The following is a 72089-nucleotide window of genomic DNA, read 5'->3' on the forward strand; positions in this document are numbered from 1 at the left end:
AGTAATCATTCATGACTTATTTACATGAAAACAAAATTACATATCCTTTATATCTAATCCATACACCAACGACCAAAAACACCTACAAACACTTTCATTCTTCAATTTTCTTCATCTAATTGAACTCTCTCAAGTTCTATCTTCAAGTTCTAAGTGTTCTTCATAAATTCCAAAAGTTCTAGTTTCATAAAATCAAGAATACTTTCAAGTTTGCTAGCTCACTTCCAATCTTGTAAGGTGATCATCCAACCTCAAGAAATCTTTGTTTCTTACAGTAGGTTATCATTCTAATACAAGGTAATAATCATATTCAAACTTTGGTTCAATTTCTATAACTATAACAATCTTATTTCAAGTGATGATCTTACTTGAACTTGTTTTCGTGTCATGATTTTGCTTCAAGAACTTTGAGCCATCCAAGGATCCATTGAAGCTAGATCCATTTTTCTCTTTTCCAGTAGGTTCATCCAAGGAACTTAAGGTAGTAATGATGTTCATAACATCATTCGATTCATACATATAAAGCTATCTTATTCGAAGGTTTAAACTTGTAATCACTAGAACATAGTTTAGTTAATTCTAAACTTGTTCGCAAACAAAAGTTAATCCTTCTAACTTGACTTTTAAAATCAACTAAACACATGTTCTATATCTATATGATATGCTAACTTAATGATTTAAAACCTGGAAACACGAAAAACACCGTAAAACCGGATTTACGCCGTCGTAGTAACACCGCGGGCTGTTTTGGGTTAGTTAATTAAAAACTATGATAAACTTTGATTTAAAAGTTGTTATTCTGAGAAAATGATTTTTATTATGAACATGAAACTATATCCAAAAATTATGGTTAAACTCAAAGTGGAAGTATGTTTTCTAAAATGGTCATCTAGACGTCGTTCTTTCGACTGAAATGACTACCTTTACAAAAACGACTTGTAACTTATTTTTCCGACTAGAAACCTATACTTTTTTTGTTTAGATTCATAAAATAGAGTTCAATATGAAACCATAGCAATTTGATTCACTCAAAACGGATTTAAAATGAAGAAGTTATGGGTAAAACAAGATTGGATAATTTTTCTCATTTTAGCTACGTGAAAATTGGTAACAAATCTATTCCAACCATAACTTAATCAACTTGTATTATATATTATGTAATCTTGAGATACCATAGACACGTATACAATATTTCGACCTATCATGTCGACACATCTATATATATTTCGGAACAACCATAGACACTCTATATGTGAATGTTGGAGTTAGCTATACAGGGTTGAGGTTGATTCCAAAATATATATAGTTTGAGTTGTGATCAATACTGAGATACGTATACACTGGGTCGTGGATTGATTCAAGATAATATTTATCGATTTATTTCTGTACATCTAACTGTGGACAACTAGTTGTAGGTTACTAACGAGGACAGCTGACTTAATAAACTTAAAACATCAAAATATATTAAAAGTGTTGTAAATATATTTTGAACATACTTTGATATATATGTATATATTGTTATAGGTTCATGAATCAACCAGTGGCCAAGTCTTACTTCCCGACGAAGTAAAAATTTGTGAAAGTGAGTTATAGTCCCACTTTTAAAATCTAATATTTTTGGGATGAGAATACATGCAGGTTTTATAAATGATTTACAAAATAGACACAAGTACGTGAAACTACATTCTATGGTTGAATTATCGAAATCGAATATGCCCCTTTTTATTAAGTCTGGTAATCTAAGAATTAGGGAACAGACACCCTAATTGACGCGAATCCTAAAGATAGATCTATTGGGCCTAACAAACCCCATCCAAAGTACCGGATGCTTTAGTACTTCGAAATTTATATCATATCCGAAGGGTGTCCCGGAATGATGGGGATATTCTTATATATGCATCTTGTTATTGTCGGTTACCAGGTGTTCACCATATGAATGATTTTTATCTCTATGTATGGGATGTGTATTGAAATATGAAATCTTGTGGTCTATTGTTACGATTTGATATATATAGGTTAAACCTATAACTCACCAACATTTTTGTTGACGTTTTAAGCATGTTTATTCTCAGGTGATTATTAAGAGCTTCCGCTGTTGCATACTTAAATAAGGACAAGATTTGGAGTCCATGCTTGTATGATATTGTGTAAAAACTGCATTCAAGAAACTTATTTTGTTGTAACATATTTGTATTGTAAACCATTATGTAATGGTCGTGTGTAAACAGGATATTTTAGATTATCATTATTTGATAATCTACGTAAAGATTTTTAAACCTTTATTGATGAAATAAAGGTTATGGTTTGTTTAAAAATGAATGCAGTCTTTGAAAAACGTCTCATATAGAGGTCAAAACCTCGCAACAAAATCAATTAATATGGAACGTTTTTAATCAATAAGAACGGGACATTTCAGTTGTATCAGAGCGTTGGTCTTAGAGAACCAGAAAATTTGCATTAGTGTGTCTTATCGAGTTTGTTAGGATGCATTAGTGAGTCTGGACTTCGACCGTGTTTTCTTTAAAAATGATTGCTTAACATTTTTGTTGGAAACTATATATTTTTAACATATGAATATTATGTGATATATTAATCTCTTAACGTGTTTGATATTATGTGATAGATGTCTACCTCTAGAACAAGTCCCATTGACTCACCTAATAATAATGAAGAGTCAAATATAAATTGGAATGATTTGTGGACTGATTCACAAGTTCCCGAAGAGGAACCGGAAGAAGAGTCGGAACCGGAAGAAGAATCGGAACCGAAAGAAGAATCGGAACCGGATGAAGAAATAGAACCGGTGGGGGAAATAATAAAACGGTTAAGTAAAAGAAAATCCTCAACCAACCGACCAAAGTTAATTATGGTCAATGGTGTTTCCGCCAAGGAAGCAAAATATTGGGAGGATTACCAATTCTTCGATGAATCGGATTCCGACGAGAATTCCGATGATGTTATAGAAATTACCCCAACTGAATTTAAAAAGGCAAAAGAAAATAATAAGGGAAAGGGCATAAAAATAGAGAAATCTAATTCCAACCCCGATGAACTTTATATGTATCGTCAACCCCCCAAGTCCTTAAGTTGTAACAATGAGCCGGGAAACTCTAAACCACCAGGTTTTTCTAAACCAATGTGGATAATGACGGCTCGTATTAGGGGAAAATCATATATTCCTAGAAACTTGGCAAAACGAACCAAAACCGAAGAAGAAGAAACAAGCGAGTTGGAATAAGATAGTTGTATTCATGTGGTGTAATATATGTAATGTAGTGTGCTTATGCTTTATGATATATGTAAAAATTGCTTGTATTAATAAGTATTTTTTTTTATGAATCTAACTCTTGTCTATTTTACAGTATAAAAACGCAAAATGGATAGACAACCCAATATTTTAAGAGACCTACCTGGAGACATGATTGATGAAATCTTGTCTAGAGTCGGTCAGAATTCCTCGGCACAACTATTTAAGGCGAGATCAGTTTGTAAGACATTCGAAGAACGTTCCAAGAATGTCTTGGTTTATAAGAGACTTTCGTTTGAAAGATGGGGGATATCACATTGGGAAACCCATAAGTTACGATGTGTTTACTTTGACGCATATATTGCGGGGAACCCAAATGCTATTTTACGCAATGGGTTAAGAAATTATTTTGACTCAGTATATCCGAATATTGGACTTCGTGATTTAGAAAAAGCGGCTAACATGCAACATAAAGAAGCATGTTATGCTTACGGATTAGTAATGTTCGCTTCTCACCAAAGTGAGAACAAGAACATCGGGCTACAACTATTAAACAAAACGTTCCCACAAGTGACGGAGTCGGTAATTGGGGTAAGAAATGAGGTTTTTAGATTGTTACGGGACTGTTGGACATTACGTAACCCTCGTCCCTTTGACGACGTTACAACACGCTGTCTTATCAACGGCCATAACGGTTATGTTGCACAAGACCAAGGATGGGAAGTAGTCCTAGTAAAACCAGAATGCATGACTTGTTTCTGGACGTATGAATTACGTGTCTTTATTGCCTTTGCCGAACGACTTGTGTACTAGCTAGAATTGTCTTCACAACTATCTTGTATCAAAGTTATTGTGTGCTATATTTCATGCTTTATGTAAAATAAGCGGTATTGTAAGTTTGTAAAATATTGTATAAAAGTTTGAACGCGAAATATTATTACAATCAGTTTTTCATATAGAATTGTAGTAGTTGAATTGTATATTAGCTACTAAGTATGAACTTAACGGGTAGGTACTACCCGAATTTAAACTTATAAAACGCTAATATGAAGAAAAAGCTTTTATAAATGAGTTCATATTATGCTACGAAATACTATTAACTACTCTTAATATTCTGTATGATTAACTTGTTCCATTTAACTATTTTGAAGGAAATGGCACCGACTACTCGACACACCGTGAATATGAATGAAGAGGAATTCCGTACTTTTCTAGCTTCAAACATAGCCGCAGTACAGGCTGCGCTACATACCAACAATAACCTTGGATCTAGCAGTACAGGAAATCGTGTAGGATGCACCTACAAAGAATTCACTGCCTGCAAACCTTTGGAATTTGATGGAACCGAAGGACCGATCGGATTGAAACGGTGGACCGAGAAGGTTGAATCGGTGTTTGCCATAAGTAAGTGTACTGAAGAGGACAAAGTGAAGTACGCTACGCATACCTTCACAGGTTCTGCGTTAACATGGTGGAATACCTATCTAGAGCAAGTGGGACAAGATGATGCGTATGCACTACCGTGGTCAGCATTCAAGCACTTGATGAACGAGAAGTACCGTCCCAGAACCGAGGTCAATAAGCTCAAGATAGAACTTAGAGGGTTACGAACCCAAGGATTTGATATTACCACGTACGAAAGACGATTCACAGAATTGTGCCTATTGTGTCCGGGAGCATTCGAAGATGAGGAAGAGAAGATCGACGCGTTTGTGAAAGGATTACCGGAAAGAATCCAAGAAGATATAAGTTCACACGAGCCCGCCTCCATACAACAGGCATGTAGAATGGCTCACAAACTAGTGAACCAGATTGAAAAAAGAATTAAAGAACAGACTGCTGAAGAGGCCAATGTGAAGCAAGTCAAAAGAAAGTGGGAGGAAAACGGTGATAAGAATCACCAATACAACAACAACAGCAATTACAACAATAATCGCAACAATTATCCCAACAATCGCAACATCAATCGCAACTACAACAAATGGCCCAACAACAACAACAACAACAACAACAACAACAGCAACTACAACAATCATCCCAACAACAATAATAACCGCAACAACAACAAAAATCAGAAGCAACTATGCCAAAGGTGTGAAAAGAATCACTCGGGGTTCTGCACCAAATTTTGCAACAAGTGTAAAAGAAATGGTCATAGCGCGGTGAAGTGTGAGGTCTACGGACCAGGGGTTAATAGAACGAAAGGAACAAATGGTGTCGGAATGAGTAATGGCGGAGCAAGTAGTGTCGGAGCAAGTTATGCCAATGTAGTTTGTTATAAATGTGGAAAACCAGGCCACATTATTAGAAATTGCCCGAACCAGGAGAACACGAATGGACAAGGCCGTGGAAGAGTTTTCAATATTAATGCGGTAGAGGCACAGGAAGACCCGGAGCTTGTTACGGGTACGTTTCTTATTGACAATAAATCTGCTTACGTTTTATTTGATTCGGGTGCGGATAGAAGCTATATGAGTAGAGATTTTTGTGCTAAATTAAGTTGTCCATTGACGCCTTTGGATAGTAAATTTTTACTCGAATTAGCAAATGGTAAATTAATTTCAGCAGATAATATATGTCGGAATCGAGAAATTAAACTGGTTAGCGAAACATTTAAGATTGATTTGATACCAGTAGAGTTAGGGAGTTTTGATGTGATAATCGGTATGGACTGGTTGAAAGAAGTGAAAGCGGAGATCGTTTGTTACAAAAATGCAATTCGCATTATACGAGAAAAAGGAAAACCCTTAATGGTGTACGGAGAAAAGGGCAACACGAAGCTACATCTTATTAGTAATTTGAAGGCACAAAAACTAATAAGAAAAGGTTGCTATGCTGTTCTAGCACACGTCGAGAAAGTACAAACTGAAGAAAAGAGCATCAATGATGTTCCCATTGCAAAAGAATTTCCCGATGTATTTCCGAAAGAATTACCGGGATTACCCCCACATCGATCCGTTGAATTTCAAATAGATCTTGTACCAGGAGCTGCACCAATAGCTCGTGCTCCTTACAGACTCGCACCCAGCGAGATGAAAGAACTGCAAAGCCAATTACAAGAACTTTTAGAGCGTGGTTTCATTCGACCAAGCACATCACCGTGGGGAGCTCCTGTTTTGTTTGTCAAGAAGAAAGATGGTACATTCAGGTTGTGTATCGACTACCGAGAGTTGAACAAACTTACCATCAAGAACCGCTACCCACTACCGAGAATCGACGACTTATTTGATCAACTACAAGGCTCGTCTGTTTATTCAAAGATTGACTTACGTTCCGGGTATCATCAAATGCGGGTGAAAGAAGATGATATTCCAAAGACTGCTTTCAGAACACGTTACGGTCATTACGAGTTTATGGTCATGCCGTTTGGTTTAACTAATGCACCAGCTGTGTTCATGGACCTTATGAACCGAGTGTGTGGACCATACCTTGACAAGTTTGTCATTGTTTTCATTGATGACATACTTATTTACTCAAAGAATGACCAAGAACACGGTGAACATTTGAGAAAGGTGTTAGAAGTATTGAGGAAGGAAGAATTGTACGCTAAGTTTTCAAAGTGTGCATTTTGGTTGGAAGAAGTTCAATTCCTCGGTCACATAGTGAACAAAGAAGGTATTAAGGTGGATCCGGCAAAGATAGAAACTGTTGAAAAGTGGGAAACCCCGAAAACTCCGAAACACATACGCCAGTTTTTAGGACTAGCTGGTTACTACAGAAGGTTCATCCAAGACTTTTCCAGAATAGCAAAACCCTTGACTGCATTAACGCATAAAGGGAAGAAATTTGAATGGAATGATGAACAAGAAAAAGCGTTTCAGTTATTGAAGAAAAAGCTAACTACGGCACCTATATTGTCATTGCCTGAAGGGAATGATGATTTTGTGATTTATTGTGATGCATCAAAGCAAGGTCTCGGTTGTGTATTAATGCAACGAACGAAGGTGATTGCTTATGCGTCTAGACAATTGAAGATTCACGAACAAAATTATACGACGCATGATTTGGAATTAGGCGCGGTTGTTTTTGCATTAAAGACTTGGAGGCACTACTTATATGGGGTCAAAAGTATTATATATACCGACCACAAAAGTCTTCAACACATATTTAATCAGAAACAACTGAATATGAGGCAGCGTAGGTGGATTGAATTATTGAATGATTACGACTTTGAGATTCGTTACCACCCGGGGAAGGCAAATGTGGTAGCCGATGCCTTGAGCAGGAAGGATATAGAACCCATTCGAGTAAAATCTATGAATATAATGATTCATAATAACCTTACTACTCAAATAAAGGAGGCGCAACAAGGAGTTTTAAAAGAGGGAAATTTAAAGGATGAAATACCCAAAGGATCGGAGAAGCATCTTAATATTCGGGAAGACGGAACCCGGTATAGGGCTGAAAGGATTTGGGTACCAAAATTTGGAGATATGAGAGAAATGGTACTTAGAGAAGCTCATAAAACCAGATACTCAATACATCCTGGAACGGGGAAGATGTACAAGGATCTCAAGAAACATTTTTGGTGGCCGGGTATGAAAGCCGATGTTGCTAAATACGTAGGAGAATGTTTGACGTGTTCTAAGGTCAAAGCTGAGCATCAGAAACCATCGGGTCTACTTCAACAACCTGAAATCCCGGAATGGAAATGGGAAAACATTACCAAGGATTTCATCACTAAATTGCCAAGGACTGCAAGTGGTTTTGATACTATTTGGGTAATAGTTGATCGTCTCACCAAATCAGCACACTTCCTACCAATAAGAGAAGATGACAAGATGGAGAAGTTAGCACGACTGTATTTGAAGGAAGTCGTCTCCAGACATGGAATACCAATCTCTATTATCTCTGATAGGGATGGCAGATTTATTTCAAGATTCTGGCAGACATTACAGCAAGCATTAGGAACTCGTCTAGACATGAGTACTGCCTATCATCCACAAACTGATGGGCAGAGCGAAAGGACGATACAAACGCTTGAAGACATGCTACGAGCATGTGTTATTGATTTCGGAAACAGTTGGGATCGACATCTACCGTTAGCAGAATTTTCCTACAACAACAGCTACCATTCAAGCATTGAGATGGCGCCGTTTGAAGCACTTTATGGTAGAAAGTGCAGGTCTCCGATTTGTTGGAGTGAGGTGGGGGATAGACAGATTACGGGTCCGGAGATTATACAAGAAACTACCGAGAAGATCATCCAAATTCAACAACGGTTGAAAACCGCCCAAAGTCGACAAAAGAGCTACGCTGACATTAAAAGAAAAGATATAGAATTTGAAATTGGAGAGATGGTCATGCTTAAAGTTTCACCTTGGAAAGGCGTTGTTCGATTTGGTAAACGAGAGAAATTAAATCCAAGGTATATTGGACCATTCAAGATTATTGATCGTGTCGGACCAGTAGCTTACCGACTTGAGTTACCTCAACAACTCGCGGCTGTACATAACACTTTCCACGTCTCGAATTTGAAGAAATGTTTTGCTAAAGAAGATCTCACTATTCCGTTAGATGAAATCCAAATCAACGAAAAACTCCAATTCATCGAAGAACCCGTCGAAATAATGGATCGTGAGGTTAAAAGACTTAAGCAAAACAAGATACCAATTGTTAAGGTTCGATGGAATGCTCGTAGAGGACCCGAGTTCACCTGGGAGCGTGAAGATCAGATGAAGAAGAAATACCCGCATCTATTTCCAGAAGATTCGTCAACACCTTCAACAGCTTAAAATTTCGGGACGAAATTTATTTAACGGGTAGGTACTGTAGTGACCCAAACTTTTCCATGTTTATATATATATTAATTGAGATTGATGTTTACATGATTAAATGTTTCCAACATGTTAAGCAATCAAACTTGTTAAGACTTGATTAATTGAAATAGGTTTCATATAGACAATTGACCACCCAAGTTGACCGGTGATTCACGAACGTTAAAACTTGTAAAAAACTATATGATGACATATATATGGTTATATATATAGTTAACATGATATTATGATAAGTAAACATATCATTAATTATATTAACAATGAACTACATATGTAAAAACAAGACTACTAACTTAATGATTTTGAAACGAGACATATATGTAACGTTTATCGTTGTAACGACATTTAATGTATATATATCATATTAAGAGATATTCGTACATCATAATATCATGATAATATAATAATTTAAAATCTCTTTTGTTATTATAAACATTGGGTTAACAACATTTAACAAGATCGTTAACCTAAAGGTTTCAAAACAACACTTACATGTAACGACTAACGATGACTTAACGACTCAGTTAAAATGTATATACATGTAGTGTTTTAATATGTATTTATACACTTTTGAAAGACTTCAATACACTTATAAAAATACTTCTACTTAACAAAAATGCTTACAATTACATTCTCGTTCAGTTTCATCAACAATTCTACTCGTATGCACCCGTATTCGTACTCGTACAATACACAGCTTTTAGATGTATGTACTATTGGTATATACACTCCAATGATCAGCTCTTAGCAGCCCATGTGAGTCACCTAACACATGTGGGAACCATCATTTGGCAACTAGTATGAAATATCTCATAAGATTACAAAAATATGAGTAATCATTCATGACTTATTTACATGAAAACAAAATTACATATCCTTTATATCTAATCCATACACCAACGACCAAAAACACCTACAAACACTTTCATTCTTCAATTTTCTTCATCTAATTGAACTCTCTCAAGTTCTATCTTCAAGTTCTAAGTGTTCTTCATAAATTCCAAAAGTTCTAGTTTCATAAAATCAAGAATACTTTCAAGTTTGCTAGCTCACTTCCAATCTTGTAAGGTGATCATCCAACCTCAAGAAATCTTTGTTTCTTACAGTAGGTTATCATTCTAATACAAGGTAATAATCATATTCAAACTTTGGTTCAATTTCTATAACTATAACAATCTTATTTCAAGTGATGATCTTACTTGAACTTGTTTTCGTGTCATGATTTTGCTTCAAGAACTTTGAGCCATCCAAGGATCCATTGAAGCTAGATCCATTTTTCTCTTTTCCAGTAGGTTCATCCAAGGAACTTAAGGTAGTAATGATGTTCATAACATCATTCGATTCATACATATAAAGCTATCTTATTCGAAGGTTTAAACTTGTAATCACTAGAACATAGTTTAGTTAATTCTAAACTTGTTCGCAAACAAAAGTTAATCCTTCTAACTTGACTTTTAAAATCAACTAAACACATGTTCTATATCTATATGATATGCTAACTTAATGATTTAAAACCTGGAAACACGAAAAACACCGTAAAACCGGATTTACGCCGTCGTAGTAACACCGCGGGCTGTTTTGGGTTAGTTAATTAAAAACTATGATAAACTTTGATTTAAAAGTAGTTATTCTGAGAAAATGATTTTTATTATGAACATGAAACTATATCCAAAAATTATGGTTAAACTCAAAGTGGAAGTATGTTTTCTAAAATGGTCATCTAGACGTCGTTCTTTCGACTGAAATGACTACCTTTACAAAAACGACTTGTAACTTATTTTTCCGACTAGAAACCTATACTTTTTTTGTTTAGATTCATAAAATAGAGTTCAATATGAAACCATAGCAATTTGATTCACTCAAAACGGATTTAAAATGAAGAAGTTATGGGTAAAACAAGATTGGATAATTTTTCTCATTTTAGCTACGTGAAAATTGGTAACAAATCTATTCCAACCATAACTTAATCAACTTGTATTATATATTATGTAATCTTGAGATACCATAGACACGTATACAATATTTCGACCTATCATGTCGACACATCTATATATATTTCGGAACAACCATAGACACTCTATATGTGAATGTTGGAGTTAGCTATACAGGGTTGAGGTTGATTCCAAAATATATATAGTTTGAGTTGTGATCAATACTGAGATACGTATACACTGGGTCGTGGATTGATTCAAGATAATATTTATCGATTTATTTCTGTACATCTAACTGTGGACAACTAGTTGTAGGTTACTAACGAGGACAGCTGACTTAATAAACTTAAAACATCAAAATATATTAAAAGTGTTGTAAATATATTTTGAACATACTTTGATATATATGTATATATTGTTATAGGTTCGTGAATCAACCAGTGGCCAAGTCTTACTTCCCGACGAAGTAAAAATTTGTGAAAGTGAGTTATAGTCCCACTTTTAAAATCTAATATTTTTGGGATGAGAATACATGCAGGTTTTATAAATGATTTACAAAATAGACACAAGTACGTGAAACTACATTCTATGGTTGAATTATCGAAATCGAATATGCCCCTTTTTATTAAGTCTGGTAATCTAAGAATTAGGGAACAGACACCCTAATTGACGCGAATCCTAAAGATAGATCTATTGGGCCTAACAAACCCCATCCAAAGTACCGGATGCTTTAGTACTTCGAAATTTATATCATATCCGAAGGGTGTCCCGGAATGATGGGGATATTCTTATATATGCATCTTGTTATTGTCGGTTACCAGGTGTTCACCATATGAATGATTTTTATCTCTATGTATGGGATGTGTATTGAAATATGAAATCTTGTGGTCTATTGTTACGATTTGATATATATAGGTTAAACCTATAACTCACCAACATTTTTGTTGACGTTTTAAGCATGTTTATTCTCAGGTGATTATTAAGAGCTTCCGCTGTCGCATACTTAAATAAGGACAAGATTTGGAGTCCATGCTTGTATGATATTGTGTAAAAACTGCATTCAAGAAACTTATTTTGTTGTAACATATTTGTATTGTAAACCATTATGTAATGGTCGTGTGTAAACAGGATATTTTAGATTATCATTATTTGATAATCTACGTAAAGATTTTTAAACCTTTATTGATGAAATAAAGGTTATGGTTTGTTTAAAAATGAATGCAGTCTTTGAAAAACGTCTCATATAGAGGTCAAAACCTCGCAACAAAATCAATTAATATGGAACGTTTTTAATCAATAAGAACGGGACATTTCATATGTGACCGAGGAATTGAACTTCTTCCAACCAAAATGCACACTTTGAAAATTTAGCGTACAATTCTTCCTTCCTCAATACTTCTAACACCTTTCTCAAATGTTCACCGTGTTCTTGGTCATTCTTTGAGTAAATAAGTATGTCATCAATGAAAACAATGACAAACTTGTCAAGGTATGGTCCACACACTCGGTTCATAAGGTCCATGAACACAGCTGGTGCATTAGTTAAACCAAACGGCATGACCATAAACTCGTAATGACCGTAACATGTTCTGAAAGCAGTCCTTGGAATATCATCTTCTTTCACCCGCATTTGATGATACCTGGAACGTAAGTCAATCTTTGAATAAACAGACGAGCCTTGTATTTGATCAAATAAGTCGTCGATTCTCGGTAGTGGGTAGCGGTTCTTGATGGTAAGTTTGTTCAACTCTCGGTAGTCGATACACAACCTGAATGTACCAAATTTCTTCTTGACAAACAAAACAGGAGCTCCCCACGGTGATGTGCTTGGTCGAATGAAACTACGCTCTAAAAGTTATTGTAATTGGCTTTGCAGTTCTTTCATCTCGCTGGGTGCGAGTCTGTAAGGAGCACGAGCTATTGGTGCAGCTCCTGGTACAAGATCTATTTGAAATTCAACGGATCGATGTGGGGGTAATCCCGGTAATTCTTTCGGAAATACATCGGGAAATTCTTTTACGACGGGAACATCATTGATGCTCTTTTCTTCAGTTTGTACTTTCTCGACGTGTGCTAGAACAGCATAGCAACCTTTTCTTATTAGTTTTTGTGCCTTCAAATTACTAATAAGTTGTAGCTTCGTGTTGCCCTTTTCTCCGTACACCATTAAGGGTTTTCCTTTTTCTCGTATAATGCGAATTACATTTTTGTAACAAACGATCTCTGCTTTCACTTCTTTTAACCAGTCCATACCGATTATCACATCAAAACTCCCTAACTCTACTGGTATCAAGTCAATCTTAAATGTTTCGCTAACAAGTTTAATTTCTTGATTCCGACATATATTATCTGCTGAAATTAATTTACCATTTGCTAATTCGAGTAAAAATTTACTATCCAACGGCGTCAATGGACAACTTAATTTAGCACAAAAATCTCTACTCATATAGCTTTTTATCCGCACCCGAATCAAATAAAACGTAAGCAGATTTATTGTCAATAAGAAACGTACCCGTAACAAGCTCCGGGTCTTCCTGTGCCTCTGCCGCATTAATATTGAAAACTCTTCCTCGACCTTGTTCATTCGTGTTCTCCTGGTTCGGGCAATTTCTAATAATGTGGCCCGGTTTTCCACATTTATAACAAACTACATTGGCATAACTTGCTCCGACACTACTTGCTCTGCCATTACTCGTTCCGACACCATTTGTTCCTTTCGTTCTGTTAACCCCTGGTCCGTAGACCTCACACTTCGTCGTGCTATGACCATTTCTTTTACACTTGTTGCAAAATTTGGTGCAGAACCCCGAGTGATACTTTTCACACCTTTGGCATAGCTGCTTCTGATTGTTGTTGTTGTTGCGATTGTTTTTGTTGTTGGGACGATTGTTGTAGTTGTTGTTGTTGTTGTTGTTGTTGTTGTTGTTATTGGGCCGTTTGTTGTAGTTGCGATTGATGTTGCGATTGTTGGGATAATTTTTGCGATTATTATTGTAATTGCTATTGTTGTTGTATTGGTGATTCTTATCACCGTTTTCCTCCCACTTTCTTTTGACTTGCTTCACATTGGCCTCTTCAGCCGTCTATTCTTTAATTCTTTCCTCAATCTAGTTCACTAGTTTGTGAGCCATTCCACATGCCTTTAGTATGGAGGTGGGCTCGTGTGAACTTATATCTTCTTGGATTCTTTCTGGTAATCCTTTCACAAACGCGTCGATCTTCTCTTCCTCATCTTCGAACGCTCCCGGACACAATAGGCACAATTCTGTGAATCGTCTTTCGTACGTGGTAATATCAAATCCTTGGGTTCATAACCCACTAAGTTCTGTCTTGAGCATATTGACCTCGGTTCTGGGACGGTACTTCTCGTTCATCAAGTGCTTGAATGCTGACCACGGTAGTGCTTAAGCATCATCTTGTCCCACTTGCTCTAGATAGGTATTCCACCATGTTAACGCAGAACCTGTGAAGGTATGCGTAGCGTACTTCACTTTGTCCTCTTCAGTACACTTACTTATGGCAAACACCGATTCGACCTTCTCGGTCCACCGTTTCAATCCGATCGGTCCTTCGGTTCCATCAAATTCCAAAGGTTTGCAGGCAGTGAATTCTTTGTAGGTGCATCCTACACGATTTCATGTACTGCTAGATCCAAGGTTATTGCTGGTATGTAGCGCAGCCTGTACCGCGGCTATGTTTGAAGCTAGAAAAGTACGGAATTCCTCTTCATTCATATTCACGGTGTGTCGAGTATTCGGTGCCATTTCCTTCAAAATAGTCAAATGGAACAAGTTAATCATACAGAATATTAAGAGTAGTTAATAGTATTTCGTAGCATAATATGAACTCATTTATAAAAGCTTTTTCTTCGTATTAGCGTTTTATAAGTTTAAATTCGGGTAGTACCTACCCATTAAGTTCATACTTAGTAGCTAATATACAATTCAACTACTACAATTCTATATGAAAAACTGATTATAATAATATTTCGCGTTCAAACTTTTATACAATATTTTACAAACTTACAATACCGCTTATTTTACATAAAACATGAAATATAGCACAAAATAACTTTGATACAAGATAGTTGTGAAGATAATTCTAGCTAGTACATAAGTCGTTCAGCAAAGGCAATAAAGACACGTAATTCATACGTTCAGAAACAAGTCATGCATTCTGGTTTTACTAGGACTACTTCCCATCCTTGGTCTTGTGGAACATAACCGTTATGGCCGTTGATAAGACAGTGTGTTGTAACGTCGTCAAAGGGACGAGGGTTACGTAATGACCAACAGTCTCGTAATAACCTAAAAACCTCATTTCTTATCCCAATTACCGACTCCGTCACTTGTGGGAACGTTTTGTTTAATAGCTGTAGCCCGATGTTCTTTTTCTCACTTTGGTGAGAAGTGAACATTACTAACCCGTAAGCATAGCATGCTTCTTTATGTTGCATGTTAGCCGCTTTTTCTAAATCATGAAGTCCTATATTCGGATACATTGAGTCAAAATAATTTCTTAACCCGTTGCGTAAAATAGCATTTGGATTCCCCGCAATATATGCGTCAAAGTAAACACATCGTAACTTATGGGTTTCCCAATGTGATATTCCCCATCTTTCAAATGAAAGTCTCTTATAAACCAAGACATTCTTGGAACGTTCTTCGAATGTCTTACAAACTAATCTCGCCTTAAATAGTTGTGCCGAGGAATTCTGACCGACTCTAGACAAGATTTCATCAATCATGTCTCCGGGTAGGTCTCTTAAAATATTGGGTTGTCTATCCATTTTGTGTTTTTAAACTATAAAATAGACAAGAGTTATATTCATAAAAAAATACTTATTAATACAGGCAATTTTTACATATATTATAAAGCATAAGCACACTATATTACATATATTACACCACACGAATACAACTATCTTATTCCGACTCGCTCGTTTTTTCTTCTTCGGTTTTGGTTCGTTTTGCCAAGTTTCTAGGGATATATGATGTTCCCCTAATACTAGCTGTCGTTTTCCACAACGGTTTAGAAAAACCTGGTGGTTTAGAGGTTCCCGGGTCATTGTTACAACTTAAGGACTTCGGGGGTTGACGATACATATAAAGTTCATCGGGGTTGGAATTAGATTTCTCTATTTTTATGCCCTTTCCCTTATTATTTTCTTTTGCTTTTTTAAATTCAGTTGGGGTAATTTCTATAACATCATCGGAATTCTCGTCGGAATCCGATTCATCGGAGAATTGGTAATCCTCCCAATATTTTCTTTCCTTGGCGGAAACACCATTGACCATAATTAACCTTAGTTGGTTGGTTGAGGATTTTCTTTTACTTAACCGTTTTATTATTTCCCCCACCGGTTCTATTTCCTCCTCTGGTTCCTCCTCTTCCGGTTCTGATTCTTCTTCCGGTTCTGATTCTTCGACTCTTCGTTATTATTAGGTGAGTCAATGGGATTTGTGCTAGAGGTAGACATCTATCACACAATATCAAACATGTTAAGAGATTAATATATCACATAATATATACATGTTAATAATATATAGTTTCCAACAAAAATGTTAAGCAATCATTTTTAAAGAAAACACCGGTCGAAGTCCAGACTCACTAATGCATCCTAACAAACTAGATAAGACACATTAATGCAAATTTTCTGGTTCTCTAAGACCAACGCTCGGATACCACCTGAAATGTCCCGTTCTTATTGATTAAAAACATTCCATATTAATTGATTTCGTTGCGAGGTTTTGACCTCTATATGAGACGTTTTTCAAAGACTGCATTCATTTTTAAAACAAACCATAACCTTTATTTCATAAATAAAAGTTTAAAAAGCTTTACGTAGATTATCAAATAATGATAATCTAAAATATCCTGTTTACACACGACCATTACATAATGGTTTACAATACAAATATGTTACATCGAAATCAGTTTCTTGAATGCAGTTTTTACAAAATATCATACAAACATGGACTCCAAATCTTGTCCCTATTTTAGTATGCAATAGCGGAAGCTCTTAGTATTCACCTGAGAATAAACATGCTTTAAACGTCAACAAAAATGTTGGTGAGTTATAGGTTTAACCTATATATATCAAATCGTAACAATAGACCACAAGATTTCATATTTCAATACACATCCCATACATAGAGATAAAAATCATTCATATGGTGAACACCTGGTAACCGACATTAAAAAGATGCATATATAAGAATATCCCCATCATTCCGGGACACCCTTCGGATGTGATATAAATTTCGAAGTACTAAAGCATCCGGTACTTTGGATGGGGTTTGTTAGGCCCAATAGATCTATCTTTAGGATTCGCGTCAATTAGGGTGTCTGTTCTCTAATTCTTAGATTACCAGACTTAATAAAAAGGGGCATATTCGATTTCGATAATTCAACCATAGAATGTAGTTTCACGTACTTGTGTCTATTTTGTAAATCATTTATAAAACCTGCATGTATTCTCATCCCAAAAATATTAGATTTTAAAAGTGGGACTATAACTCACTTTCACAGATTTTTACTTCGTCGGGAAGTAAGACTTGGTCACTGGTTGATTCACGAACCTATAACAATATATACATATATATCAAAGTATGTTCAAAATATATTTACAACACTTTTAATATATTTTGATGTTTTAAGTTTATTAAGTCAGCTGTCCTCGTTAGTAACCTACAACTAGTTGTCCACAGTTAGATGTACAGAAATAAATCGATAAATATTATCTTGAATCAATCCACGACCCAGTGTATACGTATCTCAGTATTGATCACAACTCAAACTATATATATTTTGGAATCAACCTCAACCCTGTATAGCTAACTCCAACATTCACATATAGAGTGTCTATGGTTGTTCCGAAATATATATAGATGTGTCGACATGATAGGTCGAAACATTGTATACGTGTCTATGGTATCTCAAGATTACATAATATACAATACAAGTTGATTAAGTTATGGTTGGAATAGATTTGTTACCAATTTTCACGTAGCTAAAATGAGAAAAATTATCCAATCTTGTTTTACCCATAACTTCTTCAATTTAAATCCGTTTTGAGTGAATCAAATTGCTATGGTTTCATATTGAACTCTATTTTATGAATCTAAACAGAAAAAGTATAGGTTTATAGTCGGAAAAATAAGTTACAAGTCATTTTTGTAAAGGTAGTCATTTCAGTCGAAAGAACGACGTCTAGATGACCATTTTAGAAAACATACTTTCACTTTGAGTTTAACCATAATTTTTGGATATAGTTTCATGTTCATAATAAAAATAATTTTCTCAGAATAACAACTTTTAAATCAAAGTTTATCATAGTTTTTAATTAACTAACCCAAAACAGCCCGCGGTGTTACTACGACGGCGTAAATCCGGTTTTACGGTGTTTTTCGTGTTTCCAGGTTTTAAATCATTAAGTTAGCATATCATATAGATATAGAACATGTGTTTAGTTGATTTTAAAAGTCAAGTTAGAAGGATTAACTTTTATTTGCGAACAAGTTTAGAATTAACTAAACTATGTTCTAGTGATTACAAGTTTAAACCTTCGAATAAGATAGATTTATATGTATGAATCGAATGATGTTATGAACATCATTACTACCTCAAGTTCCTTGGATAAACCTACTGGAAATGAGAAAAATATATCTAGCTTCAAAGGATCCTTGGATGGCTTGAAAGTTCTTGAAGCAGAATCATGACACGAAAACAATTTCAAGTAAGATTTCCACTCGAAATAAGATTGTTATAGTTATAGAAATTGAATTAAAGTTTGAATATGATTATTACCTTGTATTAGAAAGATAACCTACTGTAATTAACAAAGGTTTCTTGATCTTGGATGATTGCTTGGAATGGATTTAGAAAACTTGGAAGAAAACTTGCAATCTTGGAAGTATTCTTGATTTTATGAAACTAGAACTCTTGGAATTTATGAAGAACACTTAGAATCTGAAGAAAGAACTTGAGAGAGATCAATTAGATGAAGAAAATTGAAGAATAAAAGTGTTTGTAGGTGTTTTTGGTCATTGCTGTATGGATTAGATATAAAGGATATGTAATTTTGTTTTCATGTAAATAAGTCATGAATGACTACTCATATTTTTGTAATTTTATGAGATATTTCATGCTAGTTGCCAAATGATGGTTCCCATATGTGTTAGGTGACTCACATGGGCTGCTAAGAGCTGATCATTGGAGTGTATATACCAATAGTACATACATCTAAAAGCTGTGTATTGTACGAGTACGAATACGGGTGCATACGAGTAGAATTGTTGATGAAACTGAACGAGGATGTAATTGTAAGCATTTTTGTTAAGTAGAAGTATTTTGATAAGTGTATTGAAGTCTTTAAAAAGTGTATGAATACATATTAAAACACTACATGTATATACATTTTAACTGAGTCGTTAAGTCATCGTTAGTCGTTACATGTAAATGTTGTTTTGAAACCTTTAGGTTAACGATCTTGTTGAATGTTGTTAACCCATTATTTATTATAACAAATGAGATGTTAAATTGTTATATTATCATGATATTATGATATATAATATATCTTAGTATGATGTATATACAGTTAAATGTCATTACAACGATAATCGTTACATATATGTCTCGTTTCGAAATCATTAAGTTAGTAGTCTTATTTTTACATATGTATTTCATTGTTAATACACTTAATAATATATTTACTTATCATTTAACATAATTAACCAAGTGTATCAATATCTTAATATGATTCATATGTACCTAGTAAGACGTTGTTATAACGATAATCGTTATATATATCGTTTTCGAGTTTCTTAAATTAATAGTCTCATTTTTATGTATATAACTCATTGTTAAAATACCTAATGAGATACATACTTATAATAAAATCATGTTAACTATATATATAACCATATATATGTCATCGTATAGTTTTTACAAGTTTTAACGTTCGTGAATCACCGGTCAACATGGGTGGTCAATTGTCTATATGAAACCTATTTCAATTAATCAAGTCTTAACAAGTTTGATTGCTTAACATATTGGAAACACTTAATCATGTAAATAACAATTTCATTTAATATATATATAAACATGGAAAAGTTCGGGTCACTACACATGTGATTATAAAGAGCTTTCGCTGTTGCATACTAAAATAAGGACAAGATTTAGAGTCCATGCTTGTATGATATTATGTAAAAACTGCATTCAAGAAACTTATTTTTGATGTAATATATTTTTATTGTAAACCATTATGTAATGGTCGTGTGTAAACGGTATATTTTAGATTATCATTATTTGATAATCTACGTAATGCTTTTTAAACTTATATAGATAAAATAAAGGTTATGGTTGTTTTAAAAATGAATGCAGTCTTTGAAAAACGTCTCATATAGAGGTCAAAACCTCGCGACGAAATAAATTAATATGGAACGTTTATAATCAATATGAACGGGACATTTCAGAAATAAGGCATGACTTGTGGCTAAGGGTTATAGACAACAAGAGGGTATTGACTATGATGAAACGTTTGTTACGGTTGCAAGGATTGAGGCTATACGTCTTTTTCTTGAATTTGCTTCTCGTATGAAGTCCACGGTGTTCCAAATGGATGTCAAAAACGCTTTTCTTAATGGTCATCTTCAAGAAGAAGTTTATGTTGATCAACCTGAAGGCTTTGTCCATCTTATTCATCTGAATCATATTTACTACTTGGAGAAAGCTTTGTACGGTCTAAAGCAAGCACCGCGTGCATGGTACGAGACCTTGACAAAGTATCTGCTAGAAAGTGGCTTTTCTCATGGAACGATTGATAACGCTCTTCATCCGTAAAAACCACGCTCACATTCTCTTGGTTCATTTACGTTGATGATATTATTTTTGGTTCCACGTCCCCGGCCTTATGCAAAGAATTTGGTGACCTTATGGCCAACAAATTCAAAATGAGCATGCTTGACCAGCTCAATTTCTTCTTGGGGTTACAAGTTAAACAATTACCAAATGGGATTTTTTATCAGTCAAACCAAATATATCAACGATATGTTAAAACATTTAAAATTACTGCTTTAAAACCCATGACAATTCCAATGAGAAAATTGCTGGATGCTGATGAAAAAGGGGAATCCTTTGATATTATGCTTTATAGAAGCATGGTTGATTCTATAATGTACTTAACTGCGAGCAGACGGACATTACAATTGCTGTAACGGTATGTGCTCATTATCATTCGAACCCTAAGAAATCACCCTCTAAAGCAGTGGTTAGAATTTTCCAATACCTTAAAGGTACACCTAACCTTGGAATCTGGTATCCTCATGGATCTGATTTTAATCTCACTGCTTATAATGATGTGGATCATGGCGGTTGCCATGTTGATTGATGATGTAGCGTGAGGGTACGAAATAGTATTATTTTTAATACAAAATACTACAAAATATGACACAAGTTTTATTAATTTACGGATGGGATATACCTAAACCTTGCTACAACACTATAGGCAGTGTACCTAATCGTAGAGTAGTGTAGTTTTTAGTAAGTCCGGTTCGTTCCACAGGGAGCTGGTGAAGTTAACGCTATATTATTAAGTTTATTTGTAAAAATATATATATAAATAAGTAGTAGTATTATTATAAAATGGGGGTTTTACCGTTTAATGACCGGTTTGTCGATTTTAAGCGTAAAAATAAATGACAAAAATTAAAGTGCGTAAAATAAATTGCGATAAATAAAATGACAGAAAATAAAATTGCGAGTAATAAAATGACAGTAAATAAAGATACGATGAGAAATATAATAAAAGAATTATGCTTATTTAAACTTCCGTAATCATGATGTTTGACGTGTTGATTTTAATTTATTACCATGGGTTAATTGTTCTTTGTCCTGGTTTATTTGATACATCTATCTGGTTTTTGTCCATAATAGTCCATCGGTCATAAATATAAAGTGCGAGTATCCTCGTCAAATTACCCTTATACCCGAAGTCAAATATTCCAACTGATTAAGGATTTAAACTGTGACGCAGTTATCACTTCTGTCAACAATTACACCAGTTATCACTGTATGTAATCCACCCCTGTTTTAATTAGTTTATGAATATTAATTCATCCACTTGATCAGAATGAATAATCAATTACCCAACCCAATTGATTAATTAAATGATTATAACAGATTCCATATAAACATCACTAAATAGGACAACCATAATCATTATTAATTATTAGGTTAATTAATTTGAAGATAGGTTCGACAGACTCCAATGAGTTGTCACTCAATTAGACAATACCCCCCATCTATTAATAGCCCATAGTTCAATTTCCACAAGTGTCGTTCTTTTGTTCAAACCCCAATTATGGTACAAAGCCCAATTACCCCGTCTTAATATTTTAGCCCAACATCACGATTACTTCGGCTCAAATAAGCATAATAATAACTTAGCTACGAGACATTAATGTAAAAAGGTTGAACATAACTTACAATGATTAAAAATAGCGTAGCGTTACACGGACAGAATTTCGACTTACACACTCAAATGATCTCTATCATAAATCTTATTATTATCATAATTTAAACTTAAAATTAAGATTATTGTTATATCTTATTACATTAACATTATGATAGAGATATAGAATATAGATATTGATAATTGATATTGATAATTGATAGAAGAAAAAAAAAAGATCGGAAAGAATTTTTCTCCCCTTCATCGTAATACATCGTTCCTTTTATAGGAAAATTAGAATTCAAATTTTCATTTACGACCCCTGAACTATGCTCAATTAACAACTTTTTATTATTTAATATTATTCTTATTATGAATTATTTAAATATTATATTTTATTCTTGTGCATAGTTGACTCGTAATTTTTACACCGTTGCGTCGAGCGCTGAAAGTTGGTTCATGCCTCGGTTCCGGATTTTCGAACGTCCTTTCGTACAATTTTATATCTTGTACTTTGTGTTTTGTAACTTGTACTCTTGTCATTTTTAGACGTTCTTCATCAATAAATTGAACCTTTTGAATTGTATCTTGTACATTTGAGCTTTTTGGACGTTTTGGTCTTTCAAATCTTCGTTTTTGTCTTTAAATCTTCATTTTCGAGCGATTTGCGTCTTTCGTCTTCGCACTTATTTATTTAACTATTACAACTAAAAATAAGGAAATTACATTTAAAAACTTTACATATTGGAACGATATTGCTACAAAATATATGTTCATTTGGAGCACTATCAAATATCCCCACACTTGAGCGTTGCTTGTCCTCAAGCAATACAGAACTTGAAATAAAAACATACATGAATCACTTTTTTATTCATCACATTTTGTACATCAGTGATTTTGATATAGCGGTATAAACAATGACAGTAATGATGGTTAAAGGTGGGTGTGTCATCCACAGTTGCCTCGGGTTGAGGTCAACGACACTTGCAATCAAATAGCCGATTTACTTTCGGTTTCCAAAGCAAAGTGCACATTTGAAAGGCGGTTTACAGTCCCACATGACTATAAAAATTTAGATCCTTTAAGGAAATTGGATCTTTATGAAAACATTTGATCTTTTGAAAATTCAAGCTAGATTTTACCCTAGATAAGTTTTCTGATTTGATCCACCATTGGTGTTGCAAAATATATTTGTGGATCAATATTTTGGCTAAAAACATTTAGGTTTGTGTAATCCACTGCTATCCCGGTATCGGAAAGCACACATCCAGTTTACGTGTTCCGTATATTACCTTTCGGCAAACTACCGTCCGGTTGTAAAGGAAAGCGATGAACAAGAAACTGTTAAGGCAATGTCCCGTGACATGCAGATGATTATGGTCTTTTAACGTGTCGGATGCTAGAACTATCCTTGGTAGGAGCGATAGTAAAGATCATCCTATGATTTTTCGGTCTGGCACAAGGTCCTGTCTCCGACCATGCTATGCAACCACCGTTCTTACGGTTGACACCCGATTTGGTTCAGGTGACCTAATGAATTCCAGGTGAATTCCTAGGATTTTACGTTCAATGGTAATGAACGCATTGAAAATGGGTTTTCAGAAAACAAATCGGTTTGTATTTTTGATCAAAATATTTTCTCGTTCAAGCTCGAGTTTAGATATCATTGAATTCCATGAGTTTGAATTCTCAATCTTTAAGGTCAATCTCAAGGATTGAGTAATATCAGTCTTAAAAGCTGATTTTTAATCTTTAAGGAGATTATCCTTTCTGGGGATCTGATTCATTAGTCTTATCAAGCTAATTTGCACGGTGCCTCCCCATTGTACGAGATAAATCCTTCTCATGGTTAGGATAAATCTGACCACTTGGCGACCCTGTTTGATGCTGGGGTCCGTGGATTTCCTGCTGATTTTAGAGATGACTTTTCTAGATTTTTCGTCAACCTACAGCTGGTCTGGACGACAACTTCTTGACCTAAATCAAGAAGCGCGTGTCTTTTTCGGAAGACTTTACTTCCTTTTAATGATGGAATTGATTCATCGTGTAGATCCATCTTTCTTTCAAATATATTACAGTAAACCGGGTAAAACTGATTAGTATCATCCAAAACAAAAGTACCTGCAATAATCTTGTACAAAGATATGTGATAGATAATTTTTAATTGAATAACTTGGTACATTCTCCCCACACTTAGTTTCTTTCTTTGCCTTTTTATTCTCCTTTATTCCATTTTAAATGAATTCAAGCATTTTAGGTTGTTTCTCAATTTATGTCCTTTCCGAGGTAATGATAATTTCGGCATTAACACCTAGTTTTATCGTTCATAAATATGTATAAACATGATTTTGAATTCATTTAGTTGAAAATTTTTCAAATTTTTACAAAATTTGGCAAATAAACCCAGTGTAAACCCGAGAGAATTTATAACCCTTCCCCACACTTGAGATCATGCAATGCCCTCATTTGCATGAAATCAGACTATAATTATAAATTCATGAGGGTGATTAGTGTAGAAAAGTGATTAAAAATACCCAGTTTGTAAGCATATTATTTTACATCACATTTGATATTTTGCTTCTTGTCGTCAAAATCAGTAGCTATTGCTGAACTTAATGTTAGTCTTTGAAAGTGTGTTGTTCTACCCTGTTTTGTACATAATATAAAATACAAACATATATATACATATTTTTGAAGTTGGGTATATAACCCCACGTTCAAAAATTTATAAAACATAGTATTTTTTTTTGGCATACTTTAAATCAATAAAATTAAAAATAATGATAACAAAATTTTTCGTCCCGCCCTCGGGTAAAGCAATTTCGGTTCAACTACCTAATCTTCAACTCACGACGAATTTTAGAAATCATTTTTTTACTTAATGAAATAAAGTAAATTTTGTTTTTAAATTCACACAAAACTTAAATTTAAAAAGCATATTAATTTCATTTAAAACCTACAAAATAAAAAAAAATCAGAATGGGGGGAGAAAACTAGTTCTTTAGTGTCTGCTAGCGGAAAAGACCAATCGAATTCCATTCTCGGAACTACACGAGAACAGAACAAATAACTTTAGACAGCATTATCTTTTTAGAACATTCGAATCTCCCCACACTTAGGTAGCTGTGGTGTCGAAATTGTGATTAACTTCATCGTCAATTTCTTTTGGTCCATAATCAACTTGCCTATCTGTGACTTTTTCTTTAAGCCAGTGCCCGGCTTCTTCCGTAATATCCCAAAATTCAACTAGTTTCGCCTTTTCTTTAGGCGACAGATTGGATACTAACCGGTTACATAACTTAAAGTTCCCCTTACTTCTAGCATCGATAGCCCGTTTAAAAAGTTTCTTCATTGAACTGTTAATAACGGGGTCATTTAATTTCGTATCAACAACGGGGTTCTTTGTTATCAGGTCATCATTAGGTGTTACTTCATTTTCCCCACACTTAGGCGTTTTATTATTATTAAGCACTACCGTTGGAGTTGGTAAAACAACATGGTTATTACCAATCGTTTTTATTGGTTCAACGGTTTTGGTTGGTGGAGGTTTAGATTTTCGAATCATAAAGGTGATCGATTTGTCACCACTTTTAAGTGTCATTCTTCCATTTCCTACATCAAATAACGCCCCGGTGGACGCAAAGAATGGTCGACCTAAAATTAGAGGAATGTTTGGGTCCTCTTCTATGTCAATGACAATGAATTCGACTAGAAAGGTTAAATTGCCTACTTGAACGGGTAGGTTGTCAGCAATTCCAACTGGGTGCTTAATGGTTTGATCAAAGAGTCGAACACTCATATCCGTTGGAGTTAACTCACCTACACCTAATCTCTTATATAAGGAAAGAGGCATAACACTTACACTTGCACCTAAATCTGCTAGTGCATCATACATGACACAATCACTAAGTAGACAAGGAACAATAAATTCACCCGGATCACCTACCCTAGGTGGAGGTTTTGGTGGAACTGTCTTCACCGGGTTTATTTCTACGGTTTTTGTTTCTTGTACTTTCTTCTTCTTTTTCTTCTTCTTCTTTTCAGAGGTATCACAATCTTTATTACCTATTACTTGCTCATACTCAACTCCTTTCCTTGGAAACGGGATGGGTGGTTTGTATGGTGCCACCACTGGCTTTACATACTCGGGTGGTGGTGGTGGTGGTGTAACTTCTTCATTGTTACTCACATCTAAAACCTTCCCATCTTCTGGAGCTAGTTTTTCAGAATTTGTTGATACCATATTAACATTCTCATTCCGAGGATTTACTTCAGTATCACTCGGTAGCTTTCCTTGTTCCCTTTCACTTATTAATCTAACAACAGTACCTACTTGTTTTTCTAGATTCAAAATGGAAGCTTGTTGAGTTCTAAGTGACTGATCAAACCTCTCATTTGTTTGGGTTTGAGTTTCAATAAATTGTGTTTGAGATTCAACTAGTTTTGCCATTATTTCTTCTAGATTTGGCTTTTTCTCTTCGGTTTGTTGTGGTGGTTTATACCAGCTAGGTCTTTGTTGATTGAAACTGTTGGTTTGAGTTGGTTGGTTATTCGGACCTTGTTGGTTGTACGAGTTATTGTCGGGTCCTTTTGGATTGTAAAGAATGTATTGATTTCGATTGAAGTTCGGCTTTGGCGGTTGATAATTATTTTGATAATCATTTCCAGGCCTTTGGTTCATATAGGAAACATTCTCTCGTTGTTCCATCGTTGGTTCAACATTACAATCTTTCAATAAGTGTGGTCCACCGCATTGCTCACAACTGATTCGTATTGCATGAATATCTTTATTCATCTTTTCCATTCGTCTTTCGAAAGCATCTATTTTTGCGGAAACGGAATTAAAGTCATGGCTAGAATCGGCTCTAGCCGCTTTAGATGATCGAAAGATATCTTTTTCTTGATGCCACTCATGTGAGTGGGAGGCTGTGTTATCAATAATTTTGTAAGCTTCAGTTGCGGTTTTCTTCATAATGGAACCACCAGCTGTTATGTCAATGTCTTTTCGTGTGGCGATGTCTACGCCTTTATAGAAGATTTGTACTATTTGAAAAGTATCTAATCCGTGTTGAGGACATCCTCTCAACATCCTTCCGAATCTTGTCCACGCCTCATATAATGTTTCATTTGGCTTTTGCGCGAACGTAACAATTTCTCCTTGAAGTCTCACGGCTTTAGATGCCGGAAAGAATTGTTTAAGAAATTTTTCAACTAAAACATCCCATGTGTCAATCGCCCCTTCAGGTAACGATTCTAACCAATCTTTGGCTTCTCCCTTTAAAGTCCAGGGAAACAACATGAGATAGATCTGCTCATCTTCCACTTCTCGGATTTTGAATAGTGTACAAATTCTTTTAAACGTACGAAGGTGTTCGTTTGGATCTTCATTCGGCGCACCACTATATTGGCACTGATTAGTTACCATGTTTAGAATTTGTCCTTTGATTTCATAATCTGGAGCATTAACTTCTGGCTTAATAATGGCGTGACCTTGGCCCGTGCGTGTGGCTCTCATTCGGTCTTCCATACTTAGAGGTTCTAGATTTTCCATGATTGGAAGTGTTGTATCTGAATCACTAGAGGTTTCTGATTTAATGGTTTCTTCCTCAACAATCTCTGTTTGAATGATTGGTGGTTCCGGAGGAAAGTTTAATGGTTCAGGATCTTGGAATTTTCCTTGAATATGCTCCGGGTTCTTAATTGTGAAGTCGGGTTCAAAAGATGGATTATCGAAAATTTGAGTTGGAGTTCTTGTTCGACTAGATGACGATTCTAAAGAAAAATCAACGGCGACAATATTTGCTAGATGTCTTGATCGAGTTACAGGTGGTGAACGTATGACCGGCGGCGAACGTCTTGCTCGGTGCATTCACTGAATATCCTATTAGTTTTTAAAAAGGAAAGAAAAATTATAATAAGTTATCCAATTAATAGACTTTTCTGATTTTGCCCACGTTTCGAATAGCCAAAAGATGCAGCAGAGGGGCAGGATTCGTTTGGTCTCAATATAATTGAGTACTGTTTGGCTCCAATAACCCGGTCCACGTACAAATCCAACTATTACTACGAACCAGAAAATTTTGATGTCTATTAATTTAACCACTTAAAATAAATTTTCGTAATTTTAAGAAATTTAGATAAGAAGTAGAATAAAAATCTATGTCCTAAAACTAGAATAGCGAGAAATAAGAAAGAAATAGATGATGTAGCGTGAGGGTACGAAATAGTATTATTTTTAATACAAAATACTACAAAATATGACACAAGTTTTATTAATTTACGGATGGGATATACCTAAACCTTGCTACAACACTATAGGCAGTGTACCTAATCGTAGAGTAGTGTAGTTTTTAGTAAGTCCGGTTCGTTCCACAGGGAGCTGGTGAAGTTAACGCTATATTATTAAGTTTATTTGTAAAAATATATATATAAATAAGTAGTAGTATTATTATAAAATGGGGGTTTTACCGTTTAATGACCGGTTTGTCGATTTTAAGCGTAAAAATAAATGACAAAAATTAAAGTGCGTAAAATAAATTGCGATAAATAAAATGACAGAAAATAAAATTGCGAGTAATAAAATGACAGTAAATAAAGATACGATGAGAAATATAATAAAAGAATTATGCTTATTTAAACTTCCGTAATCATGATGTTTGACGTGTTGATTTTAATTTATTACCATGGGTTAATTGTTCTTTGTCCTGGTTTATTTGATACATCTATCTGGTTTTTGTCCATAATAGTCCATCGGTCATAAATATAAAGTGCGAGTATCCTCGTCAAATTACCCTTATACCCGAAGTCAAATATTCCAACTGATTAAGGATTTAAACTGTGACGCAGTTATCACTTCTGTCAACAATTACACCAGTTATCACTGTATGTAATCCACCCCTGTTTTAATTAGTTTATGAATATTAATTCATCCACTTGATCAGAATGAATAATCAATTACCCAACCCAATTGATTAATTAAATGATTATAACAGATTCCATATAAACATCACTAAATAGGACAACCATAATCATTATTAATTATTAGGTTAATTAATTTGAAGATAGGTTCGACTGACTCCAATGAGTTGTCACTCAATTAGACAATACCCCCCATCTATTAATAGCCCATAGTTCAATTTCCACAAGTGTCGTTCTTTTGTTCAAACCCCAATTATGGTACAAAGCCCAATTACCCCGTCTTAATATTTTAGCCCAACATCACGATTACTTCGGCTCAAATAAGCATAATAATAACTTAGCTACGAGACATTAATGTAAAAAGGTTGAACATAACTTACAATGATTAAAAATAGCGTAGCGTTACACGGACAGAATTTCGACTTACACACTCAAATGATCTCTATCATAAATCTTATTATTATCATAATTTAAACTTAAAATTAAGATTATTGTTATATCTTATTACATTAACATTATGATAGAGATATAGAATATAGATATTGATAATTGATATTGATAATTGATAGAAGAAAAAAAAAAGATCGGAAAGAATTTTTCTCCCCTTCATCGTAATACATCGTTCCTTTTATAGGAAAATTAGAATTCAAATTTTCATTTACGACCCCTGAACTATGCTCAATTAACAACTTTTTATTATTTAATATTATTCTTATTATGAATTATTTAAATATTATATTTTATTCTTGTGCATAGTTGACTCGTAATTTTTACACCGTTGCGTCGAGCGCTGAAAGTTGGTTCATGCCTCGGTTCCGGATTTTCGAACGTCCTTTCGTACAATTTTATATCTTGTACTTTGTGTTTTGTAACTTGTACTCTTGTCATTTTTAGACGTTCTTCATCAATAAATTGAACCTTTTGAATTGTATCTTGTACATTTGAGCTTTTTGGACGTTTTGGTCTTTCAAATCTTCGTTTTTGTCTTTAAATCTTCATTTTCGAGCGATTTGCGTCTTTCGTCTTCGCACTTATTTATTTAACTATTACAACTAAAAATAAGGAAATTACATTTAAAAACTTTACATATTGGAACGATATTGCTACAAAATATATGTTCATTTGGAGCACTATCATTGATAAAAAAAAAAGCACATATGAATCAATTCAGATGTTGGGGAATAGATTGATTGGTAGGTCATCCAAGAAACAAAATTGTGTTTCATTATCAATAGCTGAGTCTGAGTATATTGCTGCAGCTCACTGTTGTTCTCAAGTTTTGTGGATGCAAACTCAACTATTAGACTATGGCATAAAGGTAACTGAGACCCCAATTTACTGTGATTCACAGAGTGAAACTGCAATTACTAGCAACCCGGTCCAGCATTCTAAGACCAAACACATAGATATTCGTTATCACTATATTAAAGACCATGTAGAAAAGGGAGATGTAGAATTATAGTTCGTGTATACAAAAGTGCAATTAACCGACATGTTCACTAAACCTTTAGATGAAGTTAGGCTAAAGTTCTTAATCTAACAAATTGGCATGGTGGTGTATAGTGCTTAGGTGCTGTTTGCTTTTTAAGATGTTTTTTGTCTGATGTCTGTAACCACATCTGCTAAAAAGAAGTGTTTTAATGTCTGCAAAATGAAACTAGAAGACTGTTTGTTTTTTTTATAAGGTCTGCGAAAGTGTTGGTTCTGAATTAATTAAAATTTGAAGTTTTCAAAACTATGATATTCAACTATATAAATTAAGAACATTAATTTGATATTGAATTTAGAATTAAAATATATTTCAAACTAAAATAAAAAGTTCAAAAACTATTATGTAAGTTTATTAAATAACCATAAAATAAGCCAAACCAAAAAAAAAAAAAATTACATTGTAAATTATTAATTATCGTTTTAATAGGTTCGTCAAATTAGATAAAATAAATAAAGGATCTCAAAGTTCAGTGACTCAACATAAAATTGGAAATCTAATTCAAGTTATAAAAAGTCGCTGGTCATAGGAATCTCAAACTCAAACAGCATTTCATCATTTTAATAGGTTTCGTCAAATTAGATCTCAACCCCAAACCAGAAAATAAAAAATTAGAGTAACATTTGCGACCAGAGGCGGTGTTTCCGGTGGAGTGCCGCCGGTAGAAGGGGTGCTTCTGGTGGAGGTGTTGCCGCCACAAGGGTGTCGCTATTGAAGGTGGAATAGAGGAGGGTATGTTCTATGTTGGTGGGAAAGAAATACAGCAGAAGATAAGGGGATAAAGGGAGTATATGAAAAATGTCTTCTAATTTTATAAGCAGTTATTTAGAGCTTCAAATTGGAAGACATTTGAAGATCTTATTACGTCTTATGTCTTCAGAAAAACAAACCGTCTTAAATGTAAATGTCTGCCCGCCCGCAGACATAAGACATAATAAGATCTGCAAAAGAAAAAACAAACAACACCTTAATTTCCTTAGTACAAATGGTACTTATACCTGGAATCTTGTGTTTAGGGGGAGTAACTACTTTTTAGGGGGAGCAACTAATCTCTTATGCTTTAGATATTATCATTTAAGGGGAGCTTTTATTTTCCTGTTAACACCCTAGGTTTATATTTCAATTGTTACGATTGGGGGAGGTAACTGATTGATATCATATTTCAAGGGGGAGTTATTAAATTTTCTTGTGGAAAGATCAAAATGATGATTTACTTGACTGTACATCACATTTTGAGGGGGAGAAAGGGAGAAAATGAAAAATAAAATTGAAAATATTCACTTTGGCTTGTATACATCTCAGTATGCAACCCGTTTCAACATCTGGTATCACTGAAGATTTGTACTTTGTACATATTTCAAAAGTTTTATAAGTACAAATCTTGTTTTAGAAAAATCATGAAAATTTGAAAAGACTAAATTCAAAAAGATTTGAATTTTTCATGAATAAATGTTATTTTTAGCATGATACCGAATTTGACAACCAAACAGTGCAGATTCAGTAAGTATCAAAATGTTCAATATTCACTCAATCTTGAAGTTCAATGAAAGTATAATAAACTTGTGAAGTTATTGATATTGATTTGTCAAAATTTGAAGTTAAATTGATTAAAATTTTAAATGGACTGCATTCGGTATTTAAGGCCCATTCGGTAAAGCCCATGTTTGACCCAAATTCAGTATCTATAAATAGAAGATTCAAAGTCAAAGACTCTTACGTTTTCTAAAGCATATACCGAATTTGTTTAATTTAATGAATCTGATCCTAAACTATCGAGTCCATTCTCTAATTACTTCAAATCTTTGGTAAATCCTTCTTTTAATCAAGTTTATGCATTACATATTGTAGATCTGAGTTGAATAAATGTGAATAAACCAGAAAAGATCATATATTGCATGAATAAGACATTTAATTTCAAAAATCACTGAAAAAACCGAATCTGAGTTTAAAACTCTAAATCTTTTATTAAAACAGATTCATGTAATTATTTGTTATGAGATAAAGTCTATTCTGTGATTGATAAGTTGATCTACCATAAAGACGACCCACATTACATGATTAATTCATGTTTAATGGATTCAGTACATACTGAATATGTTTATGCTACAGTACCGAGTCTGTTCAACATGATAACATGATTGTCTGATTGTTTGATCTTAAATGTGATTCTAGTTAAGAACATGAGAATCATATGACTAGAGATGCATGTTAAGGTTATAATATGAGAAGTTTGAGGTTACCGAATATGATATTTGGTCTTGATACCGAGTCTGATTTCTGATAACTTAAAACTTCATACTTTGAAATTGAAAATCTCACATGCTTGATCTAATTCATCTACGTGAAAGGAAAAGTATATTTGGTAACAAAATTTGAGGAATTTCATGGTTACCGAATTTGCTCAAAATTTTTGAAAAAATGACTAAGTGTTGATGGATTTTTGGTTAGTTTATTTGATTGATCATGATGGTTTCTAAAATGTTTGAAATGTATAATGCTTAGTTTGAATATCAAGATTGTAAAATACTTGTGTATATTTTGACTAAAAGATTTTTATAACTTATAAAATCCATAAAAATCATAAAATTGGAAAATACAAAGGACTTTAAAGAAAATAAGAATAGAGATATGTGTTTTAAGATAACATATTATGGTTTTCTATTCTTATCAAACAGCTAAATGGCGAACAATTTCTTTATCAACACTGAGACCAACATACCTGGCAATTACTGGCTTGCAATTCTAGAGAGGCATCAATTATGGAGTGCTTTGAGCAACACTGTCAGTGTACCTGAGGCAGATTTGAGACTTCTGAATAGAACAATCAAATTTGTTGAGGCTACACAACCTACAACTATAAATCCACAAGGAGAACCTGCTAGATCTGAGTATGAGCTCAGAGGTGTGAACGGAATAAGGAGAATAACAAAGACTGACTTCAGGAGAATATTTAGGCTTGCTGTTGTGGATAATGCTCCTGCTTTTCCTTCTACTCAGCAAATGATGAACTCAATCTTCCAACTTGGATATAGTGGAGATACTTCTGTTACACCTGTTAAGTCTCAGAAGAAGTAATTACACTTCAGGTGGTATGTGATCTTGTCGATCATAAACAGGTGTCTTCTAATGACACGAAGTAGATCTGACAGCTTAACAATCCTGATGTTGAAGTTGTTCTATTCATTCGCCAGAGTAGAGAATCCAGATTATGCTGAAATTCTATGGGATCTGGTTCAGGCACCAGTGGATAAAACAAGGAGTTCATATATTCCTTGTGAAAGGTTTTTCTGTATCTTTATTCATGATGCTATAACCACTTGCAGAAATGCCAATATTCCTGTTCCAGGTACACATGGTATGCAGATGGTACGTTTTTAGGAGGTTAAGACGAATACTCCGATGATTTCTGATAATTAATTCATTGCACCAATTCCAAATTGGTTAGTGAGATTAGCAAATCCCTTAGACGCTAGAATGCGTGTATACTTTGAGGCGGTAGGAATACCTCTTCCGAACCCGTACAACAAGAACAAGTTTAACCTGCCGCGGTTCCAGCCCTAGAGGTTGTAGAGGAACCTAGAATCCAACCTGGACCAGCTAGCACCTCACTTAGGATAAACCTGAAATGCCCTAGGGTTGCTCAACAATCTCAACCTGTGAGGATCAGTGAGCCTAGTCCAAATAGGGATTCACCTACCTTATCAACTACACCTGAGGGAAGTGACACCGATTCTTCAGCAACTGAATCATCTCCCGAACAAACGAAGAAGAGGACACGATATGTACCTGATGAGATGATTCAAACTCCGCCAACTCAACGTGCAACTAGATCTAGGACTTCGACTCCTATCATTCGCCAAACAGTTACTGAACCTATTGGTGATACGGACCAAGGCTTAGAGACAATTAGGTCACCTTCACCCAGTTCCATATCACATCCAATAATAACAGTAAGCCCTACACTAAATGAGGCTTCGGCTCCGGTAGGCAAGAGAGCTAAACATATGGATAGTAAAATGACCAATCAGCCCATCCAATCTAAACAGGATTTAAGGATAAATCCCACTGATAAAGATGCTTCGACATCTCAAAAGGAAGTAAAGTCTTCCTCTGTAGTAAAGTATTTGTTGACTCAATCGATTGAGGAAACTAAGTCATTGAAGTCCAGAACAATCGAAGGGGAGCCGAAAAACCTTGAACAGGCACCCTGCATATCGGCCAAAAATCCTCTTGATATACTTCATCCTAGTGATGTTATAGTGCCTTAACGTCAAACAGGGCCTGGAGGTCCGACTTATCTCGATGAGGGAGATCTGTCGCGTCCCATGGAAATGAGTCAACATGACATTTCTTCAGAAAATTTATCAGACTACCAGCAGACTGTTCCTCTGGTTTAAGAAATTGATCCATTGGTTCAAACCACTTCTCATCTGAATCTTGAAACTCTGGGTCTGGGTTTGAGTCTTTAACTGAAAAAGATGTGCCACCTCATAGTACATTGATGACTTCAGGAGTCGTGGATATAATCTCCGCGATAGTTAAAACGACGAGTAACCCTTCTAGTTTTTCAGAGTCCCATAAGACTAATATCATGGAGGCGAAAAACTTGAAAAGGTCTTCGTCAGTTACAACTCCAGTTGTTAACCAACCTCCATCGGAAGGGGATAATCTGACTAGTAGTACGTATCGCCCTACATATAAGAATAATACCGCGTTTACATCCTCACCTGCCCTCACGACAAATCAAACACTTCCACCGACATCACCTACATTATCTGCAGTGGCTCCACCTGGCTACAATATTGTTTCACCACCTGAGTCACTTTTTATGACATCTTTGGATTATGGTTTTCAATATCTCTCTAATATTGAGCTGGAGGCACAATACCTTGCTGAATTTTCACGACGAACTGATCTTGATGAGGTTTGTGAGACGATGATGATTTATCTTGAACAAGCAAGAGTAGTGTTTCCTCTTTCTCAATGAAAATCACCTGGACCAATTCATATGCCTGACCATGACAATTTTGATCCTGACAATCTTCATGAGGGGGAGAATAGACATGGTTATGGGTCTGGTGCTTTTCATCGCTCTACTTTTGAAACTGGATCATCTAGTCAACACTGGGGAATCGATGACGTTGTTGAAATTTCTAATTCTGAAAGTGATAAGGTTGAAGAGATTCAACATGATACTTTTGAAAGTTCATTAGATGAGACAGTTATTCAGAGAGAAGGTGACTCAGGGTTGTTAAGAATTTTGGATGTGATTGAACATCAAGCAGAGGATACATCAGTACCCATGGACAATTCTAATTTTGATGATATCTAGGACATATTGAAAGGGAAGAGTGTCATAAATGAATTTAATGAACATCAATTTGTCAACATTACAACTCCAAGCGAAGAATTTGGTTCACATTTTGAATAGGAGATATTCTCATATGGTGAAGTAGATACTACAACACGTCCTAATCTTGATGTTAAGTTCCAAGTTTCAGAGATTGTCTTATTCGTGGTGCTGATTATCAATTAAGTGATGATGAAGAAAGGTTGATTCTGAAATGACCCATTCATATACATTATAAACGATTCACAATAGTTGGTTTCATTGCGAGGTACTTGACCTCTATATGATACATTTTACAAACATTGCATTCTTTTTTAAAAGACAAACTTTCATTACATCGAAAGTTGACGGCATGCATACCCTTTCATAATATATCCATCTATAATTGACTTAATAATAATCCTGATGAACTCGACGACTCGAATGCAACGTCTTTTGAAACATGTCATGAATGACTCCAAGTAGTGTCTCTAATATGAGCTAATGCACAGCGGAAGATTTCTTTCATACCTGAGAATAAACATGCTTTCAAGTGTTAACCAAAAGGTTGGTGAGTTCATTAGTTTAACATAAATAATCATTTCCATCATTTTAATAGACCACAAGATTTTCATTTTCAGTTCTCATAAATATACGTCCCATGCATAGAGACAAAAATATCATTCATATGGATTGAACACCTGGTAACCGACATTAACAAGATGCATATAAGAATATCCCCTATCATTCCGGGAAATCCTTCGGGCATGATAAAAACAACATCGAAGTACTAAAGCATCCGGTACGTTGGATGGGGTTCGTTAGGCCCAATAGATCTATCTTTAGGATTCGCGTCAATTAGTAGATCGGTTTACTAATTCTTAGGCTACCAAGCAAAAGGGGCATATTCGGCTTCGATCATTCAACCATATAGTGTAGTTTCGATTACTTGTGTCTATTTCGTAAAACATTTATAAAAATTGCGCAATGTATTCTCAGCCCAAAACTATAAAGGGTAAAAAGGCAAATGAAACTCACCTAATGTATTTTGTAGTAAAAATACATATGACTATATTGAACAACTGAACAATGCAGGGTTAGCCTTGGATTCACGAACCTATATCATTTGTGTATATATATTAATACACATAATCGTAATCAAATAAGTTTATATATATCACCTATTAATGATATTATTGTTATATTAATAATTTATTTATATTTCATATATTCCTTTTATATAATAAAATATCTTGTTATGTTATATGTGTTAAATATATATATTTTCGTATTTCATTTGTTTATCAAAACAGTAGTTCTATTTATACTAAGTTAATATTAGTAAAAATAATGATAAAAACATTAATAATATACTTATGTTAATAATAACTCTATTAATGATAATAACAATGATAATAATAATAATACTTGTAAAAATATTAATTTTACTGTTAATGATAGTTATGATATTAATTTTTAGTAATTACATAATAATAATACTCGTGATAATATAAATAATATTAACAATTCTATTATTTATAAAAAGATACTAATACTAATATTTACGAAAATAATAGTAATTTGTATTATTTTCATAATGATAATAATATTAAAGTTTTTTTTTTAAAAATTAATAATAATATCATAACTAGTACTCATAATAATAATAATAATAGATATAATACTTATAATTATGATAATAATAATAATAACATTTATGATACTTATAATAATAATTATAGTACTAATAATAACAATAATAATAATAATCAGGATAATAACAATTATAATAATAATATCAATTATAATCATAATAACTAGTGATAATTATAATAGAAATAAGATGTATACCCCTTTTGAAGCTTTCTCTAAAAAAAAATACCATGGACCAGGCTCGAACCCGTGACCTCCCGCTTATATGCAAGCACCCTTAACCATGTATCTATTTTGATTTGTCCTAAATAATACTCGATCTAAGTATTCTCATACCATTATATTTCTGTTTCTTATTTTCACCTCCTTCTTTTTCTAAAAAAAAATGTCACAGCCTGGGATCGAACTTGAGACCTCCCGCTTAACACTCATGCCCTTAACCAATGCTCTAATTCATATTTCCTAATTTATATCACGATTTCATTGGATATAACCCGTATTTAATCTGTTAACTCTTTTTCTTCATTACAATCGTCATCTCACTAAATCATTCTCAATTAAATCACCACTAAAGGTGGCAAACAAGGTGGGTCTTGCATGTTTGTGTCATGATAAACTTCTTAATAAAAGCTAATTTAAAACTCGATGTATTTTAGAAAGAAAAACCGTTAAACCCATTTCCATTTGCCAAGTTAAAGTTCATCTAAGATCTAAAGAATTTCTTGCAGCCTTTTGGTCTCGGCAATAAACAGAAACAATGAGATGGTCGCTGATTTGTTCGAACATGCAAGAATAGAAGCAAAGTGTAACTGGTGGTGGAATGGTTTACGGCTGACATCGAAATAGAAGTAGAGAGAAACTAGCAGCTGCAGCAGTTACGATAACATCAACAAGTTGCAGGTTTGATTGATAGTAAACGGCTAGTATTGGTGATGGACTCTTGGTCTGAAACAGAAACAGAAACGAGGGAGTAGTAGCAGGAAGTTAACTTCGATGGTGGTGGTTGTTTAAAGATTACATGGTGATTGATGGTTGGTGATTTGAATGGTTCAAGAAGGAGTGGTTCCTTTGGTTGCTTGAATGGACCGAAAACAGAAGGTGTAGGCTGCAGCATAAATCAGAATTCATTGAGCTGTTAGAGTGTTCTTGAGTGGGTTTAATTGGCAAAGAAAGAATAGTTTTGTCGTGGTTTGCAACGAAAAGAAACTGGAACAAAACACCGCCTGGTTTGGTTGTCGAATAACAGCAAGAAAAGAACAAAAAAATATACGCAGCACGGCAGTCGAAGGTGGCGGTTCATCGTTGGTTTTTCAGCAAATCAAAACAGAACCTGTTAATCGAGCATTAGCAGTCCAAGGCTATAGCATCGGCTAAACGATTGCAGGTTGGCGTAAAAAATATGGTTTGATAATTGAAAAGGAAATTAACTTTGGTCCACCATTTTTTTAATCATCAAGTGGGGAGCACAATAAAAGAAATTATATCATCATCATAGCCCACAATATTGTCACCAATTTAATTAAAGTCACGTACCACTATTGTTTATCATATTCTAAACTAGAAACAAGAAATGAAAAAGCAGTAGGTTCGATGACATGGTGGTTTAAGAGGTGATTGTGAAGGTTGAATATGGTGGTGACGAGGGTTCGATGTTTGTTTCTTGGTTCACGGTCAAAGTTAGTGGTCAGTTATAAAAGGTGGTGATAGGTTGTAATGGTGATCGAAGTGATTCACGGTTATGTTGTTCAATATAATGAGAAGATGGCGGGTGTTAGAAGGTTGCAACTGAACATGAAATGGAATTAGATATATGGTTGTGTGTTATCATCTGTGTATCTCTGTGATCTATATACATACATAGTGATAAAGTTAATAGAATGTATAATTATAATATTAAATATTAACTAATAATGATTCAAATGAATCATTGATAGGAAACAAAACGAAATCAGTTACGAGTACTTGTCAACTTGCACTAGTGAGTTAATATAAAATATATGATGTGTATATGAGGTTCAATAATAAACCAACAAACACAAATCACGCAATTTAGAACAGTAATATATATAATATTATATTATAAATATAAATATTATGTGATTCATAAACGTGCACCAGGAACAGTTAAAGTCAAAATTTTGTTTCCATCTACCGCCACTCTTCACGGGTTATTATATCGTGCCCCGTTGATTAATTAAGTGGCGGGTAAAATGCTTTAAAAAAAATACTAAATTTTTAAATTAAATTCCTTTATTTATTTCAGTCATTATGGTATAAAATTCGATCATTAATTTATTAAATAAAAATTATATCAACTGTCTCTCTCATTTATGGGTGAAATATAAAAAGTGTTAAAATTTAATAATTAGATCCTAAATACATTTTTAGTAAGCCTAAAATTTATAGAACTCAGTTTCGAATCACCGTTTATTTTAAAATCATATAAGTTTGAATTTAACTTACTTAATATCAATCGAAATATCAGACGAGTATTACAATCATTTAATATTTATTTTTTAATATACTTTTATTTATATAAATTGATATGTTTTAAATAATAATTAATATAATATCATATTTTTTATTTTATTAAATTTTAATAACAACAATATATAATACTTTAAATTATATTTCGAATTATTATTTATATATACATACACACATATCTATTTACAATTAATTGTTCGTGAATCGTCAAGAGTAGTCGAAGGTCAATTGAATATATGAACATAGTTCCAAAATTTTCGAGACTCAACATTCTAGACTTTGCTTATCGTGTCAGAAACATATAAAGATTAAGTTTAAATTTGATCGGAAATTTCCGGGTCGTCACAGTACCTACCCGTTAAAGAAATTTTGTCCCGAAATTTGAGTGAGGTGGTCATGGCTAACAATAGAAATGTTTTCATGACGAATATGAGTTGATAAATAGAGTTTTATCATCATTGATTAATATGGATAAATTCGATTATTCGAAGAGCACGAATGAAGCTATCACAAAAGAATGAAATGAGAAATAAAGATTTGTTTTAACTTTTGACTTAGTCAGGTTTGAATTCTGGAATTCAAGGGATTTAAAGGAAATCTTCGAAATCTAAAAGATTTGATTCTTCGGCGAGTAAGGAAATTATGATCTCTATAATTAAATACGGTGATCTGCTTCGATTACTATGTCTGATATTTCCATTATAAATTAAACTCTTTCGTTCCATTAATCTCATCATCCCTATATTTTCTTTCTTAGTTCATACATCCAAAAGATTGTGAAAATGCTTAATTCAGTTCTAATCCTTAATATTTTCCTAATTATCATTTCTGTCATCCTTCTTTTCAATCTTCCACCAGAAGAATCTGTTTACTTTTACTATTACCTTGGGGTGATACTATTCTTAATTATACCGTGTCTTTATATTGCTATTCGTATTAATATCCACGGTTTGTAACCTCCGTGTTTTTATTGGGCTTTATATTTTCTCTTATATTTTAGAGCTCTTTGCCTATTTATTTTCCTCTCAACCTCTAGTAAAGCGAGTAACGGTCCAGAATTCGTAAGTATGAAGTTTCGAATGAATTTAATGTTCTAAACAAGAAAGAACGTAATCGCACAATTTGATTTGTCAAATTACCAGAATCACTGAGAATAGAACTATCAAGAATATATTTTCTTGATATGTTTAGAAGTTAATCAAAATGAAAGAGTTATGTAACATGACACATAATGACGTTATAATCTGTGAATCATCATGTTTCATTTAAAAACTCAGCATGACTTACTATAATATAATCACGTTGATCAAGTATCATTATTGAAATGTCCCGTTCTTATTGATTAAAAACGCTCGATATTAATTGATTTCGTTGCGAGGTTTTGACCTCTATATGAGACGTTTTTCAAAAGACTGCATTCATTTTTAAAACAAACCATAACCTTTATTTCATAAATAAAGGTTTAAAAAGCTTTACGTAGATTATCAAATAATGATAATCTAAAATATCCTGTTTACACACGACCATTACATAATGGTTTACAATACAAATATGTTACATCGAAATCAGTTTCTTGAATGCAGTTTTTACACAATATCATACAAACATGGACTCCAAATCCTGTCCTTATTTTAGTATGCAACAGCGGAAGCTCTTAGTATTCACCTGAGAATAAACATGCTTTAAACGTCAACAAAAATGTTGGTGAGTTATAGATTTAACCTATATATATCAAATCGTAACAATAGACCACAAGATTTCATATTTCAATACACATCCCATACATAGAGATAAAAATCATTCATATGGTGAACACCTGGTAACCAACATTAACAAGATGCATATATAAGAATATCCCCATCATTCCGGGACACCCTTCGGATATGATATAAATTTCGAAGTACTAAAGCATCCGGTACTTTGGATTGGGTTTGTTAGGCCCAATAGATCTATCTTTAGGATTCGCGTCAATTAGGGTGTATGTTCCCTAATTCTTAGATTACCAGACTTAATAAAAAGGGGCATATTCGATTTCGATAATTCAACCATAGAATGTAGTTTCACGTACTTGTGTCTATTTTGTAAATCATTTATAAAACCTGCATGTATTCTCATCCCAAAAATATTAGATTTTAAAAGTGGGACTATAACTCACTTTCACAGATTTTTACTTCGTCGGGAAGTAAGACTTGGCCACTGGTTGATTCACGAACCTATAACAATATATACATATATATCAAAGTATGTTCAAAATATATTTACAACACTTTTAATATATTTTGATGTTTTAAGTTTATTAAGTCAGCTGTCCTCGTTAGTAACCTACAACTAGTTGTCCACAGTTAGATGTACAAAAATAAATCGATAAATATTATCTTGAATCAATCCACGACCCAGTGTATACGTATCTCAGTATTGATCACAACTCAAACTATATATATTTTGGAATCAACCTCAACCCTGTATAGCTAACTCCAACATTCACATATAGAGTGTCTATGGTTGTTCCGAAATATATATAGATGTGTCGACATGATAGGTCGAAACATTGTATACGTGTCTATAGTATCTCAAGATTACATAACATACAATACAAGTTGATTAAGTTATGGTTGGAATAGATTTGTTACCAATTTTCACGTAGCTAAAATGAGAAAAATTATCCAATCTTGTTTTACCCATAACTTCTTCATTTTAAATCCGTTTTGAGTGAATCAAATTGCTATGGTTTCATATTGAACTCTATTTTATGAATCTATACAGAAAAAGTATAGGTTTATAGTCGGAAATATAAGTTACAAGTCATTTTTGTAAAGGTAGTCATTTCAGTCGAAAGAACGACGTCTAGATGACCATTTTAGAAAACATACTTCCACTTTGTGTTTAACTATAATTTTTGGATATAGTTTCATGTTCATAATAAAAATCATTTTCCCAAAATAACAACTTTTAAATCAAAGTTTATCATAGTTTTTAATTAACTAACCCAAAACAGCCCGCGGCGTTACTACGACGGCGTAAATCCGATTTTACGGTATTTTTCGTGTTTCCAGGTTTTAAATCATTAAGTTAGCATATCATACAGATATAGAACATGTGTTTAGTTGATTTTAAAAGTCAAGTTAGAAGGATTAACTTTTATTTGTTAACAAGTTTAGAATTAACTAAACTATGTTCTAGTGATTACAAGTTTAAACCTTCGAATAAGATAGCTTTATATGTATGAATAGAATGATGTTATGAACATCATTACTATCTCAAGTTCCTTGGATAAACTTACTGGAAATGAGAAAAATAGATCTAGCTTCAAAGGATCCTTGGATGGCTTGAAAGTTCTTGAAGCAGAATCATGACACGAAAACAATTTCAAGTAAGATTTCCACTCGAAATAAGATTGTTATAGTTATAGAAATTGAATTAAAGTTTGAATATGATTATTACCTTGTATTAGAAAGATAACCTACTGTAAGTAACAAAGGTTTCTTGATCTTGGATGATTACTTGGAATGGATTTAGAAAACTTGGAAGTAAACTTGCAATCTTGGAAGTATTCTTGATTTTATGAAACTAGAACTTTTGGAATTTATGAAGAACACTTAGAACTTGAGAGAGATCAATTAGATGAAGAAAATTGAAGAATGAAAGTGTTTGTAGGTGTTTTTGGTAGTTGGTGTATGGATTAGATATAAAGGATATGTAATTTTGTTTTCATGTAAATAAGTCATGAATGATTACTCATATTTTTGTAATTTTATGAGATATTTTATGCTAGTTGCCAAATGATGGTTCTCACATGTGTTAGGTGACTCACATGGGCTGCTAAGAGTTGATCATTGGAGTTTATATACCAATAGTACATACATCTAAAAGTTGTGTATTGTACGAGTACGAATACGGGTGCATACGAGTAGAATTGTTGATGAAACTGAACGAGGATGTAATTGTAAGCATTTTTGTTAAGTAGAAGTATTTTGATAAGTGTCTTGAAGTCTTTCAAAAGTGTATGAATACATATTAAAACACTACATGTATATACATTTTAACTGAGTCGTTAAGTCATCGTTAGTCGTTACATGTAAATGTTGTTTTGAAACCTTTAGGTTAATGATCTTGTTAAATGTTGTTAACCCATTGTTTATTATATCAAATGAGATGTTAAATTGTTATATTATCATGATATTATAATATATAATATATCTTAGTATGATATATATACAGTTAAATGTCGTTACAACGATAATCATTACATATATGTCTCGTTTCGAAATCATTAAGTTAGTAGTCTTATTTTTACATATGTAGTTCATTGTTAATACACTTAATGATATATTTACTTATCATTTAACATAATTAACCAAGTGTATCAATATCTTAATATGATTCATATGTACCTAGTAAGACGTTATAACGATAATCGTTATATATATCGTTTTCGAGTTTCTTAATTTAATAGTCTCATTTTTATGTATATAACTCATTGTTAAAATACCTAATGAGATAAATACTTATAATAAAATCATGTTAACTATATATATAACCATATATATGTCATCGTATAGTTTTTACAAGTTTTAACGTTCGTGAATCACCGGTCAACTTGGTTGGTCATTTGTCTATATGAAACCTATTCCAATTAATCAAGTCTTAATAAGTTTGATTGCTTAACATGTTAGAAACACTTAATCATGTAAATATCAATTTCATTTAATATATATAAACATGGAAAAGTTCGGGTCACTACAGTACCTACCCGTTAAATAAATTTCGTCCCGAAATTTTAAGCAGTTGGAGGTGTTGACGTATCTTCTGGAAATAAATGCGGGTATTTCTTCTTCATCTGATCTTCACGCTCCCAGGTGAACTCGGGTCCTCTACGAGCAATCCATCGAACCTTAACAATTGGTATCTTGTTTTGTTTAAGTCTCTTAACCTCACGATCCATTATTTCGACGGGTTCTTCAACGAATTGAAGTTTTTCATTGATTTAGATTTCGTCCAACAGAATAGTGAGATCTTCTTTAGCAAAACATTTCTTCAAATTTAAGACGTGGAAAGTGTTATGTACAGCCGCGAGTTGTTGAGGTAGCTCAAGTTGGTAAGCTACTGGTCCGACACGATCTATAATCTTGAATGGTCCAATGTACCTTGGATTTAGTTTCCCCCGTTTACCAAATCGAACAACGCCTTTCCAAGGTGAAACCTTAAGCATGACCATTTCTCCAATTTCAAACTCTATATCTTTTCTTTTACTGTCCGCGTAGCTCTTTTGTCGACTCTGGGCAGTTTTCAATCTTTATTGAATTTGGATGATTTTCTCGGTAGTTTCTTGTATTATCTCCGGACCCGTAATCTGTCTATCCCCCACTTCACTCCAATAAATCGGAGACCTACACTTTCTACCATAAAGTGCTTCAAACGGCGCCATCTCAATGCTTGAATGGTAGCTGTTGTTGTAGGAAAATTCTGCTAACGGTAGATGTCGATCCCAACTGTTTCCGAAATCAATAACACAAGCTCGTAGCATGTCTTCAAGCGTTTGTATCGTCCTTTCGCTCTGCCCATCAGTTTGTGGATGATAGGTAGTACTCATGTCTAGACGAGTTCCCAATGCTTGCTGTAATGTCTGCCAGAATCTTGAAATAAATATGCCATCCCTATCAGAGATAATAGAGATTGGTATTCCATGTCTGAAGACGACTTCCTTCAAATACAGTCGTGCTAACTTCTCTATCTTGTCATCTTCTCTTATTGGCAGGAAGTGTGCTGACTTGGTGAGACGATCAACTATCACCGAAATAGTATCATAACCACTTGCAGTCCTTGGCAATTTAGTAATGAAATCCATGGTAATGTTTTCCCATTTCCATTCCGGGATTTCAGGTTGTTGTAGTAGACCTGATGGTTTCTGATGCTCAGCTTTGACCTTAGAACACGTCAAACATTCTCCTACGTATTTAGCAACATCGGCTTTCATACCCGGCCACCAAAAATGTTTCTTGAGATCCTTGTACATCTTCCCCGTTCCAGGATGTATTGAGTATTGATGTTATGCGAGGTGTATATAAAATAGCTTTATATTTTAGCAGGAAATACTATTAAATACGATACAATTTTACACAAGATATTTATTTATTTAGAGAATGGATATACTTAAACCTTGCTACAACACTTATAGGCAGTGTACCTAATCATACAGTAGTGTAGTTTTTAGTAAGTCCGGTTCGTTCCACAGGGAAAATCTTTAAACAAAGCTTAACGCTATATTAGTTTACTTTTATAAAAATACAAATATATATATATAAGTAATATTATTATTATAAAGGGGGGTTTTTACCGTTTAATGACCGGTTTGTCGATTTTAAAACTTTAGTCGCAGTTAAAACCAAATGTAAAATAATAAATAAATACAAGAATTAATTTAAAGCGTAAAGTAAATAACGATAATGAAATTGCGAATAATAAAAGTGCGATAAAATAAACTTCCGATAATTAAAAAGTACGATAATTAAAAGTGCAATTAAATACAATAACAATAAAAATGCGATAATTAGAAGTGCAATTAAATATAAAATAAAGGAAATTAAATATGAAATAAAAGAATTATGCTTATTTAAACTTCCGTAACCATGATGTTTGACGTGTTGATTTTAGTTTTATGCCCATGGGTTAATTGTCCTTTGTCCTGGATTATTTAATATGTTCGTCTAGTTTTTGTCCATAACAGTCCATCAGTCATAAATATAAAGTGCGAGTATCCTCGTCAAATTATCCTTATACCCGAAGTTAAATATTCCAACTAATTGGGGACTTAAACTGTAACAAGATTTTAATACTTTGTTTAATAATTACACCAGGATGTCGACTGAGTGTAACCCAAGGTTTTAATATTTTGTTATCAATTATACCAAGTGTCCTTGTACATAATTTCACCCCTTTTTTAATTATTCTAGTGGCTATTAATCCATTCCCGTGTCCGGTTAAATGAACGATTATTCGTACATATAAATACCCCGCCCATCATGTCCGATCGAGTGTATATGGTAATTTATAGGGACGCCCAATTGTAAATCTTTATATTAACATTAACAAACTATCATTTAGTTAAACAAATATAAAGCCCATTAATAGCCCATAGTCTAATTTCCACAAGTGTCGTTCTTTTGTCCAAACCCCAATTATGGTACAAAGCCCAATTACCCAATTTTAGTAATTAGCCCAACATCATGATTACTTCGGATTAAATAAGCATAATAATAACTTAGCTACGAGACATTAAATTAAAAAGGTTGAACATAACTTACAATGATTAAAAATAGCGTAGCGTTACACGGACAGAATTTCGACTTACACCCTTACAACATTTGCTAACATACCCTTATTATTAGGATTAAAATTAAAATTAAAATATAAATTATAAATATAAATATTACGTATATAGATAGAGAGATTGATGGATATTGGATGAAAAATTGATCAGAATTCGTTGGGCTTTATAGGGAGTTTCAGTTTTTGGGGCTCCGCGACTCGCGGCCCATTCCTTCTTCAAACTCCGCGAGTCGCGGAGTTTGTAATTACAGCTCACTCCATTTTGGCTCTTTGTTTACCGACGGTTTATTATATAAATATAATATATATATAATTTATATAATTAATTATATATTATATTATATTTATATACATAGTTAACTTGTAATTTTTAGTCCGTTGCGTCGAGCGTTGAGAGTTGACTCTGGTCCCGGTTCCGGATTTTCGAACGTCCTTGCGTACAATTTAATATCTTGTACTTTGCGTTTTGAATCTTGTACTCTTGTAATTTCGAGACGTTTCTTATCAATAATTGGAACCTCTTTGATTGTCTTTTGTACTTTTGAGCTTTTTGGTCGTTTGCGTCTTCAATTCGTCGAATCTGTCTTTTGTCTTCACCTTTTATTATTTAAACGAATATCACTTTTAAATAGAACAATTGCAACTAAAAGCTTGTCTTTCTTGAGGAATAATGCTATGAAATATATGTTCGTTTTTAGCATTATCAAATATTCCCACACTTGAGCGTTGCTTGTCCTCAAGCAATATCGTCTTGAAATACTAGAATCACTTCTTTATTCTTCACACTTTGTACATCAGTGATTTCTATACGGCGGTATAAACAATGGTAGTAACGATATGGTTTACAGTCCCACATGACTATAAAAATTTAGATCCATTAAGGAAATTGGATCTTTATGAAAACATTTGATCTTTTGAAAATTAAATCTAGTTTTTACCCTAGATAAGTTTTCCGGAATAACCCTTCACCGGTGTTTGCAAAATATTTTTGTGGGTTTGGTGGGTTTCAGATTTGAAAATTTTAGCTCAAAACTTATGGTTTTGTGTCACTCACTTGCTAACCTTGTATTTGGAAAGCAACACGTCCAGTTTAATTGTCCCGTATATTACCTTTCGGTAAACTACCGTCCGGTTGTAAAGGAAAGCGTTGAACAAGCAACTGTTAAGGCAATGTCCCCTTACATGCTTTTAATTATGGTCTATAACGTGTCGAACGCAATTACTATCCTTTGTAGGAGCAATAGTAAAGCTCACCCTTATGATTTTTCGGTCTGGCACAAGGTCCTGTCTTTGACCATGCTATGCAACCACCGTTCTTACGGTTGACACCCGATTTGGTTCAGGTGACCTAATGAATTCCAGGTGAATTCCTAGGATTTTACGTTCAATGGTAATGAACGCATTGAAAATGGTTTTTCAGAAAACAAATCGGTTTGTAATTTTTATCAAAATATTTTCTCGTTCAAGCTCGAGTTTAGATATCATTGAATTCCATGAGTTTAAATTCTCAATCTTTAAGGTCAATCTCTAGGATTGAGTAATATCAGGCTTAAAAGCTGAGTTTTAATCTTTAAGGAGATTATCCTTTCTGGGGATCTGATTCATTAGTCTTATCTAGCTAATTTGCACGGTGCCCTCCTCATTTTACAAGACAGATCCTCTCATGGTTAGGATAAGTCTGACCACTTGGCGACCCTGTTTAATGCTGAGGTCTTGGATTTTCTGCTGATTTTAGTGATGACTTTTCTAGATTTTTCGTCAACCTACAGCTGGTCTGGACGACAACTTCTTGACCTAAATCAAGAAGCGCGTGACTTTTTCGAAAGACTTTACTTCCTTTTAATGATGGAATTGATTCATCGTATAGATCCATCTTTCTTACAGTAAATCAGGTAAAAAAAATTTTAGTTTAGTCCAAAGCAAAAGTATTTTCAGTTATTTGTACAAAAATATGTGACATATGTTTTGAATAACTTGGAGAATTTTCCCACACTTGGCTTTTATTTTCCTTTTTATTGTACTCTATTCCATTTTAAATGAATTTTAACATTTTGGTTTGTTTCTCAATTTATGTCCTTTTCGAGGTAACAATAATTTCGGTGTTAACACCTAGTTTTATCGTTCATAAATATGTATAAACATGATTTTGAGTTCATTTAGTTGAAAATTTTGAAAAATTTTACTAGAATTGGGTAGTCAGTATATAAGACTAGGGATGTTCTTTATTATCAGAGAGCACTAGGTTCTAATACAACTACTACTTTACTAGTATTTCTAATGGTAACCAAGTGTATAAAGTAAAAATTTTAAAATCCGAAAGAATTTAACCCCTTCCCACACTTAAGATCTTGCAATGCCCTCATTTGCAAGAAATCAGTAACAATTTAAATTATTGAGGGTGATTTGTGTGAAAATGATTAAATTTTACCAAAGTTTCCAAACATATTTGTGTTTGCTTGCTGAATGATAAATGGTGCATATCATTTGTTCATTCCGTCTTGTTGTTATTTCACATATATTTTTCATCTTGTCGTCAAAATTAGTTGCTTTTGCTGAACTTAATGACAGTCTTTGAAAATGCATTGTTTTACCCTGTTGTGTACATAAGATAAACTGCAGACATATATACATATTTTTGAAGTTTGGTATATTACCCCACATTCAAAAATTATTAAAATCTAAGAATAAAAGTTAGAAAATTATAAAAACTATTACAATATTAACATAAGTATTAAACGTATCAACATTACAAATTACAAAATAAATAAAACTAAGTAGACTAGGGATGATACTGATACCAGTAGGGGTTCCATGCATAACCATAGGTACTATAAAATGCTTCGGCTGGGTTATACGTAGGATACGGTGGTTGAATCTCTATAGACCAGGGAGGGAATATGGGCGATGGAGTAGGAATATAGTTTCTACCTATATGTTGGCAATAAGCTATGATTTGGTTTTGATGAACTTGCCAATCTTCAAATGCTCTATGTCTAGCATTTTCATACTCTTGTGAAGCTATAAACCTTTGCATTTCTGCCATTTCATTTCCCCCTCCTACATTACCTTGCTGTTGGTTTCTCTCAACCTGTGGATGTCTACCATGGTATTGTACTGCGGCGTTATTTCGCCTCTTCAAAACTTTCGCACCATGGTATACATTTAAACCTATTGTATCGCGGGGTTCTGGTTCTTCGACTAATAATCCCCCCCCCCCGACTTATATCCACACCGAGATATTCAGCAATCAAAGTAATAAATATACCACCTCCTATTATGCTATGTGGTCTCATCCCCCTAACCATAGCTGATAAATAATAACCCACACAATAAGGTATACTTACAGCGCTTTGTGGGTCTCGAATACACATATGGTAAAATAAATCCTGTTCATTTACCTTTTCCTTGTTCTTACCTCTTTGTGTAATCGAATTAGCTAAAAACCTATGAATTACTCTTAATTCAGCTCTATCTATATCCAAATAAGAGTAATTTCCCCCTTTGAATCGGTGATGGCTTGTCATTTGACTCCATACACCATGTGTATCAAAATTTTCATCTATCTTTCTACCATTTAGTATCAACCCTCTACAATCGGCAGATGCTAACTCCTCAGGCGTATATATACATAAAGCCTGAGCCATGTCTAGTAAAGACATGTGGCGCATCGAACCTCCTAACAAAAATCTAATAAAAGATCGATCGGTTAAACTAGCTACCCGATCATTTAATTCTATACTACACAAAAATTCTTCACACCATACTTTATATACAGGTCTACGCATGGTGAATAAACGTACCCAGTCGTTAAAAGTAGAATTACCATACCTCTGTGCAAGTAATTCCCTAATTGGCCCGGCCAATTCTACAGCTTCTAATGGTCCCCATTCTATGACCCTAGGTACCTCAACAACTTTAGAATGAAGAGTATGCAAACCCCTTTGGTATTTTGGATAATCTATCCAAAATCTGTCAAATCTCATGTTCGGGTGCAAATCTTCCAAGTGCATATCAGAAAATGTCATGACTGGATGAGGTATATATTGTTTGTAGTAGTTATCCACCTCCTGTTGTTCCGCATTCTCAGCAGGAGCATTGCGAGCTTGGGATGAAGATTCACCCCTTTCAGTCTGCAAAACACATCAAACACAATTTTTGTGCATCCAAATATGCATTAGTGTCAGCAAAATCATCAATCAAAATAATTACAATCACATGATCAATTTATATCACACTTAAGCTCATTTTCATATTTTCATCAAATCTACACTTTTTCAAATAAGCATATACGAAAATGTTTGCCAAGTTCATAAGCATTCAACTCAAATAACATGTCAAAATAATCATTACTAGCAATTAAACAAGTTTCAAATGGCATTATCTCTCAAAAATCAAGTTCATGAATTTTAGACTTGAAAAAGTCCACTTTAATTCTCAAAATCATGTTTAGGCTTAAAGTTTGGATCATTTAACTACCTAAACATGTTACACTACTTAATTTAGCAACAATTCATGACAAAAATCGGCCATAACCTGTTTATATCAAAAAGCCCCAAATTTGCTCAAGAACACAAACCCTAGATTACTCAAAATTTGAAGTTTAAGGCTTCTAATCATGTTAAATAGCATCAATCTAGGTTATACAAGCATAATACATAAACAATTTAAGCATAATTACACTAAAAAGCATCAAAATCAAATTGGGGAAAAAATTGCTCAAGAACACTAATTTTCGGATTAAATAGTGTTTAGGTGTAGAAATTTACCGTTTTTCTTGAGTAATTCCTTGATAGCATCCTTCTCAACATGATTTTAGTAAAAGATTTGATGATTAACGGTCAAAAATTGTGAATTTGGGGGTGTTTTTTCCGGTTTTTGCGGTTTGTTTTCGCAATATTTTCTGTGTTGTGGTGTGCAACTGAGCTGTTCTGGAGTTTTATTTTTTTCTGTATTTCGGTCCCTCCGCGAGTCACGGTGTTTGACCCATCAAACTCCGCGAGTCGCGGAGATTGTATTTTTTTTTATTTTTTATTTTTTTATACTAATTAAAACAATTAAGTAATTAATTTTAAAATTTTGTTTCCCTTGTTATTTAGGACGAAGTCGTTTCGGATCGATGTCCTAGTCCGTCCTTCGATAAAATTTTAAAATTTGTCTTTTTCAAACGATTGTTTTAAAAGCTTAGATTTTTTAGTTTTTTAATGTTTTTGGCATACTTTAATTCAATAAGATTAAAAATAATGATAATAAAAGTTCTCGTTCCTCCCTCGGGTAAAGCAATTTCGGTTCAACGACCTAGTCTTCAACTTACGACGAATTTTAAAAATCATATTTTTAACTTAATGAGATAAAGTAAATTTTTGTTTTTAAATTCACACCAAACTTAAAATTTAAAATGCATAAAATTAAAAATTCATATTTTAAAAATTAAAAAAAATCACACTAAACTTAATTTAAAAATTCATATTATAAAATCACACCAACCTTATATTATATTTTTCAAATATTTACAATTTTAAATACATTGTTTTTACAAAGTTTACAATATTAATTTAAAATTTATATATTAATTTTAAAAACATGGTAAAAATAAAATTAAAAATCTTTTTGGCTTTTTATCCCACTTTAATCAATCAAATATTATCAAAAATATACGCCCCTCTTTTCGGTAAAGTAATTTCGGTTCCAAGACCTAATTTAACTCATGACGAATTTTTGAAATATTTTGGTTTGATTTGATTAAAGATATTTATACCTTAAGAATAAACGTTAAATTTCGCAGTGATGTAATAAATTTTTGTATGATATCAATAATTTCGGTCGCCAAACCTAATTTTATTCAATACCAATTTAATACTTTATAGCGAACAAATTAGCGTTTATTATCAAAAGGTTAAAAATAAAAATAAAAATAAAAACTGTACAGACTTACATGTGAGATAGTATTCTTAGTTATATGATCTATCTCATTCATAAGATAGTCGGTTTAATTGGTTTTCCATGGCTACATAGGCGTAACCTCGAGCATTCAGTGTTTTTTCTTCTAAACATATGAACGGTCCATCTCTGCATAAAGTAACAAATTCGGTGTTTGAATAGGTTTGATTATTTGAACATTTACCTCCATGTGACCATTTTCCGCATTTGTGACATCTTTCTAGGTGTCGTGCTCTTCTTTTCGCTGCGGATTTTGATTTTCCTTTACCAAATTGTAACTTATTATCTTCGCATCTGGATTCTTTTCTAACTCCGTCCAATCTTTCTCTGATTACTGATACTATTTCACTCGGAAGTGTGTCATTATTACGTTTAGTGATCAAAGCGTGTAGCATTAGACAATGGTTTAGTTCACAGGCAGTCTTCATTTCCTAAAAAAATAAAAATTCAGAATAGGGGGAGAAGACTAGTTCTTTAGGGTCTGCTAGCGAAAGACCGTTCGGGTTCCATTTTCGAGAACGACACGAAAACAGACAATCTAACTCTAACAGAAATACATAAACCCCCTATACTTAGTTAGCTGTGGTATCGAAATTGTGATTAACTTCATTGTCTTCTTCCATCGGACCATGTATGTAATGTTTAATTCTGTGACCATTAACTTTAAATTCAATCCCATTTGAATTTATTAATTCTATCGTTCCGTATGGGAAAACTCTTTTGACTATGAATGGTCCAGACCATCTTGATTTCAATTTTCCAGGAAATAGCTTGAATCGTGAATTGAAAAGAAGAACTCTGTCTCCTTCTTTAAATTCTTTTGAACTTCTGATTCTTTTATCATGCCATTTCTTCGTTCTTTCTTTATAGATTAACGAATTTTCGTATGCTTCATGTCTTAATTCTTCTAATTCGTTTAGTTGACTTAATCGTAGACGTCCGGCTTCATGTAAATCAAGATTACATGTCTTCAAAGCCCAAAATGCTTTGTGTTCAATTTCTACTGGAAGATGACATGCTTTTCCATAAACAAGTCTAAAAGGTGTGGTTCCAATTGGAGTTTTGTGGGCTGTTCTAAAAGCCCAGAGTGCATCCTCCAATTTAATGGACCATTCCTTCGGATTTGATCCTACGGTTTTCTCTAGAATACGTTTTAAAGCTCGGTTGGTATTTTCAACTTGTCTACTTGTTTGTGGATGATATGCGGTGGAGATTTTATGAGTTACTCCATATCTTTTAAGAACTTTCTCAAGTTGATTATTACAGAAATGAGTACCCCGATCACTTATTAAAGCTTTCGGTGTTCCAAACCTTGCAAAAAGACGTTTTAAAAAGTTGACTACAACTCGTGCATCGTTAGTTGGGAGAGCTTGTGCTTCCGCCCATTTAGATACATAATCAATGGCTACGAGTATATATAGATTATTATGAGATTTTGGAAATGGACCCATAAAGTCAATACCCCAAATGTCAAATACTTCACATACTTGGATGACATTTTGTGGCATTTCATCACGTTGACTTATTTTTCCGGCCCTTTGACAAGCATCACAGGATTTGCAAAGAAGGTGTGCGTCTTTGTAAATTGTAGGCCAATAGAATCCAGCATCATAAACTTTTCTTGCTGTTAGTTGAGGCCCATAATGCCCTCCTGTTGGTCCTGTGTGACAATGGTTTAAAATTTTACTAGCTTCATCTCCAAATACACATCGGCGTATTATTCCATCGGGACAACTTTTAAACAGATGTGGATCTTCCCAAAAATAGTGTTTTATATAACTGAAGAATTTCTTTCGTTTTTGGTACGATAATCCTTTTTCAAGGAATCCACATACTAAGTAGTTTGCATAGTCTGCAAACCATGGTATTTCATTATAATCTATCTTCAATAGATATTCATCAGGAAAGTTGTCTTGTATGGCCGATTCATTTAGAACTTCTAACTCAGGATTTTCAAGACGAGAAAGATGATCAGCGGCGAGATTTTCTGCTCCTTTTTTATCTCGGATTTCAATATCAAACTCTTGTAAGAGTAAGATCCAACGGATTAATCTTGGTTTGGCATCTTGTTTCGAAAATAGGTATCTAAGAGCAGAATGGTTGGTATAGACCACCGTTTTAGCTAGAACGAGATATGAACGAAATTTGTCAAAAGCAAAGACAATAGCAAGGAGTTCTTTTTCAGTAGTTGTGTAATTCGTTTGTGCTCCTTGTAACATCTTACTGGCATAATATATAGGTTGCAATCGTTTTTCAATCCTTTGTCCTAAAACGGCTCCCATTGCAAAATCACTTGCATCGCACATTAGTTCAAATGGTAGATTCCAATTTGGTGTTATCATGATCGGCGCATTAGTTAGTTTCTCTTTAAGAATATTAAAAGATTTGATACACTCATCTGAAAAGATGAATGGAGCATCTTTTTCTAGGAGTTTATTCATAGGAGTGGCAATTTTAGAAAAATCTTTTATGAAACGTCGGTAAAAACCGGCATGCCCTAGAAAACTCCTAACTCCTCTAACATTGGTGGGATGTGGAAGTTTAGCAATTACATCTACTTTAGCTCTATTCACTTCAATTCCTTCTTTTGAAATTTTATGACCAAGAACGATGCCTTCTTTAACCATAAAATGGCATTTCTCCCAATTAAGAACTAGATTTGATTGTTCGCATCTAATAAGCATTCGTTCCAGATTAACTAGACATGATTCAAATGTATCACCGAAGACTGAAAAGTCATCCATGAAAACTTCCATGCATTCTTCTATCATGTCGTGAAAAATCGCCATCATACACCTTTGAAAGGTTGCAGGGGCGTTGCAAAGTCCAAATGGCATGCGTTTGTAAGCAAAAGTACCATAAGGGCACGTGAATGTGGTTTTCTCTTGGTCCTCGGGTGCTATTGGAATTTGAAAATATCCGGAAAATCCATCTAGAAAACAATAGTAACTATTTCCAGCTAATCTTTCCAACATTTGATCAATGAAAGGTATGGGAAAGTGATCTTTTCTGGTGGCGTCATTTAATTTTCTATAATCAATACATACACGCCATCCTGTTACAGTCCTAGTAGGAATAAGCTCATTTTTCTCATTTGTAATGACAGTCATGCCACCCTTCTTAGGCACGCATTGAACTGGGCTTACCCATGGACTATCAGAAATTGGATAAATTAGACCTGCATCTAGCAGTTTAATAATTTCTTTTTTAACTACATCTTGCATATTAGGATTTAGTCTTCATTGGCGTTGCACATACGTTTTATGACCTTCTTCCATAAGGATTTTATGTGTGCAATACGAAGGACTTATTCCTTTAATATCATGAATCTTCCATGCAATGGCTGGTTTATGAGCTTTCAACACAGAAATGAGTTGTGATTTCTCATTTTCAGTAAGAGAAGATGATATTATTACAGGTAATTCAGATTCACCATGTAAATAAGCGTATTCCAAATGGTTTGGAAGTGGCTTTAACTCTAATTTCGGTGGTTCTTCTATCGATGATTTATATCGATATCTGTCTTCTTCTTTTAGCATTTGAATTTCTTCTGTTGTTGGTTCATATCCATTAGCTATAAGTGTAGCTAACATTTCAGCTTCATCAATTTGTTATGTTCCTTCTCCTAAAGAACATTCTCCTGTTCCTTGTAATTCTGGAAATTCTTCTAATAATTCTGCATGTGCATCTATAGTTTGAATATAATAACATGTATCATCTGCAGATTGTGGTTGTTGCATTGCTCTATCAACTGAAAAGGTAACACTCTCATCCTCTATACTTAGGGTCAATTTCTTACCGAACACGTCTATCATTGCTTTAGCCGTGTTTAAGAATGGTCTTCCTAATATGAGAGGAACTTGAGAATCTTCTTCCATGTCCAGAACAACAAAATCTACTGGAAATACTAAAGTACCAACTTTAACTAGCATGTTCTCCATTATCTCTCTAGGATATTTTATTGATCTATCGGCTAGTTGTATGCTTATTCTGGTTGGTTTCAATTCTCCAAGGTCTAGTTTAGCGTATAGTGAATATGGCATTAGATTTATACTAGCACCTAAGTCTGCCAATGCTTCTATTGAACTAAGACTACCCAGAAAATATGGAATTGTGAAACTTCCTGGATCAGATAGTTTTTCTGGTATCTTATTAAACAGCACTGCTGAACAATTAGCATTCATGGTAACAGCCGAGAGCTCTTCCATTTTCTTTCTATTTGAGATTAGATCTTTCAAGAATTTAGCATATCTAGGCATTCCTGAAATCACATCAATGAAAGGAAGATTTACATTTATCTGTTTAAACATATCCAAGAATTTGGATTGCTCGACTTCAAGTTTCTCTTTCTTCATTTTACTCGGGTAAGGAAGTGGTGGTTGGTATGGTTTAACATAAGGTTTAGCCTTAACTGTGTTATCTTCATTAACCTTTTCAACTACCGGTTCTTTTTCCTTATCTTGATTAGGTTGTGGTTCTTGTGGAGTAGGAATAGCTTCATCAGAAGTTACAGGTATTTTAGGTGGTTTAAGTATTGTACCACTTCTTGTGATAATGGCTTTAGCTGTTTCATTCCGGGGGTTAGTTTTTGTATCACTAGGTAGACTTCTCGGTTTTCTTTCACCTATTAACCTTGCTAGGTTACTTACTTCTTGTTCCAAGTTTTGAATAGAAGCTTGTTGATTTCTAAATGCTTGAGCATTTTGTTCATTAGTTTGTTTCTGAGATGTGAAAAACTGCGTTTGAGTTTCAACTAGCTTCGTCATCATATCTTCTAAATTCGGCTTTTTATCATCGGTTTGTTGTAGTGGTTTGTTTTGAAAATTAGGTCTTTGCTGATTGTAATTATTATTGGATACTTGTTGATTGCTAGGACCTTGTTGGTTGTTGTATGGAATATTTCGGTTATAATTCTGGTTTTGATTGTAAATCGGTCTTGGCGGTTGATAATTATTCTGATAATTATTTCCAGGCCTTTGGTTTATGTATGAAATATTCTCTCTTTGTTCCATTGTTAATTCAATACTGAGACAATCTTTTGTCAAATGTGGTCCTCCACACTGCTCACAACTAATTCGTATTGAGTGAATATCTTTAGTCATCTTTTCCATTCGTCTCTCAACAGCATCTATCTTTGCGGAAATGGAATCTAAGTCATGGCTAGAATCGGCTCTAGCTGCTTTAGATGATCTAACGATATCTTTTTCTTGGTGCCACTCATGTGAGTGGGAAGCAGTGTTATCAATAATTTTGTAAGCATCAGTTTCGGTTTTCTTCATAATAGAACCACCAGCTGCTATATCTATGTCTTTCCGTGTAGTGATGTCGCATCCTTGGTAGAATATTTGTACTATTTGACAGGTGTCTAAACCATGTTGCGGACATCCTCTTAATAACTTTCCAAATCTTGTCCACGCCTCATATAGAGTTTCATTTGGCTTCTGTGTAAACGTAACAATTTCTGCTTGAAGTCTTACGGCTTTAGATGCCGGAAAGAATTGTTTAAGAAATTTTTCGACTAAAACATCTCATGTATCAATCGCCCCTTCAGGTAACGATTCCAACCAATCTTTGGCTTCTCCCTTTAAAGTCCAGGGAAATAACATGAGATATATCTGTTCATCCTCTACTTCTCGGATTTTAAATAGTGTGCAGATCCTATTAAAGGTACGTAGATGTTCATTTGGATCTTCCTTCGGCGCACCACTAAATTGGCATTGATTAGTCACCATGTGTAGAATTTGTCCTTTGATTTCATAATCTGGCGCATTAATGTCTGGATGAGTAATTGCGTGACCTTGGCCAGTGCGTTTAGCTCTCATTCGGTCTTCCATACTTAATGGTTCTGTTACTTCCATAATTGAATTTGTTGAATCGGAATCACTAGGGGATTCTGATTTAATGGTTCGTTCCTCAACAATCTCTGTTTGAATGATTGGTGGTTCCGGAGGAAAGTTTAGTGGTTCAGGATCTACGAATCGTCCCTGAATATTCTCCGGATTCTCAATTGTGAGGTCGGGTTCAAAAAATGGATTATCGGAAATTTGAACTGGAGTACTTGGTCGACTGGATGACGATTCTAAAGAAAAATCAACGGCAGTAATATTTGCTAAATGTCTTGATCTAGTTACAGGTGGTGAACGTACAAAAGGTGGTGAACGTCTTGCTCGGTGCATTCACTGAATATCCTATTAGTTTTTAAAAGGAAAGAAAAATTATAATAAGTTATCCAATCAATAGACTTTTCTGATTTTGCCCACGTTTCGAATAGCCAAAAGATGCAGCAGAGGGGCAGGATTCGTTTGGTCTCAATATAATTGAGGACTGTTTGGCTCCAATAACCCGGTCCACATACAAATCCAACTATTACTACGAACCAGAAAATTTTGATGTCTATCAATTTAACCACTTAAAATAAATTTTCGTAATTTTAAGAAATTTAAATAAGAAATAGAATAAAAATCTATGTCCTAAAACTAGAATAGCGAGAAATAAGAAAGAAAAAGAGTTCGTCGAAAAAGGTCGAAAAAGAAAAATGGTTGAAAAATAAAAGGTGACGAAAAAATAAAAGAAACTTATAACACTTAAAAACACTTGACTAACCTAACCTTATTACTACAACTAACTTAAAATTATAATCGCAAATTGAGATTACTAATTGGAATGATAATTGATACATAGGTAAAAGTCATCTAAAAATATTAAAGCTTACAGGAAAAACTAAATCCCAAATGGAAATAACTTAAAAAGAAACTAAAACTTAAAAAGGCGTCGCAAAACTCTAAAGTACCTAAATCTTAGTCTAAAGAAAAAGCACTTAAGGAATTCTACGGCAAAGCCTAAAAATCTAGAAGTAAAAATAACTATGGCAAAAACTAAGTTTAAAACTAAATATGAGCTAAAAATACAAATATTACGCTAAAACGATTAAAAAGGGACAAAATATAAAAATAAACTAAAAGTTGTAAAAAGTACAATTTTTATAAAAATATTTATATTATTTATTTTATAAAACTATTAATTTTATATATAATAAAACTAATTAAAATTTAAAATACAATTTAATTTAAAAACATAAACTAATTATATTAATAATTAAGTAATTTGGGTTTATTAATAATAATAATTAATAATTACCCGTAATAAATGCTGATTAGGGTTTCTGTCGGTGTCAGGGTGGCTCCGCGAGTCGCAGTATTCGAGGCTGCAAACTCCGCGAGTCGCGGGGTTCCAATTTTCAACTCAGGTACAGTTTAAAATTTGACGCGTTTTTTTTTTCTTTCTGTTTTCTGTTTTAAAATCTAAAATATTTATATAATAAAAACTTATATTTTTATAAAATAAAAATAAAGAAACTTTATAAAACTTAAATATTTAATAAAATCTTAAAAATATATAAATTTTTTGTTTTTCTTTTTATATTTTCGAATAATTAAAAGAGTATTTTTACAAAAGTGAATTTTAATAAAAGTAAACTAAAAATAAAAATCTTTTTTTTATGTAGCGTTGCGCTTCCGGCTTTTAAGCTAGATTGTTCCCCGGCAGCGGCGCCAAAAATAACTTGATGTTATGCGAGGTGTATATAAAATAGCTTTATATTTTAGCAGGAAATACTATTAAATACAATACAATTTTACACAAGATATTTATTTATTTAGAGAATGGATATACTTAAACCTTGCTACAACACTTATAGGCAGTGTACCTAATCGTACAGTAGTGTAGTTTTTAGTAAGTCCTGTTCGTTCCACAGGGAAAATCTTTAAACAAAGCTTAACGCTATATTAGTTTACTTTTATAAAAATACATATATATATATATATATATAAGTAATATTATTATTATAAAGGGGGATTTTTACCGTTTAATGACCGGTTTGTCGATTTTAAAACTTTAGTCGCAGTTAAAACCAAATGTAAAATAATAAATAAATACAAGACTTAATTTAAAGCGTAAAGTAAATAACGATAATGAAATTGCGAATAATAAAAGTGCGATAAAATAAACTTGCGATAATTAAAAAGTACGATAATTAAAAGTGCAATTAAATACAATAACAATAAAAATGCGATAATTGGAAGTGCAATTAAATATAAAATAAAGGAAATTAAATATGAAATAAAAGAATTATGCTTATTTAAACTTCCATAACCATGATGTTTGACGTGTTGATTTTAATTTTATGCCCATGGGTTAATTGTCCTTTGTCCTGGATTATTTAATATGTCCGTCTAGTTTTTGTCCATAACAGTCCATCAGTCATAAATATAAAGTGCGAGGGTCCTCGTCAAATTATCCTTATATCCGAAGTTAAATATTCCAACTAATTGGGGACTTAAACTGTAACAAGATTTTAATACTTTGTTTAATAATTACACCAGGATGTCGACTGAGTGTAACCCAAGGTTTTAATATTTTGTTATCAATTATACCAAGTGTCCTTGTACATAATTTCACCCCTGTTTTAATTATTCTAGTGGCTATTAATCCATTCCCGTGTCCGGTTAAATGAACGATTATTCGTACATATAAATACCCAGCCCATCGTGTCCGATCGAGTGTATATGGTAATTTATAGGGACGCCCAATTGTAAATCTTTATATTAACATTAACAAACTATCATTTAGTTAAACAAATATAAAGCCCATTAATAGCCCATAGTCTAATTTCCACAAGTGTCGTTCTTTTGTCCAAACCCCAATTATGGTACAAAGCCCAATTACCTAATTTTAGTAATTAGCCCAACATCATGATTACTTCGGATTAAATAAGCATAATAATAACTTAGCTACAAGACATTAAATTAAAAGGGTTGAACATAACTTACAATGATTAAAAATAGCGTAGCGTTACACGGACAGAATTTTGACTTACACCCTTACAACATTTGCTAACATACCCTTATTATTAGGATTAAAATTAAAATTAAAATTAAAATATAAATATTACGTATATAGATAGAGAGATTGATGGATATTGGATGAAAAATTGATCAGAATTCGTTGGGCTTTATAGGGAGTTTCAGTTTTTGGGGCTCCGCGACTCGCGGCCCATTCCTTCTTCAAACTCCGCGAGTTGCGGAGTTTGTAATTACAGCTCACTCCATTTTGGCTCTTTGTTTACCGACGGTTTATTATATAAATATAATATATATATAATTTATATAATTAATTATATATTATATTATATTTATATACATAGTTAACTTGTAATTTTTAGTCCGTTGCGTCGAGCGTTGAGAGTTGACTCTGGTCCCGGTTCCGGATTTTCGAACGTCCTTGCGTACAATTTAATATCTTGTACTTTGCGTTTTGAATCTTGTACTCTTGTAATTTAGAGATGTTTCTTATCAATAATTGGAACCTCTTTGATTGTCTTTTGTACTTTTGAGCTTTTTGGTCGTTTGCGTCTTCAATTCGTCGAATCTGTCTTTTGTCTTCACCTTTTATTATTTAAACGAATATCACTTTTAAATAGAACAATTGCAACTAAAAGCTTGTCTTTCTTGAGGAATAATGCTATGAAATATATGTTCGTTTTTAGCATTATCAAGTATCTGGTTTTATGAGCTTCTCTAAGTACCATTTCTCTCATATCTCCAAATTTTGGTACCCAAATCCTTTCAGCCCTATACCGGGTTCCGTCTTCCCGAATATTAAGATGCTTCTCCGATCCTTTGGGTATTTCATCCTTTAAATTTCCCTCTTTTAAAACTCCTTGTTGCGCCTCCTTTATTTGAGTAGTAAGGTTATTGTGAATCATTATATTCATAGATTTTACTCGAATGGGTTCTCTGTCTTTCCTGCTCAAGGCGTCGGCTACCACATTTGAATTCCCCGGGTGGTAACGAATCTCAAAGTCGTTATCATTCAACAATTTAATCCACCTACGCTGCCTCATATTCAGTTGTTTCTGATTAAATATGTGCTGAAGACTTTTGTGGTCGGTATATATAATAGTTTTGACCCCATATAAGTAGTGCCTCCAAGTCTTTAATGCAAAAACAACCGCACCTAATTCCAAATCATGCGTCGTATAATTTTGTTCGTGAATCTTTAATTGTCTAGACGCATAAGAAATCACCTTCGTTCGTTGCATTAATACACAACCAAGACCTTGCTTTGATGCGTCACAATAAATCACAAAATCATCATTCCCTTCAGGCAATGACAATATAGGTGCCGTAGTTAGCTTTTTCTTCAATAACTGAAACGCTTTCTCTTGTTCATTTTTCCATTCAAATTTCTTCCCTTTATGCGTTAATGCAGTCAAGGGGTTTGCTATTCTGGAAAAGTCTTGGATGAACCTTCTGTAGTAACCAGCTAGTCCTAAAAACTGGCGTTTGTGTTTCGGAGTTTTCGGGGTTTCCCACTTTTCAACAGTTTCTATCTTTGCCGGATCCACCTTAATACCTTCTTTGTTCACTATGTGACCGAGGAATTGAACTTCTTCCAACCAAAATGCACACTTTGAAAATTTAGTGTACAATTCTTCCTTCCTCAATACTTCTAACACCTTTCTCAAATGTTCACCGTGTTCTTGGTCATTCTTTGAGTAAATAAATATGTCATCAATGAAAACAATGACAAACTTGTCAAGGTATGGTCCACACACTCGGTTCATAAGGTCCATGAACACAGCTGGTGCATTAGTTAAACCAAACGGCATGACCATAAACTCGTAATGATCGTAACATGTTCTGAAAGCAGTCTTTGGAATATCATCTTCTTTCACCCGCAATTGATGATACCCAAAACGTAAGTCAATCTTTGAATAAACAGACGAGCCTTGTAGTTGATCAAATAAGTCGTCGATTCTCGGTAGTGGATAACGGTTTTTGATGGTAAGTTTGTTCAACTCTCTGTAGTCAATACACAACCTAAATGTATCATCCTTCTTCTTGGCAAACAAAACAGGAGCTCCCCATGGTGATGTGCTTGGTCGAATGAAACCACGTTCTAATAGTTCTTGCAGTTGGCTTTGCAGTTCTTTCATCTCACTGGGTGTGAGTCTATAAGGAGCACGAGCTATTGGTGCAGCTCCTGGTACAAGATCTATTTGAAATTCAACAGATTGATGTGGAGGTAGTCCCGGTAATTCTTTCAGAAATACATCGGGAAATTCTTTTGCGACGGGAACATCATTGATGCTCTTTTCTTCAGTTTGTACTTTCTCGACGTGTGCTAGAACAGCATAGCAACCTTTTCTTATTAGTTTTTGTGCCTTCAAATTACTAATAAGATGTAGCTTCTTGTTGCCCTTTTCTCCGTACACCATTAAGAGTTCTCCTTCTTCTCGTACAATGCGAATTGCATTTTTATAACATACGATCTCTGCTTTCACCTTCTTCAGCCAGTCCATGCCAACTATTACATCAAAACTCCCTAACTCTACTGGTATCAAATCAATCTTAAATATTTCGATACCCAGTTTAATTTCTCGATTCCGGCATATATTATCTGCTGAAATTAATTTACCGTTTGCTAATTCGAGTAAAAATTTTCTATCCAACGACGTCAATGGACAACTTAATTTAGCACAAAAATCTCTACTCATATAGCTTCTATCCGCACCCGAATCAAATAAAACGTAAGCAGATTTATTGTCAATAAGAAACGTACCCGTAACAAGCTCCGGGTCTTCCTGTGCCTCTGCCGCATTAAAATTGAAAACTCTTCCGCGGCCTTGTCCATTCGTGTTCTCCTGGTTCGGGCAATTTCTAATAATGTGGCCCAGTTTTCCACATTTATAACAAACTACATTGGCATAACTTGCTCCGACACTACTTGCTCCGCCATTACTCGTTCCGACACCATTTGTTCCTTTCGTTCTGTTAACCCCTGGTCCGTACACCTCACACTTCACCGCGCTATGACCATTTCTTTTACACTTGTTGCAAAATTTGGTGCAGAACCCCGAGTGATACTTTTTACACCTTTGGCATAGCTGCTTCTGATTGTTGTTGTTGTTTCGGTTGTTATTGTTGTTGGGGTGATTGTTGTAGTTGTTGTTGTTGTTGTTGTTGTTGTTGTTGTTGTTGTTGTTGTTGTTGTTGTTGTTGTTGTTGTTGTTGTTGTTGTTGGGCCATTTGTTGTAGTCGCGATTGATGTTGCGATTGTTGGGATAATTGTTGCGATTATTATTGTAATTGCTGCTGTTGTTGTATTAGTGTTTCTTATCACCGTTTTCCTCCCACTTTCTTTTGACTTGCTTCACATTGGCCTCTTCAGCCGTCTGTTCTTTAATTCTTTCCTCAATCTGGTTTACTAGTTTGTGAGCCATTCTACATGCCTGTTGTATGGAGGCGGGCTCGTGTGAACTTATATCTTCTTGGATTCTTTTCGGTAATCCTTTCACAAACGCGTCGATCTTCTCTTCCTCATCTTCGAACGCTCCCGGACACAATAGGCACAATTCTGTGAATCGTCTTTCGTACGTGGTAATATCAAATCCTTGGGTTCGTAACCCTCTAAGTTCTGTCTTGAGCTTATTGACCTCGGTTCTGGGACGGTACTTCTCGTTCATCAAGTGCTTGAATGCTGACCACGGTAGTGCGTACACATCATCTTGTCCCACATGCTCTAGATAGGTATTCCACCATGTTAACGCAAAACCTGTGAAGGTATGCGTAGCGTACTTCACTTTGTCCTCTTCAGTACACTTACTTATGGCAAACACTGATTCGACCTTCTCGGTCCACCGTTTCAATCCGATCGGTCCTTCGGTTCCATCAAATTCCAAAGGTTTGCAGGCAGTGAATTCTTTGTAGGTGCATCCTACACGATTTTCTGTATTGCTTGATCCAAGGTTATTGTTGGTATGTAGCGCAGCCTGTACTGCGGCTATGTTTGAAGCAAGAAAGGCACAAAATTCCTCTTCGCTCATATTCAAGTTTTGTCAAGTAGTCGGTGTCATTTCCTTCAAATAGTCAAATGAAACAAGTTAATCATACAGAATATTAAGAGTAGTCAATAGTATCTCGTAGCATAATATGAACTCATTTATAAAAGCTTTTTCTTCATATTAGCGTTTTATAAGTTTAAATTCGGGTAGTACCTACCCGTTAAGTTCATACTTAGTAGCTAATATACAATTCAACTACTACAATTCTATATGAAAAACTGATTATAATAATATTTCGCGTTCAAACTTTTACACAATATTTTACAAACTTACAATACCGCTTATTTTATATAAAGCATGAAATATAGCACACAATAACTTTGATACAAGATAGTTGTGAAGATAATTCTAGCTAGTACACAAGTCGTTCAGCAAAGGCAATAAAGATACGTAATTCATACGTCCAGAAACAAGTCATGCATTCTGGTTTTACAAGGACTACTTCCCATCCTTGGTCTTGTGGAACATAACCGTTATGACCGTTGATAAGACAGCGTGTTGTAACGTCGTCAAAGGGACGAGGGTTACGTAATGACCAACAGTCTCGTAATAACCTAAAAACCTCATTTCTTACCCCAATTACCGACTCCGTCACTTGTGGGAACGTTTTGTTTAGTAGTTGTAGCCCGATGTTCTTTTTCTCACTTTGGTGAGAAGCGAACATTACTAACCCGTAAGCATAGCATGCTTCTTTATGTTGCATGTTAGCCGCTTTTTCTAAATCATGAAGTCCTATATTCGGATACATTGAGTCAAAATAATTTCTTAACCCGTTGCGTAAAATAGCATTTGGGTTCCCCGCAATATATGCGTCAAAGTAAACACATCGTAACTTATGGGTTTCCCAATGTGATATCCCCCATCTTACAAACGAAAGTCTCTTATAAACCAAGACATTCTTGGAACGTTCTTCGAATGTCTTACAAACTGATTTCGCCGTAAATAGTTGTGCCGAAGAATTCTGACCGACTCTAGACAAGATTTCATCAATCATGTCTCCGGGTAGGTCTCTTAAAATATTGGGTTGTCTATCCATTTTGTGTTTTTATACTGTAAAATAGACAAGAGTTAGATTTATAAAAAAAATACTTATTAATACAAGCAATTTTTACATATATCATAAAGCATAAGCACACTATATTACATATATTACACCACACGAATACAACTATCTTATTCCGACTCGCTCATTTCTTCTTCTTCGGTTTTGGTTCGTTTTGCCAAGTTTCTAAGGATATATGATGTTCCCCTAATACGAGCTGTCGTTTTCCATAACGGTTTAGAAAAACCTGGTGGTTTAGAGGTTCCCGGGTCATTGTTACAACTTAAGGGCTTCGGGGGTTGACGATACATATAAAGTTCATCGGGGTTGGAATTAGATTTCTCTATTTTTATGCCCTTTCCCTTATTATTTTCTTTTGCCTTTTTAAATTCAGTTGGGGTGATTTCTATAACATCATCGGAATTCTCGTCGGAATCCGATTCATCGGAGAATTGGTAATCCTCCAAATATTTTGCTTCCTTGGCGGAAACACCATTGACCATAATTAACCTTGGTCGGTTGGTTGAGGATTTTCTTTTACTTAACCGTTTTATTATTTCCCCCACCGGTTCTATTTCCTCCTCCGGTTCCTCCTCTTCCGGTTCTGATTCTTCTTCCAGTTCTGATTCTTCTTCCGGTTCCTCTTCGGGAACTTGTGAATCAGTCCAATATATATTCGACTCTTCGTTATTATTAGGTGAGTCAATGAGATTTGTGCTAGAGGTAGACATCTATCACACAATATCAAACATGTTAAGAGATTAATATATCACATAATATATACATGTTAATAATATATAGTTTCCAACAAAAATGTTAAGCAATCATTTTTAAAGAAAACACGGTCGAAGTCCAGACTCACTAATGCATCCTAACAAACTCGATAAGACACACTAATGCAAATTTTATGGTTCTCTAAGACCAACGCTCGGATACCAACTGAAATGTCCCGTTATTATTGATTAAAAATGTTCCATATTAATTGATTTCGTTGCGAGGTTTTGACCTCTATATGAGACGTTTTTCAAAAGACTGCATTCATTTGTAAAACAAACCATAACCTTTATTTCATAAATAAAGGTTTAAAAAGCTTTACGTAGATTATCAAATAATGATAATCTAAAATATCCTGTTTACACACGGCCATTACATAATGGTTTACAATACAAATATGTTACATCGAAATCAGTGTCTTGAATGCAGTTTTTACACAATATCATACAAACATGGACTCCAAATCTTGTCCTTATTTTAGTATGCAATAGCGGAAGCTCTTAGTATTCACCTGAGAATAAACATGCTTTAAACGTCAACAAAAATGTTGGTGAGTTATAGGTTTAACCTATATATGTCAAATCGTAACAATAGACCACAAGATTTCATATTTCAATACACATCCCATACATAGAGATAAAAATCATTCATATGATGAACACCTGGTAACCGACATTAACAAGATGCATATATAAGAATATCCCCATCATTCCGGGACACCCTTCGGATATGATATAAATTTTGAAGTACTAAAGAATCCGGTACTTTGGATGGGGTTTGTTAGGCCCAATAGATCTATCTTTAGGATTCGCGTCAATTAGGGTGTCTGTTCCCTAATTCTTAGATTACCAGACTTAATAAAAAGGGGCATATTCGATTTCGATAATTCAACCATAGAATGTAGTTTCACGTACTTGTGTCTATTTTGTAAATCATTTATAAAACCTGCATGTATTCTCATCCCAAAAATATTAGATTTTAAAAGTGGGACTATAACTCACTTTCACAGATTTTTACTTTGTCGGGAAGTAAGACTTGGCCACTGGTTGATTCACGAACCTATAACAATATATACATATATATCAAAGTATGGTCAAAATATATTTACAACACTTTTAATATATTTTGATGTTTTAAGTTAATTAAGTCGGCTGTCCTCGTTAGTAACCTACAACTAGTTGTCCACAGTTAGATGTACAGAAATAAATTGATAAATATTATCTTGAATCAATCCACGACCCAGTGTATACGTATCTCAGTATTGATCACAACTCAAACTATATATATTTTGGAATCAACCTCAACCCTGTATAGCTAACTCCAACATTCACATATAGAGTGTCTATGGTTGTTCCGAAATATATATAGATGTGTCGACATGATAGGTCGAAACATTGTATACGTGTCTATGGTATCTCAAGATTACATAATATACAATACAAGTTGATTAAGTTATGGTTGGAATAGATTTGTTACCAATTTTCACGTAGCTAAAATGAGAAAAATTATCCAATCTTGTTTTACCCATAACTTCTTCATTTTAAATCCGTTTTGAGTGAATCAAATTGCTATGGTTTCATATTGAACTCTATTTTATGAATCAAAACAGAAAAATTATAGGTTTATAGTCGGAAAAATAAGTTACAAGTCGTTTTTGTAAAGGTAGTCATTTCAGTCGAAAGAACGACGTCTAGATGACTATTTTAGAAAACATACTTCCACTTTGAGTTTAACCATAATTTTTGGATATAGTTTCATGTTCATAATAAAAATTATTTTCCCAAAATAACAACTTTTAAATCAAAGTTTATCATAGTTTTTAATTAACTAACCCAAAACAGCCCGCGGTGTTACTACGACGGCGTAAATCCGATTTTACGGTGTTTTTCGTGTTTCCAGGATTTAAATAATTAAGTTAGCATATCATACAGATATAGAACATGTGTTTAGTTTATTTTAAAAGTCAAGTTAGAAGGATTAACTTTTATTTGCGAACAAGTTTAGAATTAACTAAACTATGTTCTAGTGATTACAAGTTTAAACCTTCGAATAAGATAGCTTTATATGTATGAATAGAATGATGTTATGAACATCATTACTACCTCAAGTTCCTTGGATAAACCTACTGGAAATGAGAAAAATAGATCTAGCTTCAAAGGATCCTTGGATGGCTTGAAAGTTCTTGAAGCAGAATCATGACACGAAAACAATTTCAAGTAAGATTTCCACTCGAAATAAGATTGTTATAGTTATAGAAATTGAATTAAAGTTTGAATATGATTATTACCTTGTATTAGAAAGATAACCTACTGTAAGTAACAAAGGTTTCTTGATCTTGGATGATTACTTGGAATGGATTTAGAAAACTTGGAAGTAAACTTGCAATCTTGGAAGTATTCTTGATTTTATGAAACTAGAACTTTTGGAATTTATGAAGAACACTTAGAACTTGAAGATAGAACTTGAGAGAGATCAATTAGATAAAGAAAATTGAAGAATGAAAGTGTTTGTAGGTGTTTTTGGTCGTTGGTGTATGGATTAGACATAAAGGATATGTAATTTTGTTTTCATGTAAATAAGTCATGAATGATTACTCATATTTTTGTAATTTTATGAGATATTTTATGCTAGTTGCCAAATTATGGTTCCCACATGTGTTAGGTGACTCACATGGGATGCTAAGATCTGATCATTGGAGTGTATATACGAATAGTACATACATCTAAAAGCTGTGTATTGTACGAGTACGAATACGGGTGCATACGAGTAGAATTGTTGATGAAACTGAACGAGGATGTAATTGTAAGCATTTTTGTTAAGTAGAAGTATTTTGATAAGTGTCTTGAAGTCTTTCAAAAGTGTATGAATACATATTAAAACACTACATGTATATACATTTTAACTGAGTCGTTAAGTCATCGTTAGTCGTTACATGTAAATGTTGTTTTGAAACCTTTAGGTTAACGATCTTGTTAAATGTTGTTAACCCATTGTTTATTATATCAAATGAGATGTTAAATTGTTATATTATCATGATATTATAATATATAATATATCGTAGTATGATATATATACAGTTAAATGTCGTTACAACGATAATCGTTACATATATGTCTCGTTTCGAAATCATTAAGTTAGTAGTCTTATTTTTACATATGTAGTTCATTGTTAATACACTTAATGATATATTTACTTATCATTTAACATAATTAACCAAGTGTATCAATATCTTAATATGATTCATATGTACCTAGTAAGACGTTATAACGATAATCGTTATATATATCGTTTTCGAGTTTCTTAATTTAATAGTCTCATTTTTATGTATATAACTCATTGTTAAAATACCTAATGAGATACATACTTATAATAAAATCATGTTAACTATATATATAACCATATATATGTCATCGTATAGTTTTTACAAGTTTTAACGTTCGTGAATCACCTGTCAACTTGGGTGGTCATTTGTCTATATGAAACCTATTCCAATTAATCAAGTCTTAATAAGTTTGATTGCTTAACATGTTGGAAACACTTAATCATGTAAATATCAATTTCATTTAATATATATAAACATGGAATCGGGTCACTACAATTATATTATACTAACTCATGCATCAGTTCCCAACATTACTTCAATAACATTCATATTTAAAGCTCGAAAGTTTACTGAATATAGAAACTAACAGTTTCTATATAATGTAACACTGATAGCACGAAGAGATTAATGATTTCAGATAAAAATAGTTATGAAAATATCTTCAGAAATATGGAGGATATTTATAATGAAAGATACGATGATATCTTGGAATTTTTAATA

This window comes from Rutidosis leptorrhynchoides, chromosome 2 (genome assembly GCF_046630445.1).
Source record: "Rutidosis leptorrhynchoides isolate AG116_Rl617_1_P2 chromosome 2, CSIRO_AGI_Rlap_v1, whole genome shotgun sequence".
Taxonomy (NCBI): domain Eukaryota; kingdom Viridiplantae; phylum Streptophyta; class Magnoliopsida; order Asterales; family Asteraceae; genus Rutidosis; species Rutidosis leptorrhynchoides.